Genomic DNA, 72,089 nt, shown 5'->3' with positions numbered 1-72,089 from the left:
CTACGGTCTCGGGGACTTAAAGGCCCATTGAAATGCCTTGAAACGCGCAGCATTATTCAATGTGTTGATGTAATTTTGGCCCTGAAACATTCTGCCATTTTTTAAAACAGCCAATAGCGTTTCGTTGATACCACAGTTTGACTTGAGCCTTTCTGTTTGGTAAAACCACAGTTTTCTCCTAATCTCTAACCGTTTATCATCATAATCTCCTCCATATTGCCTTGAAATACAGCATTCTGTGCAGAATTGAAATGGGTCTGATATGTTTTGTTGTCTGCGTCGACTCGCGCACATGATCCGATCTGCGTTCTTGTCTCTAGTCTAGACCATAGACTGTAAAAAAATATGGATGTAGTGTCCGTGACGTCACCCATAGGATTCTGAAGAGCAGTTTTGAAGTGTAAAGTCAGCCGTTGCCATCTTGGTAGCGCGTCATCGTGCGTCACTCCCGGATAACTGAAAATGGGCGGGAGGCGGGATGTGGGTAGAGCTGAGGTGACGTGATGATTAACAGACAAACAAACTGTACGCTTTGAATGCTTATATCTCCTAAATGTGAATTTTGTCATTGTTTTGGAACACACCAGCTTATTCTTAACCTTAAGGCTAACATAGTCATACTACAAGCTAAAAAAAACGTCCATTTTGATTTCAGGGGGCCTTTAACGGACACTCGGTAGCCATTATAAGTCTACAAGACCGAAAGTACATACTGGCCCTGTACCAAATGACACACTTCATGTGCACTTTTGTGGACTTACAATGGCCACTGTGTGCGCTTGTCTGTTAAGTCCACAACCACAAGACGGTAGAGTGTCCCATTCGTCATTTAAGCTTAAAGAAGGGTGCTCGTGAGCGCCCACTTTGCGGCCGTTATGCGCCGTCGATGCGCACTTCAGCTGAGCCCCCAAATTCGCGAACGGTGAGGGTTTAGTGTGCCATTTTGAGCACTAGGCATCATATCGTCAGATTTTAAAGACGACTACTAGCCTACTCGAAGATAGGGGAATGGCCGGAATCGCAAGGTGTTTCTCAATGTCAAGGATCCTTCCTCTGTAGGACTAGTCCTTCCAAGTCACTTCCTTCAGAGGCTAGGCGAGGCTCCTCTTTAGCATTCGGAGAACAAGTAAATGGAACAGGCTAGCAAGTGCACGTCAGCCTCATTACGTCAGTGAAAAGGTCCGTTAGCCATCAATAACGTAATTTGTATAATATCAGTACGGTAGTAATTTGTACTGGCATTTAAAAGTTAAACTTTACTTATATTTACTATGGTTATAACAAATGTTTGGTAACGTAAATACTTACACTTGAAAGCATATTGCCCCGTTAACGCTCCGACTCCGATATTTTGTATTTTTTGAATAAGATAGCAAAGCTGCGCGCATAGGATTGTGGGCGATTTGAGAACGCTAAGTGCACGAAGTCTACTCGTAAGCATTCTTTCCTGTATATGGCATATTTTTCGAACGAAGGACTCAGACCTTGGTTGAAATTCCGAGGATCCTTGACATTGGAACAGTCCTTCGATGGCTGTCGATGACGTGGCATCCTCAGAATTCTGGCTTCTGAGGATCCTTCCTTGACATTGAGAAACGCCTGCAGTGTCTCATTCCCTACTCAGGGAACCAAGGTTACATACGTAACTGAGATGTTCCCTTTCATAGGTTCACTCGACACTGGGAACCGGCGCTATGGGAATGAAATACCATAACGCCTTCACATACCTGAGAGTAGCTGGGAGACCGTGGAATCTAATGTGCGCATCTAATGTGACTGGCATAAAGTTGGCTTGACGTTGGACTTTCGATATTCGCAAATTTAGGGATCGTCTCCAAGGTTACATACGAAATTGGTATACACATTTCTAATTTCAATAGCATTTGAAGAGAACCAACCGTAAAGTGTTCATCTAGGTGTCAGTATCCTATTGTGCATACCTGTTAAATTTTTGATATTTAATAAAATAAACTGACAAATCACATGAAAATATGGGTATGTATTTCACTATGGCATACACAACATATGCTGGATTTAAGTGTCATAGCTGATAGAACACTGATGAGAATATTACTTGAAAATAAATTATATAAATTATATTTACACCTAAAACAAGCAATTGTGTTTTTCTGTCTAGATTAAGGAGCTTTTTGATGACCTGTCATGTTATACATTTCATGTAGACTTGATAGATTTGTAGATTTGGGTATACAGTGGTCATTTACATATAGACAACAACAAAATTGTGGCCAGTGAAAATGCTGAGTGGCTAGTAACTTTGGAAAACCACTAGGCACAGTGGCTAGTGAGCAAAAAAGGTAATGTCAAGCCCTTATTGTACAGACAAAACTACAATCACACACTGATCTCCATCTGACTCACTGATATGATACAAACACACACGCAACAGAAACGAATGATAAATGATCTTACCCATGTGTGTGTGTTTCTTTGATAGAACGACGGATGAAGAAACAGAACAGCAGAAGTTTTCTCATCTTCACGAATCTGAACTGCTCGAACAACAGGAAAAGATTAAAACTACAAAACTAAAACTGTTTTACAACACGTGTTATTAAGTTCAAGCGTTGATTCACACATTGAAATATATTTAATGCTGAAATAAAATAAAAAAACCACGGTAACACTTTACAATAAGGTTCATTAGTTAACATTAGTTAACTACATTAGTTAGCATGAACTAATAATGAACTGCACTTATAAAGCATTTATTTATCTTTGTTAATGTTAATTTCAACATTTATTAATACTTTATTAAAATCGTGTTAACATTTGTTAATGCACTGTGAACTAACATGAACAAACAATGAACAGCTATATTTTTATTAACTAACGTTACCAAAAAGATGAACTAATACAGTAACAAATGTACTGCTCATGGTTAGTTCATGTTAGTAACTAATGTTAACTAATGAAACCTTATTGTAAAGCGTTACCAAAAACACATTAACAAATTTAATATGACATTACTTTTTCACATACACACAATAGCAAATACATAATCAGTTTTTGTGCATGTGAGACAAGTAAAGAGCTGTTCACATCGATGACCACCGAATAACCAACATTATTTAGGTACTAAATGGCGTTACATTAATTATATTAAATTATAATATTATGGGCAATTAATTAATCAATTAATTAATGTTTTCAAGTCTACTATCATTGTAATATTAATAATTATTTGTTATAACACTTTTTAAAAGCTGTAACTCTTGCCTTCTTGATCAGTTTCTCTACATTTCCAGCAGATCCAGAAGGTCCCAACTGCAGCAACAGATCCAGCACTAGCAGCAGCAGAGATCAACAATATCAGAGAGACTGAGACTGTAATGATAAAGAAAGAAGTGACTGCATCAGTCTGATCTACAATAGAAGACAGAGATCAGGTCAGTGAATATCACATATATCAGCCGTGCTGCCGTACCTTCACATGTGTGGCAGAGTTGAGTGATGTTGGGATGTCTGGTCTGGTTGCTGATGGGATTGTTGAGCACACAGCTGTAGGTGTTTTTATCCTGATATTCCACCTCCAGAGGTAGAGAGAGACTGATGCTGAGATCAGACACACTGATGCTGGACAATAAACTGTTTCCTTTGTACCAGGAGAGAGTCACATGACTCACATTTAACACTGAACACACCAGTGAACAATTTGATGATGATGATGATGATGATGATGAAGATGAAGAACATTGTGAAGAGTCTCTGCTGATGACAGGAACAGGCAGACGAGCTTTAAAACATGAGAAGAGAAATCTGGATAAATCTAATCAACAATCTTATTTTCGGTTCCGTGTGTTGAGTGAGTGTTTAGTGTGTTGATGATTAGTGTCTGTGATCTCAAAATATCAATGATTAAACATTTCAATATGTAAATAGTTCATAAAAAAGGAATGTAGAGGGCAGGATTGGTGATCTACCATAGACAGAAACATTGAACGTTTTTGTTGACAGTTTAGTTGCAAGCATCTGTAGTTTATAATCTCCAGCATGTTCAGTTGTGATGTTTGTGATGGTCAGAGATCCAGTTTGATTGTCCAGCTTCAGTCTGTCTCTGAATCTCCCATCAGGAACATCAGATGTGGAGAAGATTTGTTTCTTTTTTTTAATTTTAGCTATGAGAGAGTTTTCAGCTCCAAATGTCCATGTTATGTCGTCATTACGTATTTCAGTAAGATCAGTGTTTAGCGTGACAGAATCTCCCTCCATCACTGACACTGCCCCAAACACACCTGAAGAACATGAAGAAAGAACTATTAAGGCTTGAATTGAATTGAAGGTAGACAGAATTGTTTAAGTCTAAACTGAAGAACATAAAGAGCAGCAGCAAAAACACAAAAGCAAATTGAAAGGTAAAGATTTTTAATATTTTTGAAACTCATCTACTTTAGAATAAAATTAATGTGTGAAGTTACATAATTTATTTAAAAAAACAACAACATGATAATTACAGTTCAAAAGTACAAGTTTAATTCTGCTGGATATTCAATAGATTTTTTGAGAAATTGCTGGGAAGAATGTGTATTTTAATCTGAAATTACTATACTGAAAATTCCAAAACAACACCTGAGATTTGAAAGCGGTTCAAATGAGGTTTTGGATTTATAGTTACAATAGAAGGCCTGGAAATTTCCACTTAAAATTCCAATTAAACACAGAGACCTGAATTCAAAGTAAACCTCATGATATTGATCTGGTGCATATAAAAGTAGAAAATAAAGTAATCTGAACTGTAGCAGCAGCTTTATGGCTCTGAAATTAAAACATACAAATGTTTTTTTAACTTACCCATCAGACTCCAGCAACACAAACAGAATAAAAAAAACATCGTAAAAATTTTTTTTAGTTCTTCATCGAAACGTCTGATCTGATAAGACTGTCTTGCTAAATGGTGCTTGGTGCGTGAAGCTTTTGACACTCCTACTTTCACACACATGCTCTGAGTGAGTTTTGAACATAGGTCTATACCTCTATACCTATATCTCTATTTCTATATATAAATATAAATGCCCATATGAACTGATAATGACATAGTTAATTTTTTTCACTATTGACTAAATTTGTTGAAAGATATAGTTGTGTTCAATACGTAAAAGTAGAAGAATATTGTGTGAGTTTGAGAATAACCCTTAGTGATTTAAAAATGGTTGTATAGATTCAGTTTATTTAGTTGTGTGGAAAAAACAAAAAAGTTAAAAACTATCTGCCATCTCACATTAGCAGTTTGACTGAAGTTCAGCTTTTGAGTCATACCTGAAACCTCTGCGGTCGTTTTGTCATTTGATCTGTTGGTAGACAAACTTGTTTGTGAGAGACGATGGGTATTTAGACATGTGGTGAGGGGCCTCTTCCTGTTTCTATGCACAGCTCAGACTCTTTGACAGAGGCATTGAACAAAGATAAGGAACTACTGTTAACAAAGACCAGCAGGTATTGCTTCCGCCTGGAAACATCTCAGTGGAGGGGCTTGTGCTCCAAGTGTGAAGGGCTGCAGCAGCCGCAAGTAGGCGGACACCCCTAAATGGTAAACTCCGTAGATGCGGTGATAATATTCTGATAGAAAATATGTCAGAAAGTAGCGACTCTAAAGGAAAAAAAATATTAAAACTTCATATCAAGTAGGCCTGCACGATTTGGGGAAAATATGTAATTGCAATTATTCTGGTTAAAATTGCGATTGCGATTTAAAATGCGATTATTGTTATTTTTTTATTTTTACAAATGAAAAGTGTATATTTTAATATGACTAATAATTATTATTAGGCTATGATTATTATAATTGCTAAATAAAAATAAGAAACATTACTATTAATAACATTTTCATTATAAAAAAATTTAATTAGAGCATTTAAGAATAAATATAACAGTATAATAATAATAATTATTATTATTATATTTTACAGAAAACGTATTAATATGCAGGTTAAAAAGGTTACCTGTTAATATGCAGACAACCTATGACTAAAATCATTAGAAAGGATTTATTGTAAAAATTATTATAAAAAAATCTGTGTTTTTTATCTGTGATATCAATTTCTTAAAGTCTATGTCTTTAATATGAAATATGAGCCTCTTATGCATCCACTGTGGGGGTTAAAACTCCTGTACATTGAAGAAAAACATATGGATTGTCATATAAATTTATTTAGAAGTATGATTTTTCTTTTTTTCTACCCATAGACTAAAAAAATGATGTTTTATTCATACTGGAGGCCAGAGGGCGCCCTCGAGCAGAAACTCCACATATGCCCCAGAGAAGTAATCGTTTTCCGGAAATCCCTATTCCCTAATGTGAAGCTGGTGCTAGGCTAAATAAAACAAAGATAGAAACGCTTTGACTGATTTCGATTAATCGTGCAGCCCTAATATCAAGACTTTTTGTTGTAGTTTAGTTTAGATTTCACATGTGTGTCACGTTCTTTAGCTGTCTAATAGAAAACAAAGCCGCCGTGATGCCAAACCACCTCATGGAAGAAGAAAGCAGTCGTGTTTACAACTTTGACAATGAGAGCTTATCAGGATCAAATAAACTTATTTTCAAAAGTATGTGAATTTCTCAGCATAGTGTCTTTAAAAGACGTCCAAGAGTTTAGCTTGAGGCACTGTGGAAAGCAGGGTGGGGTTGAGAGCTGTGGGAATGGAGCGAGCCATGCGTTTCTCACGGAGGAGCTCCGGGAGGGTAAAGGGAGGAGCGACAACAGTAAAAGACAAGAGAGGACCAGGCCTGGGACATTTATGCTGTGTTTTATTGTGGTTATATGCGGCAGTCGTCCGTGAGGGTCTGCAGCATTACTTTCGTTGTGCTGTTTGTTTAATAAGGGAAATAAAGTTACGTTGAACATTCACCGTTTCCTGCCTCCTTCTTCCCTGAACTATTAAACCTTGCTACATCGGTGACGAAAACACGGGACGATGAGGGAGGCACTGTCAAAGAACCCTCGCCGCTGTGGGGAAGTCAAGGATGCTCGAGGTGCATTAGCACTAATATAAAAAAAATAATATATCAGTCTGGCGAGTAAACTAAAAAATGTACTAGCCAATGGCGATTATGTTGCCAAGCTGTGCGTAGAGGGTTGCATAGAAGGGACAGATACTTGCCTCCATCTGCCATCAGGTCGGAGGAGGACGTCTGGGCCTGCATTAAGCCATCAGAGGACAGAGGGAGAAGAGGGGCGTCCAGCTGGGGCATCCAGTGCCATCGCCAGGCATCACAAAGAAGTTCTCTCGTCTTGTTGAGGACCACAGTGTGCTTTTTTTTGGCGCCCTTAAAGGGCTGTTCGGGAAGGGGATGCCATTTGTAGGGGCATTCCAAATGAAAGTGAACAACTAACCTTTCATGATATCAAAGGGTACATGCGATAGAAGGAATTTCGATTAGTGATCACATGAACTTGGGTTACAAGTTCTCGCATTGCATTTTAAGGAGTTTGCAATATATATATATATATATATTTTTTTTTTTTTTTGCTGACATCACGGTAGGGCTCTAAATCTATACTGGTGTGATGATATATCATGGTATATAGGATATATTCAAATATATAAACACATATGATTATCAGATAGTGTACAATAACATCACATTTTTTAACTGTACACAATATGCAACACATATAAAGTAAATATTACCATGTGCGCAACTTAGACCACACACAGATAAAGGTGTTATTTTTATTGGGGCTGTATGTCATTTCCCTGCATCCATGTTAGTTCTGACACAAAAATGTAATTAACCATATGACTTGTGGTTTTCGATAAGCCAGATTGGGCATCTTTTTTTTTTTACTTTCAAACATTTATTCAATTATTTAGTTCTTCCAATTCCATCAATGGTCCACACTCCAGTCCAGTAGGTGGAGGGAATGTAAATATCGTTTGTTTGCCAACTGCCAATAAACGCCAAAAGAAGAAGAAGAAGAAGAAGAAGACGATTTAACACTGGGGATTTTGCTGTGTACAGAAGTGTCTATTTATAGCGCACCCTGTTGGAGAAACATAGTGCTATTAGATGATTGTCTGCTTTGGACACTAGAGAGCGATGATGTGCTTAGTACATTTGCTCAAATATCCAGCAGAGCTTATCGTGTGTGATAAATGTAACCATAACCAATGCAATTCACTTAATATTCCATTACATTTTGTAACAATAATAAAACAAGAACAGACAATGACAGACAAAGGAGCACAGTGAAGGGTGTGATTAATATTTAATAATGAACGTTAGGTACATTTCCAGATGTTATTATAGCAACCACTAAATTAAAACAGTTTGAGACATCACAATAACACCAACATATATGACACAAAGAGTGAAGACAGAAAAGAAACATCCTGGCAGAGAATAAATGTAAATAAAGCCAAAAGTGTGGTGTATATCGTCCAGTAAGCTCTAACATCAATTCTGTTAGATAAATACAGAATTTTGATCACCGTCTTTTGGGGACATTTTCATACACAGCATCCGTCTTCGATTTCTGAAAGGCAACACAAACTCAATCAGCAACTCATGGATGCTCTGAACTACTTATGCTAGGTTTCTCTCGGAATAACCTTGTTATAACCTTGTTATTCTCTTAATAACAAAACCTTATTAATGCAAATCAACAAATATACTCACAAACTTGTTTTGAAAAACTACTAGCCTACTACAGAACAGATGCTAACATGAAGCAGCAGGAGGAAATGACATCAATCATAACTTTTTAAACCGTTAAATCATCAAACAGTTTAAGTTCTGCAGGTTTGTCACGACAGCTTCTGCTCTGAGAATGATTGTCTTTCACACTAAAGCACCAGCTCAGACACTTGATGCAGCACGTCTACAAAACAACCAATGGCTGCTAAAGCTGTGTTTCACCTCAGATCATGAACCGCAGAGACGCTACAGCTCCAGGACAGACTTCAGCACAGCAAACATGAGTTACAACTCTGTGTCCTACTTTCTGCCCAATGAAAATCAAATGACTTTTTTGGGTTATTTATTTGGGTTATCTTTTAAATTAGTAGGCCACAGACCACGGGCTGGCTGGTGTAAAGATTTTTACATGTAGGCTAGGCTCTAACCCATATGTAAACTAAAGACATGCCACGATACAACAACTCCACTGATTATATAATGATCTAGTTCGGCCAAATGATACACACACCCAGTGTAGACCGGAGATCGACTGATCTGTTTTAAGACTAGAACATATTTGATAGAATACATTGTGTAACGATCAGTGCCGTTTGTTTTAATGTTTATTTTCATTTTATCTGTATCTGGCCTGGCGATGTTCACTGTATGCAGTACCGTCGCAAGGGCTGTGCCACGTGTGCGACCGCATAAGGCCTCTCTGCTCCCCAGGGCCTCGCGCAAAGTAAAGTGACAGCTGACTCGATGTAAAAGCCAATCAAGATCATGTTTTTGTCCTTCGAAATAGACTACTATAATAGTTAAAAGACATAGCTAAAAATGAGACTATGTATCGTTATGCTGTATTATTCTGCTTTTTAAAAATGTATTATGCAGTAACTTACAATATTTCTCTGTGCGTGTGACAGTGATTCATGCGCATAGCCACGTCATCAGCGTGGCATTGCACGTCAAGTTCGTAGAGAGAGAGATTTATTCAGTCCAATCAAAATCTGATTTTGGCCGCCTCTGAAATACCCTGTTCTTACAGACTCTTGTACATTTCATTTGTACAGAGAGTCTGGCCACTCTCCATTGACAAGCGTTAACTTCCTTGAAGGCGGGTACTCTGTTGAAGTTTAAAACTATTGGATCTGCACAGAGCCACTCTGGATCTGCCGTAACCAATCACTAACATTTGGCCGCGTGCCTTTCGCCTCTGTTTCTCACATGGAAGTCCGTAAAAATGACTGCAGATTGTGCAGCCACCTAAGTGATACAACCTAAAACTTGTGCATTCGGATTGTGATTTATTCACAGTGAAAGGGAGAGTTTTGTGACCGGGAACGCGCTGCTCACGTGGTAGGGGAGAGCGAGGCACAACCTAATGCTTTTTGACTATCTCAGTTTGTGTAAATCCACTTGGGGTTCAGAGTAGTTATTGTTTCCCACATTAATTGCACACATGTCTAGTACAATTATGTGGTTTTGTTTCATTAATACAGTGTATACTTTTTTCTTGATTTACCCTGAAAGAATGGAAGTGAAATGTGACAACATGCCCCATATGTGGGGTACATTGTAACATGTGGTGGGGCACAACATGACCAAATGACAGCTTAAAATGTTACCTGATATAATCAAAAAAATATACAAGACAAACTAAAATATTTTGTCAACAAAATACAATTATTAACTTTTTAAAATAAAATAATGGCATTTTTTAATCATTAAAAATATAAGCATTTTTGAGTTTGACAACAAACACATCGCTAAATACAGCTATACAGCATAGTTCAACACATAATAATAATTAATAACTTCTGAACATTAACTCTCAGTCATTATTCACCCTTTTCTCATGGTTTCTGAAAATAATTAATAAAAGTATAGAAAATAATGGCATATTTCTAATAGGGGCTCATTGTAACGCAGTGCTACAACACACCCCATCTGCGCAACTGGGATTTAAATCGTGGCTTGTGTCTTCTGCTGGTTAGATCAGCATTAAAGAGCGATCTCAACTGTTAAATAACAGATATAAGATTAAAATAATATCGCATTTGTCTTATTTTAAATAAACAGAAAAAACAGAGATGAAAACTAAACTTAAGTAAGAAACTTACTTTTGCTATGGTTAAATACATGTTCAGTAATATCTTCCAGAGATATTTTTATTTTGGCGCTATTTTTTCTCTAAATAATGTTGATATGGCAACTAGTAAATACACTAAGTTTCGTCATTCTGGCATGTGTGGAAAGGGTTAAAACATGCGCGTTACAACTAACCCTGCGTTAGGTTGTGCCCCGTGCTCCCCTACTTAACATGAATGCTGTAAATAAAATGTCATATGGTTGGTATGATAAGAATAAATGCTGCTGTAAATAACGGCCTAATTCAAATTTTTTTGTGCTTTTCTTCTTTTTATTTTTTGAGCGGTGATGAAATATATTGCTGTTGTAAACACTTGCCAGCATTTAAAGAAATACAAGTCTAGAAATGCATCCAAATTACAGCAAAGCGCAACCGCATGGTGCTCTGCAGTGGCCAAAAAGGATATAAACAGTGAATTTTGAAGTGATATATTCTTGAAAACTCAGAGATGTGGATTCGGACAGCAATTTAATTCCCAAACGACCTTGGTGTTTGTCTAAAACAGTAGGTCATTCGGCAGGGGATTTTTACACGGGTGGTGGGAGACAGACGGCAATAAAATCACTGACTAGCTCCTGTCAATGATGACAATACCTTCTGACCACACAATTACCATCCGAATAGGGCTTCAGCCAACTCCTTCACCACTCACGGAGCGAGCTGGAACATCAAACTTTTCCCGGGACACAACATCATGGCCACCAACAAAACTCAGCAAAGATTGTTCTTGCTCCGGCTTTAACTTCTGGATATTCGGCAGCGGTGCCACAACGAATGAATGGCTTCGCTCGCATCTTTCTCCGCCGCCATTACTGAACTACAACTCAAACTAGCGCACAACATCAACGTCATCGTTTTCAGCCACTCCCTCTGTTCGCTGATTGGACCGGTAAAAATTTGTTCGGAGAAAACCTAAGAATATACCGCAGTCCCAGACGGAGTCCTGAAGGAAAATGAAAATTGCGTGGAAGTTCGTAGGAGGGCAGAGCCAGGCTCCCTCTGAAATGGGTCAAACCATAGATATTACCTAAGAAGTTCAAGTAAATATGCTAGAAATCCGCGCTCATTAAGGATGTGCATTTATTGCATGGACGGAGAAACACGGACGCCTAAGATTTCATCTGACGATACGCACAAAAGGTTTTTATTTAACACTATAAAGTTAAATAAGGGTAGCCAACTATTACGCACCTTTCGGAGCATCAGTGAGAGCAACGGGACTGCAGAATGATTGTAGTGTAGTCATTTTGGACGTTTTCTAGACATTTTAAAAGTTTTTAAATCTGAAAACTGCCAAAAAGCAAAGAAATGATCAGACATCCATTTAGCGCATGTTCACAGAGGAAAACTACTGAAAAAAACAATGCTGGATGTTCTCTCAATACTGTCTGTTTATTTTACAGACTGAGAAATCTCTTCAGATGAATCAGTTAGAGTCTTATAAAGCCCAATTTATACTTCTGCATCAAGTGTACGTCGTAGCTATGCCGTAGGCTGTGATGCGCGCGTAGCCTACAATGTACCCTGACGTGCACCTCTCCAAAAATGTAATGACGCCTCGATTCTAAGTGGACCACAATTCGCGCTGTGATTTTGTCTGCCAGAACCCCTCCCTCAGGTCAATAAATAAAATACAAAAATTTGCGATAGGAGTGTGTGTCCAGAAATGGGATGATAATTTCATCCTTACCTCCCGCTTCTTCTTCGGCTTTTGCCTTGATACTGTGGGTTACACTATGAACATGCCCGTGGACACTGCCTACTAGCGGTTTGCATGTGTAATTGCACATTGACGCGGACAACAATGCAGAAGTATAAATGAAAACCAACGCATAACTTGCGCTGTAGAGGATACGGCATAGGTCCGACGTAGAAGTATAAATCAGCCTTATTTCGCGTGGATTCATGCCGTTTTGCAAACACTTTTGACCCATTCATATTTTAGAACATCATTTAAAGGAATAGTTCACCCAAAAATAAAAATTCTGTCATCCTTTACTCACCCTCAAGTTGTTCCAAACCTGTATGAGTTTCTTTGTTCTGCTGAACACCAAAGAAGATATTTTGATGCATTGACTACCATAGTATTTTTTCCCCTACTATGGCAGTCAATGGTTGCTCTATCTGCTTGGTTACAAACATTCTTCAAAATATCTTCTTTTGTGTTCAGCAGAACAAATAAACTCATACAGGTTTGGAACAACTTGAGCGTGAGTAAATGACAGAATTTTCATTTTTGGGTGAGCTATCCCTTTAAGCATCAAATCCATAGTTTTCAGTCATGTGACTGTCGCAGAGCCTTGGGGGGCAAAAACGCCATAGCACTCCATAGAACGGCAGCACAAGCCTGTCAAATTTCCATCTTAAAACAAAAATATGTGAACAAGATGCACGTTTTGGGCACTTACGATCCATATACAGCACCTGCTGCAGTATTTCAATCACTGAAAACAGCGGGATGTTTTTAAAACGTTTAACGTGAAAAACACTACAGGGTGAGTTGCACCAATAAGGATTAAATTAAGCAAAGTTTAAAGGATTTGTTGATATGGGTTTTATTTTAAATAGAGTTGTTGCACCACTTCATTTTAAACACAGATAAATTACGCAGTAAAACCGTTATAGAGCTGATCAAGCAGCAGACGGAGGTGATCTGAAGACAGGCTAAAGAATCCTTTGTGCAACCCACCCTTAAAGTGCGGTAATGTACAAAAACAGTGAAATTAAAAGATCAAATTCAGTTTACACCTTTTTGATGACGCATACTATATACAGGCGAGTAAATGAGGCACGAATATGAATTATGAACACAGCGCGTTTTCTTTATAGGCCTAATGGTTTAGATGGGGAAAACACCTAACGAGAAACCTCGTGTTGCACTAATATACTGTGTTCGTCTGCTTTCCTGTACAAAGTATGCAACATCAATAAGGTGTATATTGAATTTGGTGTTTTAATATCACTGTCTTACCGCATTAATATTGACTACAAACCTGGTAAAAATGACTAGCGGGCAATGGAGGAGAGCCTTGTTTTGCCCTCCAGGTGGGCGTTCCTATAAGCGTGTGACGACACGTGAAAACTATGAATTCAGTTAGGCTACACAGTTTAACTTCTTGAACCTAATGCCATTAAACTGAATATTCAGTATATTATAGCAACAGTAGGCCCTGTTAATATAGCCCCCCATCCCCCAACCAACCACGGGCCTCGCGCATTACGTTCGCACAGGGCCTCACACCCCCCTTGCCACGAGCCTGATTGTATGCCTCCTCATGGCTAGTTGTCACTTCTTGTCGATTGTATTTGCATAAATGAGATTCTGTTGACAGTCACTGTCACTCGTTCAAATTAATGACATCTTTTATCACTGATCTTCGCGGTTAGTGCGAAAGCCACATAAAAAGTAGACCATGCGTAACAAAATCACATTTATTTGCATGCATTGGTTTTCATTGGTTCTCTTTTCCATGCAGAGTTCCATGAATTAAAAGGAGTCTACAGATAAATCCATAAATTGTTTTTCATACCAATTTTCATTGTTTTTCACGACCATAAGTCGTTTTTTTTATTTTTTTAATCACGATTAGATAGTACAATCGAGCTTCCCTCATTGCACCACAGCAAACACAAACGTCTGCCGTTTTCAATTGATAAAATTGGCTGGGCTTATGTATGACTAAAGTAAAAAAAAGCCAGAATACTAGCAACAGAAAGTCACCATATGGAAAGAAAAATACAATGAATGGTGACTGAACATTCAACCTAAAACATTTTTGGATGAACACTTTAATGTATAATAATTTATATGTGATAAATATTACTGTTACCGAAAAAATGCAATCAATTCAGCAAAAACATGTTCTATGTGCTACTAAATTTTGATTAGTGCTAATTGATTTTTTGGACCAGCAAATCGGACAACACTGAGGTGCAAACAGTGCATAGATTTAGTGTAAATAGCATTAAAAAAACATGCTTAAACTGTCCCTTTTTTGCTACTCCCTCCTAAAGGTAATAATAATGACAGTTGAGTCGATAAACCACCCACGTCTGTTCACTGACCGTCTGATGCTGCAAACTTCAATCGGCAAACTTCAATCACGCTGACTGACTGCAACGACTTCTTGCGACATCTTACCTTTTTTCGTGTTGTTGGTTTGCACAATGCTGAATCAGTTCTGTCTTCCTCCCGGGTCTGAACTGCATTAAAAATAAGCAAAGACAATCAAATATCAAAATGTGTGTTTAAAAATGATATACATTTATACAGATGAATTGCTTGCACTCCTGACCTGTTTTTCTACATTTCTTGCAGATGCAGAAGATCCCAATGACTGCAACAACAATCAACAGAGATCCAGCGGCAGCAGAAGCAGAGATCAACACTATCAGAGAGACTGGAGGACCTGACAGAGAGTGTGTTGTGATGATAAAGAGAGACATTCATGTAAGTTAATGTGTATATAAACACTAATATTAGTGCTGGCGTACCTGCACATGTGTGACAGAGTTGTGTGATGTCCAGATGTTTAGTCTGGTTGCTGATGGGATTGTTGAGCACACAGCTGTAGGTGTTTTTATCCTGATATTTCACCTCCAGAGGTAGAGAGAGACTGATGCTGAGATCAGACACACTGATGCTGGACAATAAACTGTTTCCTTTGTACCAGGAGAGAGTCACATGACCCACATTCACCACCGAACACACCAGTGAACAATTTGATGATGATGATGAAGATGAAGAGCATTGTGAGAAGTTACTGCTGATGACAGGAACAGGCAGACGAGCTGGAAAACATGAGAGATTTAAGATAAATGTGCATAAATCTGAACATCAGTCCGGTGTTGTGTGTTGACGGTCAGTGAGTGCAGCTTCAATATGTAAATAGTTAAAGGGACATTTAGAGTTCGGTACAAATTAAGCTCAGTCAACAGGATTTGCAGTGCATGATATTGATTACCACAAAAACATTATTATGACTCGCCCCTTGTTTTCTTTTTATTAAACAGAAAAAGAAAGAAATGTAGGTTACAATGAGGCGCTTACATTGGAAGTCAATGCAATGGGGTCAATCAGTAAACGCTAAAATACTGCTTAGGTACTGTGTAAAAGTTAAATTCTTAACTTTGTCGCTTGTTTTGACAGAATAATTACTGTAGTATGTGTTTTCATGAAATTATAAGCTTCACATTTACTTTTATATTTAAATTTTGACTTCATTAACTTCCATAGTAAGCGCCTCGCCGTAACCTTGATTTTCTTTGTCTTTCTTTAATTGACAAGACAAAATTATTTTTGTGGTAATCAACCTTATGCCACATATACTGTGGATTAAGCTTAATTTGTACTGAACCAATGATTCTTTTAATAAAATAAGAATATGTGAACATCTGAACAAATTACGTCTCTACTCACCATAGACAGAAACATTAAATGTTTTTGATGTCAATTTAGCTCCACTTATCTGTAGTTCATAACGTCCAGCATGTTCAGTTGTGATGTTTGTGATGGTCAGAGATCCAGTTTGATTGTCCAGCTTCAGTCTGTCTCTGAATCTCCCATCAGGAACATCATCATATGTGGAGAAGTATCTATATTTTCTAATGGTTTCAGCTATGAGAGACTTTTCAGCCCCATATTTCCAAACTATATTGTTGTCTTCATGTACTTCAGAAACATTAATGTAAAAAGTGACAGAATCTCCCTCCATCACTGACACCGACTGAATTTCATTTGTTTCGGCCCCAAACACACCTGGAGAGCAGATTTTACATGATTAATTAACGCTGTTATTGGTTTAGAAAGCCTGAAATCAGTTTCACCAAACTAAATGAAAGGTAACATATGAACAGACAGATGTGTGTGAATCAATCATTTGATATTCAACGTGTTTTATTTGCAAAACAAATAAGTTGCATACAAGTTAATTACAGCCAATTAAAACTAGTTTTAATTAAAATTTCGTTAATTTTTCAAGTTTCATATTTGGGTCATTATAACAGACTCACTGAAAAAAGGGCCTGCATCTTTTTTTTCTGAGTTAATGACATTTAATTACCTTTTTTTTCTGAAACGGAAATAAATGAAGCCATAAAAATATATTTGTAACTTACCAGTCAGACGCCAACAGCACAAACTGAACAAAACAAGCATGAGAAACATTTTCTCCAGTAGTTCAGCGTTAACTCTGATCTAATAAGACTATCCGCTGGTAACACTGAACCTGGCGTGTGAATCCTCCCACAACAGAGTTGACCATTCACAGGCACACACTCTATACACGCGTTATGATTTTATATATTCTTATATATGTTCTTCTGGCTCATAAGACATAAACTTAATGGTCAAAACAATCTGGAAAACATTTAAAATTTGAATATAGATCGTTTCTGAACGTTAGTTTCTGACTGTGTCAAATTGGAAAAATTTGAATATTGGAAAATTGGATTGGTCAACCTAAATTTAATGATAAAATAAATCTTATGGTTTTCAAAATGGTTTTATAAACATTTGATTGTTGCAAATGTCAAAAACTATCAAAGACTAGCCGCCATCTCACATTATTGCCAGTGTTACTGAGGAGTGTCTCTAGTAGCTCATCGATTGAGTCAAACTGAAACCTGCTGTGGCCAGGTTTCTTCATAAACCTGGTTTGATCTTTCGGGTGGACAATTAGCTCATGCTTGAGAATGTCTAATTGTTTGATGTGTGTTTAGCATGTAGGTGAAGAGCTTCTTCCAGTCCTGCTGTTGAATCTCACGGTCACACAGGTCTGACTTCCCTCCTACACAGGACAGCTTTAATCAAATTAAATGAATCCATAACGTTTGAAAAACTTTTCGTTTAATATTTGTTTATGTATCTTTTTTTTTTTAGCTGACATTGCTCTAGCTTACAATAAAACCAGTAACTTTATATTTTAGTAATCATTCTGTATAGTGTTATAATTTGGTAGAGATGTGTAATATAATGGTTTGTTAAAGATTTGATGATTAATACTGCAAGAGAAAGTTAAAATGATTCTATTTAAATATACAGGTTTTTTTTTTCTAAAGAAGGAAAGGTGTAATTGTAATAAGATTGTCTCAATAAAGTATAAAACCATTTGACCTTTTGTGTTGGGAATTGGGATATTGATTCATTCCAGTGGCTCAAATCATTTAAATCCGATCACTTTAAAGATTTGCTGGCCGATTCATTCATTGACCCTTTCCTTAGGATACCAAGATACACCAGTAGGTGGAGACAAGTGAGCGTCTTATGTGTCAATCAGTACTTTGTTCCAAATGGAACCTTCCTCTGAGGCTGCAATTAAGTTTTTTTTTTTATGCCCTTCCTTCGCTAATTTCCTTTCATCTCGTTCTCTCGTTCTCTACATCATTGCTGACATTGGATGAGTGCCCACTACTGGCGGAACCCTTGCAATGTGATAGTGAGCTACAAGGTAATGGAGCCTTTTATACATTGTCTGGTTTGTTTAGAAATAAACAATGGACAAATGGAGTCTTTAAACGCCTCAGATGTAAAGTTATTCGCTGTCACAGTGACGCCAAAATGAATGGGAGTCAATGAGATGCTAACAGCAGGTGATGGCTTGGTTAGCAATGGCTGCCCCTATGGAAGGTACGCTTTCCAGGTGCTGGATTACCCCCTTGGTTTGAATGGAATGGCCTAAAGTGGATTTCACACTGCATGACTATCTAGGGTAGCATTCAGTCACGGCTGTGTTCACACTGTATGGATCGTGACGGGGGGTTTCACGCTGCATGACTTTACAATAGGAAGTTTTGCAGACAACTCTGTCAAACTACGTTTCACAACCACACATGCGAGAAGTGATGAGGAAATAACGTGAGATCATGCGCGAGACTGCAATTTTTATTAAAAATGATAGCCCACAAGAAGCTTGTGATCCAAACTGTCTGTGAGCTGAAAAGGAGGGAAAACAATGATTATGGAGGAGGAAATGGTTGGGGAGACACAGGAAGCAAAGTAAAGATGTAAAAAGAAGATATTTTGAAGAATGTTTGTATCCAAGCAGATACAGCAACCATTGATTACTGTAATGTATCTATGTGTGATATACGTGATGACGTAAACTGTACTTTATGATGTAAGCCGTACGGGGAAGTACGACGGAACACATGTGCAGAGTGAGTCAATAAAGAGCATCAGTTCAGTTGTCATCTGTTGCATAATTTATTACAAGACAAACAACAATACAATTACCATCAGGGCCGTGCAGAGAGTTCTTCAGAGGCAGGGGCTCAAATGTAAAAAAGGGGCAATATGTAAATATATATATATATATATATATATATATATATATATATATATATATATATATATATATATATATATATATATATATATATATATATTAGGGGTGTAACGGTGCACAAAACTGACGGTTCGGTACGTATCTCGGTTTTGAAGTCACGGTTCGGTACGGATTCGGTACAGCAGTTTTACAAAATTGCGTTTTATTAATTTTTATTCAACAGTGGTTTAATAAAAAAAAATTGTCTGTCCTTAAATGAATTCAATTATAACTAAAAGTTTCTTAAAGATAATGCTGTAAACTATATAGGGAGCCCTTACATATTGCTATTAAAGATTAACAACAGAGCCCAAACTATTAGCCTAAATTAATTTGCTATTTATTTTTAGATATAATAATCAACACTCATAAGCTTCACATAAAGCAGTTTTTGCATTAATATGTAAATCGAATTATTATTATTTTTTTATTTATTTGTTGAAATATAATCATTTAGTGGCTGTAATTTTCATGACAGGTTTATTTAAACATACATTAAATAAACAAGACATCACTAACAGGCTAAGTGGTATATAATGAATATATATAGGCTAATATAACGAATATATAGGCTAATATAGTGCATGTATTCAGTGAAAGAGTTAATCTCTCTAGTGAACTCACAGCTGTGGACACTGAATGACTTCTGGGGTAGGCTAAATGTGATTCTACATGACATTGTATGTTTACAAGCTGTTTTATTGTCTTTCCGCGGTTGAAACACCCATGGAGCGATTACACAACATATGATACGTTTCAGTAAGTTGTAATGTATCCTCAACATACCTTTAGAAATTCATTTCTTTAGGAAGAGATGATCGCGTTCACTCGCGCAACGCGCGCTGCCGCTTGAAGTTGAACTGATACGCGTCTCTCTGTCACGTCACATAATAGAGCGTTAAAACGGCATTTATCGTTTGAATTTCGTGATAAAATGGACTGAATACTTAATATGTTCATGTGGGAACTCGGATTGAAGTGTGTTCCGCGCTTTAAACAAGCCGACTGTTAACTGTTATAGATTGCATTCATAACCGTTCGGTACACGCGCGCACCATACCGAAAGCCCGAAACGTTAGTTCGTCTATAGTGTCCATGTAGTTTTCAACCGATTTATGAATAAGAACAGAAAATTACCGCTCCACTTCACATGCCCAATGGAATTTGAACTTGCTTTGCCAGATTGGTTGGTGTATATACTTGACAAACGGGCATTGGTGAATTGTGTAATACTTTAAAATATATAATATATAGATTTGTAATTAAATCAACACATTAGCTCTGATTATGGATGAAAAAAAAATATTGGTTTACATTTTTCCCGTAAGGCCACACACTCTCTGAAAGGACCATATTTGGCTCGAGAGCCGCTTCCGAACAGAGGAAAATCAGCAATCAATCAAAACGCACGCAACCCATAGCAACGCGTTATGGCAACGCCTCAACAGAAATTGTCCGACTTTTGAGCCGTTCGTTACTATTGTATACATTGTCATCAATGTCATGTTATAATAATCACATTTATTTAGTTTTATTGACCACGATATTATCATTGATAGGCCTATTTGTCTGAGAGGGGCACTTTTGATTCATTTTGAAAAAGGGCAGGGGCTCGAGCACCCAAAGCCCCCCCCCCCCCTCTGCACGTGCCTGATTACCATAGTAGGGAAAAAATACTATGGTAGTCAATGGTTTGACTGGTTACAAACATTCTTCAAAATATCTTCTTTTGTTTTCAGCAGAACAAAGAAACTCATACAGGTTTGGAACAACTTGGGGTTGAGTAAATGACAGAATTTTCATTTTTTGGGTGAACTATCCCTTTAACGCCACTGTAGAGACTTTCTATTCGTTCCAGTGAAATCACAAAACAAAATGCACTAAAACTGCCCCTGCTCTTGATCGTGATATACAATCACTGATGTTATTCGGTTATGATGAGAGAAAAAACAAGGGAAGATTAGGACCCAGAACCTCTCTGACAGGAGAGGATGGATTAAAGCGCTTGCCCGTGTGAAGACTGCACGTGCACGCGAGCCACAGGAGAAATCCACGCCTCTGATAACAGCAGCAACGAGCGCCTTATCGCTTTAACAAACGAACAGAATTTTGCTCTGCTAGTTAACTGGAGATGTTTTGTTTGTAGCCTTCTACCAACACAAGTCAGAAGTTCGCGTAGGCAACTTGTTTTATTAAACGGCCTGGGGAGGTTGGTGAAACGAAGCTTCCTATCGAACAATCGAACGCTCTCCATTGACTTTGCATTGCATGAGGCTGCATCCTTGTCATTTCGGATTTATAACAAAAAACAGAACAATGTCTAAAAGCTAATATGTGACAAAGTGTATGTACTTCTCAGTGTAATATAACGTGTCACGCTCTGTCTCAATGGCCTGTATCCACTTTTTTGTCCTTAAACGCTCGTTTTTTGGGTCAATAAAAACTTCTGGGTTTTGTTTAGCTTGTTTGCTGTACACTTTGTCACATATCCGCCTTTTAGACATTGTTCTGTTTTTTGTTAGTCCGAAATGACAAGGATGCCGCTTCACGCAATGCAAAGTCAATGGAGAGCGTTCGATTGACCCCCCCTCCCCCCCCCGGTGGGCGTGGTCTTCAGGTTATGGTCTCTATGGGAAAAACATCCGGTAAAAACAACAACAAGCAGCTCTGGTACTTCAGTGTGAGATTTTTATCGACACAAGCTTCGAAGCGCCGAACGTCACGTCACTTGAAAACAGTTTCTTTTCCCACAGAATCTGCATTCGTTTGGGTGATGAACCTCTTCATTTTCGCAGCAGTGTGGGTTTTCCACCTTGGTAAGTCATGTAGTAGGCTATTTGTTACTGGTGAATAAAACTAACGGTGAATGTGACTTTTATACTTGCTCTGATCACGTAACACTCGACAGACATTCGTTTATTTTCTTGTTATTAATGAACTTGTTTTTGATGCTGGGGATTTTACTTTCGATTTCGAAAACGGAAGTTATGAAACGATTCCCGTTTTGTTCCCTTCCAGTATCGCTACACAAGCTAATCGCCTAATTCAGGCAAATCATGAAAAGAGATCTCGGGACGTGTTTGATATTAAAAAAAGAGTTATTAAAAGGGTAAGTTATAAAACTGCGAAAGAGATCTCGCGTCAGGGGGCGTGCTTGGCATTCAAGTTAACACATAGTCCATAAGCAGTTTAAGTCATTTTGGGTGTTAAAATACTTTATTCACTTGTTATTTTCTCAAAAACTGTAAACAGCATATTTTGAAAATCCTCTTTTTTTTTGAGGAACGACTGTTGGGTTTCAAATCATTGACATTTAGAGGTGCAAAATTAAGAAATATATATTTTATTTACTGTTTTAATCATGTATGATATATGTTATTTATTTTATTTAATCGTTTTAAGGTAGTATTTGATAGATTTACAGTAGGCTATGACTCTGACCCAATGCAATTTTTTTCTAATCATGCTTTTTTCCCCCATATAATTTTTTTTAATGCTTTTTGTTCCTGGATCTTCTTGCAGTTCCCTCTGAATATCTTACAGAACTGTTGATGTCATAGGTCATCACAGGCTGTTTTCTGTGTTGAAATTGAACCCTTGTTACTTGTTACATATTTCTCAAATGTATGATGTAAAAGCTCATACATTTGTTAAATTGTTTTTGCCTGTTACCCTAGAAGGATAGAAATTTGTGTCTGACAAAGGCTCATACCAAACAAACAAATTACATACATTAAAAAAATTCCACTGCTTGTACATGTCCTATTTTCTAAAGTGATTTATAATATATAAATTATAACTGTTATTTCTTCAGGTGCATCGGGTGTTGGTACAGTCAGAGTGTCAGTGTTTGTGATGGAGGGAGATTCAGTCACTCTACACACTGATGTTCAAACAAACCAACAAGAAAAGATTACATGGTTTTTTAATAACACTCGCATCGCTCAAATCAGTGGAGATCTCAGTAAGATCTGTACAGATGTTCAGTGTAATGATGGTACTGAGAGATTCAGAGGCAAACTGAAGCTGGATCATCAGACTGGATCTCTGGCCATCACAAACACCAGAACTACAGACTCTGGACTTTATCATCTACAGATCATTGGCAGCAACAGCGCCAGTAAGAAGATCTTTAGTGTGACTGTTCATGGTGAGTCATTAAATGAATGTATTAAAGATAAACGTTATACATGTTTGTTCACAATGTGTTTATCATACAAGAAGGGACTTTTTAGTGTAATGTTTGTTTCAGTTTCTGTTGCAGGGACTTTTAGCTTGTATTTCCCTCTTTTACCTTGTTTCATTCCTTGTTATAGATACTTTTGACTGCCAGGATCTGGTTAATTAGATGAGTGAACCCCTCTGGGTGCCGGTCAGAGCTAGGGTGGCCATTTCCATAACACCAAAAAGGAGGACACTTTGCGGCATTTAGTAAAAAAAAAAATTGACCACTGACTGTCTTGCATAGTGCATAAATAACCAAATAATCTGGCACAGTGCCTGAAAACATAACATTTCTGGACTTCCGTAAATAACAGAAATACATAAATAAACAAATTATGAATGCGAAAAATAAATTAACAAAGAAGTTCACCCTCTGCAGCAGCTCAGGCAACTCTTTAAGAACTGAAATGTGTATTTATATATTTTTTTGCATTCATTATTTATTTAGTTATGTATTTCTGTTATTTACAGAAGTCAAGAAATGTTATGTTTTCTGGCACTGTGCCAGATTATTTGGTTATGTATTTCTATATGACTAGTGATGCTTGACTGCATGATTATGATCAGTGTTGCCACAGTTACTTACTTAACTTAGTTACTTTACAGATTACTTGATTTTAAAAGTAACTAAGTTAGATTACAAGTTACTTTATTAGTTACATTCATCAGTTTCCGACAACACCTCTGCAGCCTCAACATAAAAATGAAAACCGTTTTTGCCAACACTTTATTGGAAGTGCATTTTTAACAGTAACGTCAACAATGCATCTCCTGAAATTGTATCTCCAAAAACAATCTTTTGACTAATTTTATAAAATCTAAACATGTTAATGAAAAGGTACAAATTACTTTGTGTTCTTATTAAATAGATTTATGAAAAACAATTTATTTTTAATTAATATTTATATATGAATGTAAATAATTATATGGGCCTACACAAATAATATAAAATGACAAGATTTGTAGTTTATTGTAAACATAATGTGCAGCTCTGTAAAGGGACAACAAATATATGATTGATACGTGAGAACAATATATTTTTTAATAATCTTTAAGTGCACAAAACTATGAAAATATATGAAACGCTTCAAAACACAGCGTCAACAAAGCGCTTTTGCGCATCCCGGGTGCAGAATGATGCGCTTAAAGCAACATGGAATCAGTGTGTGCAGTGCAGCAGAGCGAGTGCACATTGAAAAGTTCACGGTTTGATTACAGGTTTGGAAATAGTAACGCGTTAGAATACTCGTTACTGGAAAAAAGTAGTCAGATTAGAGTAACGCGTTACTGGCATCACTGATTATGATAGACTTTACAAAGCTCTGCAGCGGAGATTTTGTCATCCTGAGGTGATGTTGCTTCTCGAAAAAAATGACCTAAGGGAGGACGTACCTGGGGCTCGTCTGTAACTTTTATGTTTTTCCGTGCTGGCATGTCGGTCAATGGCAGCTTTCACTTGACTACTAATGTCCACAGAGCGACACAGTGTGCTTTTTTATATAAATTTGTGCTATTTTGTCCATTCCGGATTAAATGAGGTCTGACGCAACTCCAAAAAGGAGGACAAATGAGTGTCCAGCTTGAGGCTGCGCCGGACAGGAGGCTTAAAATCCGGACGTATGGCCAGTCAGTGGCCACCCTAGTCAGAGCACAGTTTTATATAAGGATGAGGAGACAGGTGTTCCAGACTAATGCCTGTAATTGATACCTACCTGTGAAGCACCTGTACCTCTGCAGCTTATCCTTTTATCAATATCACTCATTTAATTACCAGATCCTGGCAGTCAAAAGTCTCTATAACATTCCTGTTTCCTTTGTTGTAGTTACCAGTTTATTATCATAGGCACCAGGGCCGGACTGGGACAAAATGTCAGGCTGGGAAATGTTATGTCACACCTATCCAGGCCATCTGTCACGATTCACCAATGAGAGTGCCCCTGATAACCACCAGAGTGTGCTCCACTCTGGACTCTCATTCCCTAAAAGACTACATTACTCATAATCCTTTGCCCGGACTCATCATCACTTATTGTTTTCACCTGTGTCTCATTTACCTAATTTCCTCTGCCTATATAAACCGTTGCTGCATCCCAATTCACATACCATCTGTACTAAATAGTATTCGAAAAAAGAATTAGTATGTCCCAAATCGTAGTATGTTGAAAAGAGTATTCCAAAGATTCTCGGATGGTCTACTATTTCCGGTCAGAATTCGAAGTGCAGATCGACGCACACTCAAACGGCTGATATTGCCCACAATCCATTACAAGATGGACGAGGATTCGATTAGAACTACAAATGCGGATAAAAAGTGTTTAAACTACAAACATGACGGTTATGCGAGTTAAGTAGAGAGGGTTTGATAAAGGGGTTTGAGTGAGCAATTATCAGTATTTAACCAGACAAAAATATATTTATTCAAGGTTAGCCACATTATATTTCACCTGCAGCAGCATTGTGAACTTTTGTAATGATACGTTTGGCCATTCACTTTTAAATGCATCATTATATTTAAACTGCAAACACATGAGGAGAGTCTCTGCATTAAAGACTCGCGAATGGCAGATCAACGTGTGACTACTCTTCTCTCCTATATGGTAGGAAATTAAATTGAAAGTGGAGGATTTTAACTATGATGATGATGATTGACAGGGCAGTTTAAACGGTGACGGGATGCACGTAACTAAGCAACAGAGTCCGTTAAAGATGACAAAGTAGTGTGTCCCAAAGCTTGCATACTCTTCTGCTACACACTCAAAAGTATGTACTTTTTCCTCACAAAAAGAGTACATGGGTATCACTGTATAAATAACAATTTTAGCATTTTATTTATATTACAGATAAATGAGGAATGTTTAGCATGGACAAATATGTGTTAAACTTAATAAATATGAATATTTGAATGCATTTTTGTATTGTTTAATCAATTATTGATTCATTTTAGATGCCCACGAACAGAGAGAGTTGAAAGGCACTGTAAAATGCCAAAACCCCAAAAAGTAAATGCAGACCCAGTAGCTATTGTTGCACTCTTAAAGCTCGTTCACACCAAGAAAAATAACTATTATGATAATTATAATGGTGACCATATCAGTATCTAAACAATAACACTGTTCATTCTAAGCATGTACTGCAGTTGTCGTCTGCTGCTTCAAATTCTCCACCCAAAATACCTATCCTGATTACATCATTTATGTTGGCAAATAAAAAGTATTCATAAATATAGCTGCAAGGAGTCACTTTTGGAGCCGAGCAAGTCAGAAACAAAGTGACAAGCTCAGCAAGCATTGCAGAGAGCATCAGAACAGTAGAATAAAATGATTATTATTTTTCAACATCTGCTTCTACCGTCATTTACTCAGGAATATTATTAAAACTAATTTAATAATACAGACTAATACTAAAAACATTGCAATTATGGGAACAACCATCATTTACTCAGGAATATTATTAAAACTAATTTAATGATACGGACTAATACTAAAAACATTGCAATTATGTGAACAATGGCAATATTATCTCCCTTTTGGCAAAATGTCATTCAGAGTAACAAACCATGGTCATTCAGCGTAACAGATATATTGATGTAAAAATTAAACAATATACTTATTCTAACCTATAATCGTTAAAATATATAAAATATGTGATCATACTAATTTTTATTTTATTTTAAATGATTTTTACTTCCTTACAAAAACTTCTTGCTGGCAAATGGGTAAACCTAGTGCTTTGAAGGATAGTGGCAAAGTATAAAGATTTAAAAATTATTACTTAATTAGTATTTGTGGGCTGCACTTTGATACTTAAATAGAGTCTTTTAATATGTCATCAAATTCCTGTTTTAAATATGCCAAATAACATTTTCTGATACATAAATATTGTTACACTGAATGACATTTTAGTGGGTGTCTTCTGTAAATCATGGTAAAAAATGTGCGATAATCATTACTTTTTGCTCAGAAAATATTAAATTAAACAGGACACATTCTAATGTACAGGAAAAAAACTAATTTAAAGCTGTATTACACATTTATTTTTTTGATGCTTGAAAACCCCCGTTTCGTCTTTGACCCACATACTTTTAGGTCGTAGTATAAGTAGCCGAATTGGGACACAGCACATGTACACCTTGTCATTCACTGCAAAGTCTTGTTTGTTGTATTACTGCATTTCTGAGCATTTGTTTTTGGATTACTTTCCCATTCTGTGGATTACCCTTTTGCCTGTCTCTCCTGTCTTGTTTGTCTGTTTGGACTACTTGTAGTGATGGCAAAATGAGGCTTCCTGAACCACTGAGACCTCGCAGCCCATTGCTTCACCAAAAGGTTCATTACCCGAAGCTTCATTCATCATTGCTCACTAGTGACACCTAGCTACTGTCCAAAGAAATAGCAGACAAATCCATTAATCCTGAGCCAATGATCTGAGCAGACATTTGTCCATTGCCTGGGTATAAAATGTATCTTTCGCTGTATGACTTTACTTGCACAAAGACAACTGTCAGACACACTGTTAATTAATTATTCATAAATTGTTTGGATAGTGACAGTATGAACAACAAAAGTTTGAGTGCAGTGCTTATGGTGGAGGGAATGTAGTAAAACTAACTGAAACAGAGCAGTCTGGGGTGGGAATGTGAATAATTGTCACAGTTTATTGTGTAGTTTTAGTGTGTAGTGTATTGTGTAGTGCTTATGGGACTGGGGATGTACCAAACTGCAGCACAGCAGTTTGGGGTGGGTGAAGGAAGGATTTTGATCTTTATTGAGGAACAGAATTTTTTTTTCAAAGTGTGTTAGGGTTTAGACGATTCCTCTTCTTGGACAAAACCTCTTCAGCCTTGGAAAATGTCTTTTCACAAGGAACAGAGGATGCGGTTGAACATAAAAATGCCAGTGCCAGCTGGTATTAGCCGAAATGTCCGTAATAGCTGATAATAACCATAGGAGGAGTTTTCACTTTTTTCACAATCCATGCAGAGCTTTTCAGAAAGTCAGCCGCGCCCCATTAATCTATTTCAGAGTGCCAGTAGTGAAGTGAAGTGGCGTGTGGCCAAGTATGGTGACCTATACTTGGAATTTGAGCTCTGCATTTAACCCATCCAAGTGCACACACAGTAGTGAACACACACACACACACACACACACCGTGAAAACACCCGGAGCAGTGGTAGCAGTATGAGATTAATGCAATATTTCTGCTCAAAACTCACTCTATTGTTGTCACAATCCACGCCTGTCCCGGACTCCATTTCCCATGATCCTCCCTATCTCACACCTGAACTCACTTCCTCATCTCTCCCCGGATTCCCTGCATCTGTTCGTCATCTTCACACTCCTTTATATTGACTCTCTCCTCTGCACTCATGGTCCGTTTTCATTTATGTTATGTGTAGTGTTGCTGTTTGTATTTCTCCTACGTTTATATTAAAACCCATCTTTATTTGAAGTCTGCCTTCTGTTTCCTTTCTGCACACCCAGTTTGTAACAATTGTGACCTTATGCAGATATTATATATAATAACGGACGCATAAATGTATAATGAGACAATGCTGAAATTTGCTGACATTGTATAAGGTAAATTATTATCACACAAGATTGACTAATGGATCGGCAGAGAATCATTAAATAGGGGGTGAAATGCTGTTTCATGCATACTGAGCTTGTTAAAGACTTGGATTCCCATGGACAAAGTAAAAAAAATAAAAATAAAGTTGGACATTTGATGGAGTATTTCTGTGCCAAAAATACTCGTCCCAGTTTCTCATAAGTTCGGAAAGTTTTTTTCGAGTATAGGCAGTGTTGGGGAAAGTTACTTTGAAAAGTAATGCATTACAATATTGCGTTACTCCCTTAAAATGTAACTAATTGAGTTACTTAGTTACTTTTTAAGAAAAGTAATGCATCACGTTACTTATGCGTTACTTTTTCTCACCTGGGCTGGGCTAGCTTTTTTGTTTTGTTTTTTAATAGCAAAAAAGTCCTTTTTTGTGCAAATGTAAAGACCTCTTCATACCAAAATTGAAATAATAAGCCTCAGGCTGAGGTAAAAATGTGCTGCCATTCTGGATAATGGAAAAATAGGACGCAGGAGAAAAACATTTTACCAATAAAAACAAAAAATCTAGTAATATTTGCTCATGGTTTAACTGAATCATCAAAGGTCAGCAGCAAGACATTGGTCAATAAAGGTAGATTAAATGCATAAAAATATTTGTTCTATTTAACATTTATATATTTGAGGTTTGAGTACTCTGATTTTGCATTTGACTGATTTTATTCATTTTGAGGAGAACTGAATCTTTATTGTGCAAGTGAGATGAATAAATGCTCACATTTAGTCTAGAACTACAATAACCCTCATGTTTACACACACACACACACACACACACACACACACACACACGCCTCTGCACTTATATTTCTCAACATGGGGGCAGGAGAGCTGTCAGTCAAATTAATGTGAAAAAGTAACTTGCGTTATTTTGTTGTAAATTTGAAAAGTAATACGTTACTTTACTAGTTACTTGGAAAAAGTAATATTATTACGTAACTCAAGTTACTTGTAATCAGTGATGGGAATAACGGCGTTACAGATAAACGGCGTTACTAACGGAATTATTTTTTTCAGTAACGAGTAATCAAACGAATTACTGTTTCTCCCGTTACAACGCCGTTAGCGTTACTGAGAAAAAAAATGCGGCGTTAGTCGCGTTACTTTAATTGAGCTCACTGAAGCGCTTTTCATCCGAGGCTCTCTGTCAGTCAGACCTGCAACGTGTGTGTGTGTGTGTGTGTGTGTGTGCGTGTGCGCGCGCACCAGCCATGCGTGTTGGGGGTGGGTGCGGTGGCACATAACTGATGATGATTGGTGGGTGGGAGACAAGGTTGAAGTTGATAGGTTGAGTTCACACCTATTTTTTTTCACGTCTATGGTTCACAGACACACACACACACACACACCTATGACGCACACGCATATGCACATTCAGCGATGGTCCAACGACTTCAAAGGTAGCTTTCGCAAATTGGAAGTATAAGCGCTACTTTTCCCTCGTTGAGGTGAAAGGTAAGAATATTTAAGTAACGTGCAACTTATGCCCAGGAAGAAAGAGTCTCTCCACGCCGGTGGCAAGTGATTCTGAAGCGCCTCACATCATCATATGCCACAAAATTAGTGGCTAAAAACCCAGGTTATAACGTGAGCTCCACTACCAAAGGAAAGTATAGTACTGATAATATTTACACAATATTTACACTATAGTAGGCCTACTGATAATATTTACAATAATGCATTGAATTTGATAGGTGTCTCTCACATTGTCCCGCAGCAACATTACAATAATGCACATTAATGTACAATGTTTTATAATAATAATTTATTCTATTTAGTGTCCAATTCATTCATTTAACATATCTAATATTGGGGGCATCCAAGTTATTTGACATATTTGAACATTTGGGGAAAAAAAAAAAAAGTAACGCAGTAATTACTTTCCCTGGTAATTAGTTACTTTTATAATGATGTAACTCAGTTACTAACTCAGTTACTATTTGTAAGAAGTAACTAGTAACTATAACTAATTACTTTTTTAAAGTAACGTGCCCAACACTGCTTGTAATGCGTTACCCCCAACACTGAGTATAGGTATTTGTGACGTCAGATGGGGCGGAATGTCCTTGTACGGGCCGTACGGGCTCTTCTCCCGGAAGGGCGCGCTAGAGCGAGAGGGCAAATGCTAAAAGCGTTAGTTCACCCAAAAATGAAAATTCTGTCATTAATGACTTACCCTCATGTCGTTCGACACCCGTAACACATCATCATGAAGTTTCGAAGCGTTATGAATCAGCGAGTCGAATCATGATTCGGATCAGGTGTCAAACCGCCAAACTGCTAAAATCACGTGACTTTGGCGATACAAACCGCTGAATCGACTCACTGATTCATAACGCTTCAAAGCTTCATGATGCAGTGTTTTGAAATCGGTCATCACTATATAAGTCGTTATTTAGGTTTTTTTTGCGCACAAAAACTATTCTCGTCGCTTCATAAAGTTATTGTAGAACCACTGTAGTGAGATGGACTTTGTAACGACGTCTTTAGTACCTTTTATGGGTCTTGAGAGTGTTAAGTGCATTGTGCCAATGGAGGCCTTTCTGAACCATTGGATTTCAACTAAAATATCTTCATTTGTGTTCCGAAGATGAACCAAGGTCTTAAGGGTGTCTAACGACATGAGGGTAATTTGCATGTGTTTGTTTGTTCCCTGAATTTCGGCGACAATGGTTTATAAACAAGGTACAGTTCAACTCCGGATTTGTAGCTCGCCTAATGCTGAAAGATGGTGTTGGTAGCAGGCGATGAGTAAAACTGCTTCAAATGTCTTTGTGTTTTTTTGGCTATCGATTCCATTGTTTTTCTACATAAACATGCATATATCAACGCAATAGCTGTGCACGCTCGTCATTCTTTAGCTCCGCCCAAACGATATGCCTCTAGCCGCTCAGCTTTTTTCGGACAGACTCGGCGTATCTTTCTGTTATAAATATAATAAAACTTAAGACTTTTCGGAGATATGAAAGAGGCAATACTACTCCGTAGGTACACAAGATTGACATGAGATTGACTGAAAATAAGTGTTTCACCCCCCCTTTAAGAAATTATAGTTCTATTCTATCTAAAGAAATATGAGGTAGGTAAACGTGTGAATGGCCTACATATTTCTCCAAATGTGGACTAAAAGTTTGTAACCTTGTGTACTGAAGCAGTGTGAAAAGTAAATAAAAAAATGAATGGGAACAAACGCGATTGAATACAGGTTTGTGTTTCGTTATTGTAGCTATTGAAAATATTAATAACTACAGATTGATTTTACATTCCTATCAGAAATTAACCCTCCGGGGGTCTTCGGTCATTTCTGACCCGAAATGTTCATTTTTTTTAAATGTAAAAAATCGTAGCTTCATCGGAATGGTCCGAAACTTGGTGACTTTATTGGTACTTGGTATATGAACACACAAAAAAATTGGGGACAGGATTTGAAAAGTCTAAGTGGTCGTAAAAAAAATAGTCACACTCAGGACCTTCGGGTCAAAAATGACCCCCATAGGAAATGAATGGGAAATTGGCAAAAATATGCAAATACAGAGTTTTTTTGTGCATACAATCTACAAATCAGCCAGGATGCAGAAAAAATGACTCAACAGTGAAGGGGTGAGTCTCTAAAACATCAAGAGTGCAAAACTCACACACACACACAAAAACACAATTAGCATTTGGAATGGCACGCGTAAATTTGTGTGTGCGTGTGTTTTTGTGTGTATAAGTGTGTGTGTGTGAGTTTTTTTGTCTGTTTTGCACTCTTGATGTTTTAGAGATTAATTTGTAGATTGTATGCACAAAAAAACGAATTTCCCATTCATTTCCTATGGGGGTCATTTTTGACCTGAAGGTCCTGAATGTGACTTTTTTTTACGACCACTCACGCCGCATTCACACGGGGCGTCGGCGTCAACGCTTCTCGTTTACTTTGAATTAGTGACGTCATGCATTGCCGAAATGAATTGTGGGTTCCGTCACGTCGCTTCACTCGCGTTGCAAGTGGCAAAAGTTGAAGATTTCTCAACTTTTCAAGCGCCAACGCAGGCGTCATCCAATCAGATCACCCTATGCAAATATCCTAGAGCAGATGCTAGCCAATTGCGTTCGTTTAAAACACCGGTGAATGAAGAGTGAAGAACGATCTAAAATGGAGGAAAAGCTAATAATTGCGGTGGGTAATCACCCGGTCCTTTACGACCAATCATTATTAACATACCGGAGAGACCAGGCCTGGAAGGAGGTGGCAGAGACGGTTGGAGAATCTTGTATGTATCATGCTTGTAGACTAGCTGTCAAAAAAGGCGTTTTATTTGTGTTGTGTTGCGGTCCAAGCGGCAAGTAATGTGATTGGCTGTTGTCACTATGACGGTCGCGTCAGCTCCAAGCTTCAGTCACGCCCTCCGTCAAGCATTGATGCCGACACCCCGTGTGAATGCAGCGTTAGACTTTTCAAATCTTGCCCCCAATTTTTTTGGGTGTTCATATACAAAGTACCAATAAAGTCACCAAGTTTCAGACCAGTCCGATGAAGCTACGATTTTTTACATTTTTTTATAAAACGCAAGATCCACTATAGTGATAAAAATGCTCAATGTGTCCACCAGATGGCACCGATCTCATTTAAAAAATTGCTTTCATGAGGCCTAGGCTTGACTCTAAAATGAAATACAGCTTTAATAAAAAATAAAACAATTATATATTATATACATTATATTCAATGGGAAAAATGGGTCATAATTACTGCATAAATATTAATTATTAATCATAAAATTATCTCAAAACACCAAAAAAGAAAAGAAAAAATATTATTAAACACAAATATATTTCATTGATTTTACTCAAATCATCTTTTATCCTAATCCCGCCCTCCGGGTCATTTTTGAGGAGGCCGGAGGCCCTGAGTGTGACCCATAAATGAAGACCCCCAGAGGGTTAAGAATTATTAGTGTATTGTAAATAGTGGTCAGATATCGAAGCTAATCTATTTGATACTTCAAAGCTCAAAGTTAAATCACAATATTTATTATTATAAAGGAATTGAATAATTAAAGGATTAAATGGATTTAAGGGAATAAATATGATTATGAATAGTAAAGTTCTAATTGTAGTTTTTGAAGTAATCAATTTAAACTATTTGCAAATAGGCCCATTTTATTTTAAAAGAGTTCACTCTTATCGTATGTCTAATATGTAGAAAATGCAAATGTTTTTTTTGCCTCGTCGTCACTTATGAATTACATGAATCATGATTCAAAACGCGAAATTTCACAAAAAGTTGAGTAGTTTGCAGTCAATTACTGTTGGTACCTGAACATATCTATCATAAAACAGCCTACATCTTCCACGAGCGCTCCTTGCGTGTGTGACAATGACAGTAAGACCAGCCTTCTTTGATTTGATTGGCTATCTCGATCTTTTTGACATTGACGAGCGCTGTTAGACCACTGAGGTAGAGCAGCCTAAGAAAATTAATCAGCCTAAAAATGTAACTTAACATTTTTTGTTATCCTAAAAACAATTAGCTTTACTCATTCTACACTAAAAGAATAAGACAAATAAAATGAGAAAATATTAATTATATATATATATATATATATATATATATATATATATATATATATATATATATATATAATATATATCTTTTTTTTATTTTTATTTTTTATTCATAGCTCAAAATAATTAAAGGTTCTCTCTTGAACTGCAACTTCACTTCACTTCACTTCCCTTTTCCTTTTCATTATCTTCATTTTCCCTGACATCTCTCTGCCTCGATTCTCTCCCTTGTGTGTTTACTTTTTTTACTTCTTCTTCAGCAGGGGCCTATACCATGAAGCCTGTTTAGCTGGCTAGCCAGATTAAGCTTAGTTTGTGCCAATCCTGGGTTTTAGGTACCATTAAAGAGGTTTGGCTTTTAGCTGTGTTCATCTCCATAGCAACTTACACTCCACGGCTAACCTGCTCCAGGGCAGGTTATGTTCTGGATAAGACATCTCAAACTGAAATTGGACCAATCAGCTGTGAGCAAAGTGACACACCTCTGATGCAATAAAGCCATTCTCCCTGTTTCTGGGGTGACCACCATCAAACAAACCAAATGTGGGACAATTACTAAGTTTGTGTGGGACAATGTGGGACATGTTACCAACACTAAAACATAACCTGAAACTGTTGTATAATCTTAAATTCAGCATCACTGAGCCCAAAGGCAGCAGGCATCATGCAGATAACTATTTTTGAAACAGTTCTGAAGTGCAACTAAAATCCAACTAAATAAATAATGAAACAAATAGAACAACATGAAAATAGTTAATCTTATATATAAATTTATATACAGAACTATCCATTCGTTTTCTGACAGGGAACACATGGAACGAATCACCGCTCCACATTTTGATTGACAGCCGTCACAACCTAGTGACCGTGTTTACTCCTTTCTTTTCAACCATTGGATATTATTTAAAAAAACAGCTGTTGTATTTGTGTAAGGCGGGATGTTACTTCTGACGAAGCGCTGTTAAATTTTGGTGAAAAACGATGCCGCAAAAATAATAAATATAATGCTTTCTTAAAAAGGCATGCATGTTTTCTCAATATGATCATTAAAAATCAACAGACTGATGAAAATGCGGGACATTTTCTCAATATGCGACAAGCGGGACAAGGGGTGAAAATGCTGTGCGGTACAACGCAAAGCGGGACAGGTGGTCACCCTGCCTGTTTCTACTCCAAATTAAAAGGTCACTACAGAGCAAATGGTTTTTAAAGACTAAAGCGTCTGGCTTTTAACAATGCTTATTTATAATAAATTATATCCAAATCATTCAAAATTATTATTATGTAATTAATGTACCCTTAAAGCAGGGGTCTCCACACTCTGTCCTGGAGGGCCGCTGTCCTGCAGAGTTTAGCTCCAACCTCAAATAAACACACCTGGACCTGCTAATCAGTGTCTTACAAGGCCCTAGTTAGACATTGATAAGCTGGTTCAGGTGTGTTTAACTGGGGTTGGAGCTAAACTCTGCAGGACAGCGGCCCTCCAGGACAGAGTGTGGAGACCCCTGCCTTAAAGGGTTAGTTCACCCAAAAATGAAAATTCTGTCATTAATTACTCACCCTCATGTCGTTCACGCATGCGTCGTGGAGGCACACACGGAAGACAATAACAAGTTGGATAAAGGTGTTATTTAGATTTTTTTTTTGCGCACAAAAACTATTGTCGTCGCATCGTAAAATTATTGTAGAGCCACTGTGGTGAGATGGACTTTGTAATGATGTTTTAAGTTGCTTTTATGGGTCTTGGGAATGTAAATGTACTGAATGCCAATGGAGGCCTATCTGAAGCCTTTCTCAGCCATCAACTTTCAACAAAAATATCTTCATTTGTGTTCCGAAGATGAACGGAGGTCTGACGGGTGTCGAACGACATGAGGGTGAGTAATTAATGACAGAATTTTCATTTTTGGGTGAACTAACCCTTTAAGCTTGAAATATCCCTCGATGCTCCACCTGCCGTTTCCTTCAGTCGGTCGCACTGATTATTACTCTGCCTGAAACGGTTTGGCGGACACCCAGAGCAAACACAAACTAAATTGCCAGTCAAGACTAACCATTTCATGAATTATTATCGATTTATTTTCGAATGCTGATGAGCAATGAGCGCTAATCAGGATCAACTAAAACGCTGGATTTTCAAAAGCATGTGAAGTAGTTCACAGCGTAGACTCTTTAAAATAGAGTTTTTTTCCAAGAGTTAAATATGCTGAACAAAACAAACTGTTATTGGTGGATTTAATGTCAGTCAGACGGCCTTTTGGGTGGCCCTTGGCCAATTAAAGCTGCTATGGAGTCCAGACCTTCTGCCGTCAGTCTAAATGCTGTTCTTGAGGGAGGGATCTTCCATTATTTGTTGGCCAATAATTCATTTGAATATATTTTATTTTATTTCAGATGTTGCTGGTGCAGAGACGGATGAAACGAAGACCAAGACAGTGAAGGAGGGAGGATCTTTTACTTTTGATCCTGGTGTAATAAAAAACCAAAATGATGTGATGACGTGGTATTATAATGAGACTCTCATCGCTGAAATCACTGGAGATCAGAGTCAGATCTGTACAGATAATCAGTGTGAAGAGAGATTCAGAGACAGACTGAAGCTGGATCATGTGACTGGATCCCTGACCGTCACAAACACCAGAACCACAGACTCTGGAGTTTATGAACTGAAGATCAGCACCAACAGCAGCAGCATCCGCCGTCAGCGCATCATCAGTATTTATGGGTCTGTCTCTAGTGTGTGTAATTCAGTTCATTTTCCCTTGAGCAGGTACTATCTAATTGTTTTCAGTTTGTTTTACCATGAGCACTGTTTTTAGGCGATACAACAACAGATGGCGCCAGTTATCACTCAATAGCTGATGAAGGTGTAAATATGTGCATTTACTTGCTATAGGAGGAGCATGTTTTGCTATTCTGCTGATGGTTGCTAGGGTTGCCACCCGTCCCGTAAAATACATAATCGTCCCGTATTTAAGCAAAATGACGCGTCCCTTATCAAACCAATACGGGACGCGATTTGTCCCGTATTTTACACAGGTCGACACATAGTTTAATAAACACACACGGATTTTGCAGTATGGAGAATACCGATAGCAAATATAAAGAAATCAAGTTCACAATAAGTAGTAGGCCTACAGGAGTTCATTTGTGCGTGATTGCGTTTTAGCGGCTTTGTTACCAGCGGCGGAGTCTCGAGAACATGCGCTGTGCCAGTGCCTGCTTGCGCGTTTTTTTTAAAAACATGTCGATTTCGCGTTGCGTCCACCGTTTGAACGCAAGAGGATCTCCAGATATAGAGCTGAATATCAAAAAGGTATCAATGGGTCTGTCCAGTAACTCATGATGAACCTCAGGCGAACTGCACACTTTATGAGAAGCATTTCAGTTGCTCAGACTGACTGACTTAAAGCAGCCGTGCTGACAGACCGATCTATGTGACAGACACGTCTGTGCTTCTAAAGGTATAGGCCTATAGTTTTTTTTTATGGATAATATATTAATATTTAGCAGCAGTGTCTTGAGTTGTACTACATAATACGCTGTGGCTATCTGTAGTGTAGCATTTACTGTATATCATTTTTAAAGTGTATCATTTTAAATAGGCAACATAAATGTTTTTATTTTGCGCCGATATAATCAGCTTTTACAGAGTCGCGACAGCAGCTCTTTGAATGCACCGTTGCTTATTCGCGCTGATAATTCGTTAATACTGTGTGCCAGTTTGTTTTAGCCTATTTATTATTTATTCCACGGTAAGAACACCATAGTCTTGTGATCTGTGGATGAAGAAATTCGAAAAAAGGAAATGATGATGACAAGGATATTAAACCGAGCTGAAAGGTACGGTGTATCTTTAGCATCCCAAACACTGTGGTGCGTGTAGAGCAGAGCGGGTGTTTTCATTTCATTCCTATAGAAGCTGAGCTTCACGCTCGCACGAGAGTGAGAAGCTCAGCTTCCATATGAACTGAAAATGCTCACTCTGCTCCACACCAGTGGACACGCATGCCTATTCATAGTTTTCAGTCACATGACTGTTGCGAGCCCTGGAGGGCAGCTCCTGCTGCACTATTTCAGTCACTAAAAACAGCAGGACGTTTTTAAAACGCTTAACGTGAAACACACTATAGGGTGAGTTGCACCAATAAGGATTCAATTAAAGGGTTAGTTCGCCCAAAAATAAAAATTCTGTCATTAATTACTTACCCTCATGTCGTTCGACACCCGTAAGACCTTTGTTTATCTTCAGACACATTAAAATAGTTTAGTTGAAATCCGATGGCTGAGAAAGGCCTCCATTGGCAGCAACGACATTTCCTCTCTCAAGACCAGGGCTCTGAACCGGTTCAAGGAACGAAAACGAAAAAAATTAAGAGGAACAAAAATGAAAACGAAATCAAAATCAATTTGAATCATTCTGAACAGAAACGTTAATTTGAAATGTTCATTAACCGGTTAATAACGTTATTTTATCGTTCTCTTTAATATTTTAATTTGGCAGTGACCAATAATGAATAGAGTAGTACAGCATGTGACGTTGACGGATCAAGCTTGAATGAAATGCCCGCGCACCAGTCATCTACCGGTAACGCAAGTCAGTTTAGAGCGCGCATTTTCATGCCTCAAGTAGACATTTCTTTCCCCGCTGAGGTCTACAATGAAAGCGCTGGTATTGGAGGACATTCTTTTCGTACGTTTAAATAAGTAGTACGGACTTTAAGCTCAAATAGTCTGATTTAGGCTAGTTTGTGGATTTCGTTTAAGCCTATCCAAGTAGGTTACTAGCATCTATCAAACATTTTTCCTATAGTCTTTCAGATTGCCAATACATGTCAATGTTTTCTATATATAAGGTTGATGCTTCGTATTAAATCGTATGTTATATTGCATTAAATGATCAAGCTTTATTAGCTGACTGAATTTGATTATGTGATGCAAGGACGTGTTGCGCAGTGTTTGCTTTGAAATTACCAGTTTACAGTGCATTAAAAGAGCAATGGTTATCCAGTTTATTTATTCTTTATTCATGCAATTTTTAAAACAAGTCGTGTTGAAAAAAAAGTTATGTACAAAGAATGTTATCACTCTTCTGAAAAGAATAGGCATATAGAGGGCCACTTTCCACTCGATTAAAACAGGTCAATATTTGTCCCGCTGTTTATGCCTTGTAATTAATGTATGTATTCCTGTTGTGGTTTTAAAAATGTTATGAAATAAATATTCAAGTTTAATTATCATGCGTTATATTATTATTGAGTGAAAATAAGTCTTTATTTATACATATTTGTTTAAAGTATAGGCTAAATTAAAATAACGTTATTAACCATTATTTTTTCAAATCAAACCGTTTTCGGAACAGTAATGTTTAATGAGGAACGCAAAAACGGAAACGTTAAAATATCAGTGAAATCCACTCCAACTCTGCGGTGCAGGGCTTCAGCATGGAAAGCATCAACATAAACAATTTATCACAGAGCAAACAATATTTAGTATACAATGCCAGGTGTATTAAAAGGAAGAAGCTACAGCAGTGAGAAAACGTGAGAAAAGAAAGGTAGAAAACGATCTTTCTCAGAAAAGAGAAAGATTAATTATTAATCTTAGTGTTAGTTATTCTTAGGGTATCATAATTTATGTTTTTAGTTACTTATTCATTTAGTATTGTTCATACAGCGTCACTTATATTTGGATGTCAAAGCCTTCTCAAATTAATTAAATAAATAAAAACATTTAATAGGAGAAAATACAGAGAAGACAGATGTATGTGATAGGTGAAAAATATTGTTAAAATGGATATGAGATTAATTAACTTCTTCAGTTCACCTGTGTTTCCTACTTCTCTGTCAGCAGCTTCCTTCAGACATGTTGGGATCTTGAGAGCTTCCCCTCTGTTGTAGAGGGGTTATTTTGTCCTTCCTGAAATCACAGAACATTTTTATCAATATTTTAAGTTTCAGCCAATTTTCGCGATCACATTTTTTTCTGTGTAAGTGATGTCATCGATTAACATTTAAAGGTAGGGTAGGTAAGAATTGGTTAAAAATTGGTTTATTAAACGTTCTTTATATATCAATACATAATTAAAATGTAATACTCTGAAAAAGAAAGTATAAAAATTGAGTGTCTGTAGACCTCTCACGACTGTTTTAAAGACAGCTCATTATTTCCATTCACTCCACCTTCTCCCTTCTGGGCTCTTTCCTACGCCGACCGCTCAGCTGGAAGACGCATTTTATTACTAGTGATGGGAAGTTCGGTTCTTTTCCGCGAACCGGTTCTTTCGGACAGTTCGTTTCAATGATCCGGTTCAAAAAAACGGTTCACCGGTTCTTTTACGTCATCACGTAATGATGTCATTTCTATCATCCAGGCGGATGAAAATACATTAAAACATTGATTTTCAAACACAATTTTTCTCCGACCAATTACTTCATTTGGAATAATAGGAATATTTGTTATAAACATAAGTCTTTGTTTTTTGAAAACTGGTTTAAGAATGGGATCAATCGGGTTAGCCAATTATTTAATCAGGATGGTTACTTATTCACTTATCAGGAATTTCTCTCTCACTTTAATATTCCTGTTGCTCCTATACAGTTTGCCACTGTATTTGGTGCCATCCCTAATGGTGTCGTTTTGCTATTTAAAGGCCATAATAGTCTTTTGACTAGTTCTGAAATGCCTCTCCCAGACCCGGCTGACACGTATGTAGGCAAGATATGTTTTAAATCTACATTAAAAAATAATAGAGATATTCGTTTTCTTTTTCTCAATGACTGTGTTTCCACTCCTCATGTTGTTACAAAATGGAATACATTAGTGGAAAATATCTCATGGAAGAAGGTTTGGACTCTCTCTAACAAGTAGCCTACCTTTTGGTAAATAAGGTCAAAGAGATTTATTTTAAAGGTCCCCTTCTTCGCGATTCCATTGTTCAAACTTTAGTTAGTGTGTAATGTTGCTGTTAGAGCATAAATAATACCTGTAAAATTATAAAGCTCAAAGTTCAATGCCAAGCGAGATATTTTATTTAACAGAAGTTCCCTTTCAAAGCCTACAGCGAACGGCTGGCTTGGACTACATCCTGGTACTTCCTTCTTTAATTACGTCAGTAGAGCAGTAGAACAGACTAACCTCCGCCCACAAAGAAACGCGAAAAAGGGGGCGCGGTCTTGTTGCTGTCCCACGTGGAGAAGCGGACGGTCGCGTGGAGAAAAGGAACTGTTGCGTTGAGTGTGTTTATCGCCATGTCATCGAGACGCTGTTATTTTCATCCAGGAGTCAAATCACCTTTGTTTGGCTTTCCCAGGGACGCTGTAGAGATTATTGAACGCATACATCTCTCCGTTAAGAGGCGTGACCTTTCCAACGTGCGCTAAGCTGCTGTCAAATTACAACACAGGAACCGCTTTCACGTGCGCTAAGCTGTGGTCGAATCACAGCACAGGAACCGCTTGCACAATCAGAACTCGTTACGTGTTTCTGAAGGAGGGACTTTATAGAACAAGGAAATCACCAGCCGTTTTGAGGACAGTGGAAACAGCGGTATACAGATAAGTAAATAGTGTGAAAAATACTGTGTTTTTTTACACGCGAAACATGAACACATGTTATATTGCACACTGTAAACACAATCAAAGCTTCAAAAAAACACGAAGAACGGGACCTTTAAACTTATTCATCGATATTACCCAGTCAAAACTTTCATGGTGTCAAAGTTTAAATTAAGTATAGATGCAAATTGTACTTTTTGTGATTCACAACCAGAAACTATCTTGCATCTTTTTTGGCATTGTGGTCATACAAGAAAACTTTGGCAAGATATTTGCCAGTTCATTGCAAACAATATATATAAAGATTTTGAGCTTTATTTCAAGGATGTTTTGTTTGGGTTTTTCATTTATGAGAAGCAAGATGAAAATATTTTTTTTCTTTGCAACCTAATAATTTTTCTTGCTAAATATTTTATCCACAAATGTAAAACTATTAAAGTTACCCCCAATTTTTCTCACTTTCAAGAAGATGTTAAGATCTATATTAAATCTATATCTACCTCTTGTAACAAAAAGGCTACTAAAACTCTGAATGTATGCTCAAATTTTGGCGTTTTTGTTTAATTAATGTATTGGTAATTAATATAATGTTGTTTCTTTCGGGGTTTTTTTTTTTCTCATTTCATTATTATTATTTTATATTTTGTGGGAAGACTTGTGTTTAATTGATGCTTCCTCATCTGTTTATTTATTTTCATTTTTATTTATTTATTTTTCTCCAAACTCAAATTATGTAATGTTTCTCCGTCCCTGAACCTCTGGCTATGTTTTCTGGTTTATGGCTTCACCTTTGCATATTGTAAGTGAATGTTTAATAAAAAAATAAAAAAATAAAAATAAAATAAAAAAAATACATTAAAACACATTCATATAAAGTAATTTGTAATCATAACTTAGTATAATAATAATAATATTAAAAGCATCGTCATCATCATCTTGGATAAGTACATTTACGTTTTGCAAAAGCACTCAATACAGCCACTGTGGTGCAAACGTGGATGTTTACAGGGATTAAATAAACTTACATTGACATAACATAAACTTACACAAGTCCTCGGTTCACCCGTGCTCATATTATCAGCACAGCATCAGTTGTCCGAGAGAAACCATGCATGCCCACTTTGCTCACTCTCTCAGCTCATCGGTTTCTTTTGGACACGTTCGATACTGAGAACCGATGAGCTGAGTATGCGTGTACAACCGGATCATCAGTACAGAATCGAGAACCGTTTCTTTCAGACACGTTCGATGAGATGAGCTGATAATGCGTGTCATTTGTTCAGAGGAACGAAATGCAGGTTTCAAGTGTATACAATTAATAATGTGTGAAACATGTTTATCACATAATTGTTGTCTTATCATTATTTTAAAGTTTGGAAAAACAATGCATTGTAAAACTGTTTTATCAATAATGATATTTTCAGGAACAGCTGATTTAATTTCTAAATAAGTTGATATAAATCTTAAAATGTATTAATCAAAACAGTAGTTTTGAAATGGACTCTATAGCCTATTCAGCAGCAGTTCTCAGCTCAGCACACTTATACACTGATAAAGCAGTTCTGGATAGGGTTGCCACCCGTCCTGTAAAATACGGAATCGTCCCGTATTTACAAGCAAAATGACGCGTTCCGTGTCAAACCAATACGGGACGCGATTTGTTCCGTATTTTACATAGGTCCACACACATAGTTCAATAAACACACAAGGATTTTGCAGTGTGGAGAATACTGATAGCAAATATGAAGAAATCAATTTCACAATAAGTAGTACAGGAGCTCATTTGTGCGTGATTGCGTTTTAGCGGCTTTGTTGTCATAGCGGCGGAGTCTCGAGAACATGCGCTGTGCCAGAGTGTGTCTGTAAACTTGCGCGGTTTTTAAAAAACACGTCGAGCTTGCGTCGCGTCCACCGTTTAAACGCAAGAGGATCTCCAGATATAGAGCTGAATATCAAAAAGGTATCAATGGGTCTGTCCAGTAACTCATGATGAACCTCATGCCAACTGCACACTTAAGAGAAGCATTTCAATGTCTCAGACTGACTGACTTAAAGCAACAGCGGTGACAGACACATCTGTGCTTCTAAAGGTAGCCTATAGTTCTTTTTAATGGATAATATATTAATATAATATTCCATACATTATCAGAGCTTGGCAGACAGAATTATTATTTTTTAGACAGGTTAATTAATAGATTATAGCCTAATAAATGTTATTATTAATTTATAATTTAGCTACGCTATAATCATATAACCAATAATCCTGTCATATAAAGTTTATGACATTTAAAAAAAAATTAGATAAAAATGGGACAAATAATTACATGATAATATAGTCATAATTTAAGTAAATCGATTAAAAAAAATTACATTTTTGAAATTCTAAAAAGTGATTACTGGTTCAGAATGACTGCTTAAAGGGACAGTTCACCCAAAAATGAAAATTCTGTCATCATTTTCTCACCCTCAAGTTGTTCCAAACATGTACATTTCTTTGTTATGTTGAACACACAGGAAGATTACTATGGAAGTCAATGGTGCCCCCAAAGAAGCCTGGTTACAAACATTCTTCAAAATATCTTATGTTCAGCAGAACAAAGAAACTCATACAGGTCTGGAACATCATGAGGGCAAGTAAATGATGACAGCATTTTCATTTTGGGCCGAACTGTACCTTTAAAGTGCACCAAATAGGCTACTAAAGAGTTCTTTAGAAATAAATAAAATAATCAAATGTAAAATAATATAAAATGTGTTCTGTTGCAAGTTCACATACTTGATCTCATGTTTTCTTATGGTTTATTATTGAGCTGTCAAGTTTTCAATGTAGAAATAATCATTTCATGACGTGTTTTGTTTTAGGGGGGGGGGGGGGGGGATCGTGAATGGGTGTCCCTTATTTTGCCACACCAAAGGTGGCAACCCTAGTTCTGGACAATCTCAAGTCAGGAACGGGTTTCAGCGGTTCTCGGATCATCAGTACAGAATCGAGAACCGTTTCTTTCGGACATGTTCGGTACTGAGAACGGTTCGTTCAGATTCGAGAACTGTTAACTCGAGAACCGCTGTACGTGCGGTAGTACACGCGCATGCTCAGTATCAGCTGCTCGTGAGTTCACATCAGTTCTCTCAGCACATGTCTCAGTTCAGTGAACTGTTGGAGTTACTAGAGTAACATATACTTCAGGATATTATTTCTAGTCGGAGGAACTGTCACTCATGTCAGAAAGTTAGTAACTTTAGTAACTTATGGATCAGCGCTCACTCGAGACGCGAACCATTTAGAACGATTCAGTCCGATGTGGAGTGAACTAGTTCGACCGGTTCACTAAAAAGAACCGGTTCAAAAGAACGATTCGTTCGCGAACCGGACATCACTATTATTTACCTGAGACGAGTGGAGAAGAAGGAGCGGAGAGCATGTATCGACATTTCAGAATCACATGTAATCAAAAATCTAACTTTATCATTATGAATATAAACAAATGTATTTTAGTACTCACTAAAGCTAGAACGGAAACTGGTAAAGTTTAAAATACACACACAACACAGTGTCTGACACACACAGATACAAGATAAAAACATCAGTAAACATAGGTAGAGAATATAAAAACAAACCAAAGGCGGAAAAAAACGTGCAGGTAAAGTTCCCGGTGAACATGGTAAAAGAGTTTAGACAGAGGGTAGTAGCTAAAGCTAACTTGGTTCTAAAAAAGTTCCTGGATGCGGTGTACTAGCTTTTACACATGATTTTGTTATCTAAAGTTACATTTGGCGAAATTCAACACGAGAGCGATCAACTTGAGCTAGGCATATTGAGTATTTATCATCTCTAATGGCTCGCTAAGTGTATAACATTGTAACTTTATGCTAAGTAATGTTATGTTAGCTATATTAGGCAGCTACGTGTGCTAGTGATACATGCTTCATGAAAACATTAACCAAAAAAATGTATAATCAAAATGAAAGATTACCTGTCCAGCAGAAATACAGCCTCTTGAACTCTTCCAATCAAACGGGTGCGCGCATGTGGGCAGATCCTGTAGCAAAAGGGGTGGTAGCCATGGTAGCGAGAGAGAGTGACAGTCGCCCAAGCCAATCACTTGTTTCGTCCCGGACGAAAATAATGAGCGGTATTAATTGCAGATTAAAAAGTCTAGAGTCACTCGATTTGTATACTCTCTTTTACAGAGAACTTACATTTTAATTATGTATTGACATATAAAGAAAAGTTTAAACAAATTTGGACAAAAGTGTTTTAGATCATTCTTACCTACCCTACCTTTAATGTTACTGTAAATGAATTAGCCAACTTCTAATGACCCATGCAATTGGCAGCAAAACCTTTACAAAAACTATCAAAACCTGTCATCTACCATAAATATTTGAAAAACTTTTATAAACAAGAGCTTACGTTAACGTTAACTTACCTGTTCTGAAAACGGTTGAGATGCTAATGAACTTTGAAGACACTAATGTTACATTTCTATAAAGTAAATATTCAACAGAAGCATCAATTACATGTAAGAAAAGGGTCAGGAACACTGATCTATATAAATGACTGGATAGCTCATTGCGTTCTAAACTGCCGTCAGGCGGTGAAGCCACCGGAAGCGCTCGAGCGGCCATCTTACTATTCCCTACCAGCAGAGGGCATCATTGACGTACAGCCAAAACATTGACCTAAAATCACACGATATGCAGCGTAATACAAGCCTCTATATATTGTATTACAATTCAAAGTTTGCCATGCATCATCTCGGAAATAAAGTAGTCGCGTCATGATGTGTGTATATTATTTGATTGAGCAACGTCTATTTCAGACTCTTAAAGACAGCGCAAATTTGTGCCGTTACAGTTTCCATATGATAGTGATGTTACGTATGACACTGAAGCTTCGATGCGCGTATCGCGCATGCGAGACAATAGGCTTGTTTGAGATGAGCGGAATCTGCGCAGAACCGATCACCGGTGATCAGCGCGAGATGCATTCCGGTTAGAAAAGTGTCCGAGGGCAGTCCGCCTTGCTCTGATGTCATGCTGACGTATGTCAAAAAACTCTCGCGAGCGAAAGGCGGATGTGTTGGATTCTGCAGTCGAGCGCATTTGCTCTCCACCGACTGCGCGGAGCAAAAGCATGATGGGAAACGACTTGCTGACGACACAGCTTAATGCTTATTATGGTTCTTTTTTTTAAATGTTTGATTTTAAAACTCTGAGATCATGTTTTTATGTGTGAATATTCCCAAACTCTCTAAAAGCGATCTCTCTGTGGGTTATGTGATTGTTGTCATATTTATAAAAATATATATATATAAACATGTATGTAGGCCTAATTAAAGTAAAAATGATTGATAAACACGTCTTTGTATAATAACAAACACTTTGGGTGTCTTGTTCATAATATTTATTTTCATATAAAAGTAACAGAACTTAAATTACATCCAGTTTATCAGCAACAAAGCGCACGAGTGTGAATCCCGCGATATCCGCCTTTGATCTCGCAGGTGTCGGATCCACTACGAGAAGAAGAGAGAACTGTCCGGCTTGCCTGCACTTTTTTCACTCCTCCCCTCACTGCAGCCGCATAGTCTCGGCTGAACTGCAGGCGAGGTGAGGCGAGGAAATTAAACACAAACGTGTAAGGCTTTTATTTGTACACATAACATTGAAACGATGGGAGTGTGTTGTGGTTGCTTCATCTGACAGAGATTCTTCCACAGGGTTCTGGCTGCTTTATTTTAAATAAGCACCAGATGGCGCTGTTCTCGACACTCTTGAAGCTTCGAATCTTTTCCCGGAACAGTCAGGGGAAAGCCTCGCTGCTTCATGAGGCTTCATTTCCCCATCCCTACCTCCTTGTGCAATGTGTCAATTGTCGTCTTTTGGACAACTGTCAGGTCAGCAGTCTTCCCATGATTGTGTAGCCTACAGAACTAGACCGAGAGACCATTAAAGGCCTTTGCAGGTGTTTTGAGTAAATTAGCTGATTAGAGTGTGGCACCACGTTTCTTCAATATTCAACCTTTTCACAATATTCACATTTTCTGAGATACTGAATTTGGGATTTTCCTTAGTTGTCTGTTATTATCATCAAAATTAAAAGAAATAAATGTTTGAAATGTATCAGTCTGTGTGTAGGCCTAATGAATGGATATAATATACAAGTTTCACTTTTTGAATGGAATTAGTGAAATAAATCAACTTTTGGATGATATTCTAATTATATGACCAGCACCTGTATCAGTTTATACAATATCTCTACCGTGTCAAACATGAAAAACAGTGTCAGTGTCTTGTTTCATCAGAACTTCATTTTCTAGGCTACTATAAAGCGACTCTCCAGTGTGTTTGTGTTTTTACCCGACGTCTGACCTCTACGGACTGGACAGGAAAAATGAACCACAGAAGAGTTCCACACAAAAGAAGGCTGAGCCTCAGTACACACACACCTATTAGTAATCGCCACGGACCAATGGGAGTTCAAAGGTCTTTACCAGCTGTAGGGAATTTATCTGGTAAGTTCGCTTTGGCAGGCTGGTTTGAACTCGTGAAACGAACACAAAATGAACTTCGTTTTGACCTGTTTTAGTTCAAAACGACGTCATATCAGTTTGTACATTGTGGCCTTAAACTGAAGCAATACAATGAAAACCCCAATCCCTGGGGAGTAAAAGTGTGGTTAAAAGCAGGGTCTTGTATGTAGGGTATCACACTTGACAGGAATGTGTTGTCAGAGCAAAGTTTTCCTCAAAAGTTTGTGCATTTCTGGATAGTGTTTATTAAAATGACAGCATATTGAAGAAAGTGTTGTTGAACTGCAGAGGCCATGTTGAGAAGAGGAAGAGTTGTTGTAGTAGCGCACATTTGTGAGTCTGCAATACAGTACGTAACACAAATGCAATAGCATAAAAGCAAAATGACAACATAAGTTATGACCATAATTAAACTAAACTATACCTGTTCTATCTTCATGCAGCAGATATTCTCTGCTCTGAAGGACAACAGTTCCCACACGAGCCATTTATAGATTATCATGACAGAACATGCAAATCAATGACTTGATGATAGTTAACTCCACATCAGCTACATAAATTCATCAACTAACCATTCAGAAACGTTCTGTCTCATTCTACATGTTGTCAATTTTTCTTGAGTCTCTATCATAAGCCCCGTTTCCACCGAAATTACCCGGAACAATTTGTCCCAGGAACTCTTTTTCCCTCAGACCTGTAGCTGTTTGCATTTCCATCACGGTCTAAAGTACCGTGAAGATACTGCAGGCGACTTCCAGTTCCCACTGCATTTCGTCCTCCGCATATAAGCTTAATAAAGCCTGAACCTAGTCATCAGATAATCAGTCATGTTTTTTAAACTCCATTGTTGATTTGAATAGTAAACAACTCTTTTAGGTTGAGATAAAATGACCAATCAGCATGTTCAGCGCCCACCCACGAAAGTTCCTGAACTTTGAAAAAGTACTACCTCACGAGCAGGGCCGTTTTGAGGGGGACATTTTTACAATTTCACATACACACTCTGGGGACATCAGTGACTTATTTTATATCTTGTAAAAAGGGGCATTATAGGACTGTTGTGTTTGTGTAGGACTCAATAACCACACGTGTAACTTCGTTCATATCACTTTACTTCAATACCACCAACCTCCCGTTTTCCGACCTTTAGCCGTAAACCACTGCTGTCAGCCTTAAAGGCACCGTAACCTGTCACAAGCAGTGTATAACATAACAGAGTCCAACAGGACCCAATACTGAACGTTTTCAGACATAACAAGGACCCTTTTAAATTACAGTTTGATTTGAGAGAATATTCTGTCACTGTTGCATTGTAGTAGTAAACGGTTTAGTTTCACATTAGCAGAAATGGAAAAAGGCCTTCAACCACATGCTATTCACACCTCCAACATTTCCTCTCAAGTTCACTAGTTAAAAAATGCAACCTGTTGTATTTTTAAGCAACAGACCAAATCGCATGTCTGTATAACAAGACCACAGCAGGTTTCACTCTCAAACTGAGCTGGTTTTTATACCATAATGTCATGCTAAATCCAAAAGCGACTCGGAAAGTTTCATCATCTTACGCAGACAACCGCATACTCCGTGTGATTCTCCTCTCTAGCTGTCTGTAAAAAAAAATAAAAATAAAAAAAAATCACAAGATAAAAAAATAGAATTACATTAACTAATTAAAAATTAATTTAATTTGACATAAAATGATTTACTTTTTTTGTAAATGCATAGTTTAAATCTCATTGTGCTATATCAAACAGTCAAGTCACCTTTATTCCTATAGCGCTTTTCACAACACAGATTGCTTCAAAGCAGCTTTACAGTGATAATAGGAAATTCATTTTGTTTTAGATGAAAAGCTAAAGTAGGTTTTAGATTGATTAATTTCTGTTGTAAAAACTGATTTCAAAATGTAAAAACATGTAAAGATACTGCACAAAATGAAAACAATAATGTAAATGTTTTTCTTATAAGTGTGAAAATTAAAAGCGCATTTAAAAAAAATAACAAGCATGATTTCATCTCTTAAATGTCTTAGTGGGTGTTTTGGTCATAATTTAGACTTTGTTTTATTTAGATTCAGCTTTTTATCTCAAAATTAGGACTTTTAATCATAATTTAGATTTTTACGTCATAATTTTGACTTTAAATCCAAAATGTAAAAAAAGTCTCAGAATGTTTTTGTCCTAGTTTCAACTGTTCATCTCACAATGACTTATAATGTCATATTTTTTGACTTTTTATCTAATAATGAGTACTTTTAAAATCATATTGTCAACATTTTATCTTAGCATGTCGTATTTTCGACTTTTTATCTCACTATTATGAGTTTTAAAATCATATTTTCAACTTTTTTATCTAATGAGGACATTTAAAATCATATTTTCAAAATTGTATCTCTTAATTATGACTTTGTGATCATTTAAATGAGCTGATCAGTAATATAGGTGAATATTTAGTGTCCCCAACTGAGAAAGCCAAAAGCCAAGAGAGATAACGTTGCCAAATATTGTGTTATTATTAGACAAAGGAATGAACTGAACCAAAGATATTGCCCCAAATACTATACAGTTTGATTGGACACACAAATTATTGACATCAACAACATCCTCTTCATTTTAAAAGTCTGCCGTCTGCTATCAGAAAATAATTACCAGTTACGAACCACTGATACTGAACCCAAAGCAGAGCAACGCAGAAGACTAAAAACTCATCTAGTGTTTTTATTAATATATGTGTATGTGTAAGCTCATCATATAAACCAAAAAAATACATACACAAAAATGAACTCACCAGATTCTGTGCATTTCGTTTGTAGAATGTTGGATTAGCGTAAGTGATCTCTTCATTATCTCTATTCTGAACAGTTTCATCGTCAACATCTATAATAACAAATAAAAAAAATACATAAAAAAAAAAAAACATCCTTTTCCCAATTCTTTCTTATAAGCTGGCAACACTTGCCTTCTTGGTCAGTTTTTCTATGTTTCCAGCAGAAGCAGAAGATCCCGACTGCAGATACAATCAACAGAGATCCAGCAGAGATCAGCACTATCAGAGAGACTGGAGAGTGTGAAGAAGAATGTGTGTCCGGTGCTGTAATTATAAAGAATGAATTATTCAGTATGATCTACAACAAAACACACATATATCAGCCGTGCTGACGTACCTGCACATGTGTGACAGAGTTGAGTGATGTCGGGATGTCTGGTCTGGTTGCTGATGGGATTGTTGAGCACACAGCTGTAGGTGTTTTTATCCTGATATTCCACCTCCAGAGGTAGAGAGAGACTGATGCTGAGATCAGACACACTGATGCTGGACAATAAACTGTTTCCTTTGTACCAGGAGAGAGTCACATGACTCACATTCAGCACTGATGAACACACCAGTGAACAATTTGATGATGATGATGATGATAATGAAGAGCATTGTGAAGAGTTACTGCTGATGGCTGGAACAGGCAGACGAGCTGCAAAAACATGAGGGAATAAAACAGAATATGGATAAACTTGATTAAAAAAAATGCTTGGTTTAATGCGCTGAGTGAATGTTTAGTGTAATAACAGTTATTGAGTGTTTGTCATCTCAGTGAAATCTTAAATATTTTTACATTCTTAATAGTTCAAGTAAAATAAAACAAGAATAAGTAAACATTTGGACAAATGATGTCTCTACTCACCATAGACAGAAACTCTGAATGTTTTTGATGTCAGTTTCTCTGTACTTGTATCTAGTTGATAATCTCCAGCATGTTCAGTTGTGATGTTTGTGATGGTCAGAGATCCAGTCTGATGATCCAGCTTCAGTCTGTCTCTGAATCTCCCATCAGGAACATCATATGTGGATGAAATATTAGACTTTCTATTGATTTTAGCTATGAGAGAGTTTTCAGCTCCAAAATTCCACAGTGTGTCGTCTTCACGTATTTCAGTAAGATCAGTGTTTAGCATGACAGAATCTCCCTCCATCACTGACACTGACTGTATTTCATTTGTCTCAGAACCAAACACACCTGGAGAACATGAATAATTTCTTGTTGGTTTGAAACCCTGAAATCAGTTTGCAACATTTAAATGTGAATTGAAAAACAGCAGAGACACAAAATATGAAAAGTCACTTCAGACAGATGAGCACGATCTTTCATCTCTAATGTGTTTTTAAAGTTATCTCCTGTAGAGCAAAATAAATGTGTGATGTTTCATCTCACATTTGTAAAACAAGTTAAATTCTAATCATGTTTCCTCCTTTCATAGTTGTGTATGTGGGACATTAACACAGAATATAAAGTAAATCTCAGTTTGATATAATTGATCTTAGAAGAAAAGCAAATGCAAATCCCTAATTTGAATAGTAGAAATAGATCATGTAATATTAAGTCATAAAGATGTTTTTATAACTTACCAAGATGCCTCAAGCACAAACAGAAGGAAACAAGCACGTGGAACATTTTCTTCTGCGGTCATTGTGTGAAAACTCTGATCTAAGACCATCCGCTGGAAACACTCAAGCTGGTGTGAATCCTCCCACAACAGAGTTTAACCCTTCTAATGCACACGCACAAGCTCTGTATATATCATTCCATATAAACGTTCTCCTAGATCTTATTGAGACTCTAAATGTTCTTAATAGCGAAAAACATTCTTTTTTTATCACTTAACACTCATAAATATAATAGTAGTTGTCTGACTGTGCTAAGTAAAAGCAAAAGAGTGTAATATTGTGTAAATCTTCCTAAAATTCATGGTAAAATAAAGATTATGGATTTTAAAATGGTCCACGATCATTTAGATGTAGTGAATGATAAAACAGGTAACATCATCTCCCATCTCTCAATGCCAGTCTTACTGAGGTGACACACGAACAGCTCGACGTCTGAGTCAAGCTGAAACCTGCGGTCTGATTTCCTCTGAAACATGGTGTGATCTGTTGGATGGACTGTGTACAAACAGCTTTTGCAACTTACAACTTCTACTTTAATCATAAATATGACCATTTACTCTTTAATACAGAGACATAATCCAGGATATGAGAAACATTCAAAGATTACAATATTTCTTATTAAACGAAAAGACTGAAAAAAATTATTGCACAACCATCAAATAGGTGGCGATGTGCACTAAACAGGTTATGTAAATCGCCATTAAACAAAAGAAGAAGAAAGAAGTAGAATGGCGCGCTTTTTCTTAGCGTCAGTTTCCATGGTGAGAAAATGTCTCGTGTGAGTAGAGGACGCGTTTTCGGAACCTGCCAACCTGGAGTAAGCAATATTTGGGTTAATCAACCAAGAGTTCAAGGTGATTAACCTTGCTTTCGGGAATAACGTTACCCCCCTGCTTATTATTATGAAGACAGTATTATTTTGACTGGAAACAGAAGCTGGCCATATTAAATTATTAGGATAGTTATCGTGTCCGAATCGCCATACTAGTGTAATATGAGATGGCTTGTAACGTTAGGTGTCGAAAACCATAGTATTATTGAGTGCACCCATTCAATCTCATAATGGTCCGCGATTACAGCCAAAGTATATATAATAAAAAAAACACTCAACGCTGCGGGAGATACGGAAGTTTTTTCTTCTGCCCCTTACCGCAAATGTCACCTGGTCCCCACCATCTTTAGGGCGAGGCACAGATTAACGCTAAATCTTTATTTATTTGCAGTGTTGGGCACGTTACTTTAAAAAAGTAATTAGTTATAGTTACTAGTTACTACTTACAAATAGTAACTGAGTTAGTAACTGAGTTACATCATTATAAAAGTAACTAATTACCAGGGAAAGTAATTACGTTGCTTTTTTTTTTTTTCCCAAATGTTCAAATATGTCAAATAACTTGGATGCCCCCAATATTAGATATTACGGTGGCCGAGACAGCTCAACGCGCTGCAAATTAAGAAAACACATGCAAATAGAAAAAACATCTTCTTCAGTTTGACAACACATGTGCTGCAAAAGTTCACAACACATGCAAATACAAAAACGCGCTGCAAAAAGTCCACAACACATGCAAATACAAAAACGAGCTGCAAAAAGTCCACAACACATGCAAATAGAGAAACGCTGCAAATACTCACAACACATGCAAATAGAGAAACGCGCTGCAAAAAGTCCACAACACGTGCAAATAGAAAAACGCGCTGCAAAAAGTCCACAACACATGCAAATAGAGAAACGCGCTGCAAAAAGTCCACAACACGTGCAAATAGAGAAACGCGCAGCAAGAAGTCCACAACACATGCAAATACGCGCTGCAACACATTCCAGGCCCGGCGAACTGGCCCTTTCTGCGATGATCTGAATGATGATGATGATGATGATGATTAGGCTACTTTTAGAGTTAAATTAATATTTTAATTTGCACTACAATAATTTATAGTGCATCACATAACTGACACGCTGTAAGATTAGCTAACTCCTCATTAAAAAAAATAAAAAATAAACTTGTATAACACCTATCTGTTCTCATTTCTTTTAACTATGGGCCACAAGGGAAATATTAATACATAATTTTAGGTTAAATAGTGTTATCAGAACATGTTGAAGAGCTCTCATCGCTGACTTTTAGTTTCACTTTCTGCAGTGAATAATTAATTGGGATTTGAGTCATAAAATCAAGTAAATTATAAAAAATATATATTATTTATTATTAATAATATTTTTTAACACAAAATAATACCCCAAATCGTTTGTCGTGGCGCCGGGACTGGCATACCAAAACGAAAGTGTTATAATGGAACACCAACAAATGACGAACATTAGTCTTCGGTGGGGTGCACCTGAAAGGTGTTTGTTTGTTTATTTTAACATTCTGATCGTATGTGCATTATGAGCAGGCCTATTTGCAGCTGCGTTTTTGTATTTGCATGTTATGAATTTTTGCAGCGCGTTTCTCTATTTGCATGTGTTGTTGACTTTTGCAGCGCGTTTCTCTATTTGCATGTGTTGTGGACTTTTGCAGCGCGTTTCTCTATTTGCATGTGTTGTGGACTTTTGCAGCGCGTTTCTCTATTTGCATGTGTTGTGAGTATTTGCAGCGCGTTTCTCTATTTGCATGTGTTGTGGACTTTTGCAGCGCGTTTCTCTATTTGCATGTGTTGTGGACTTTTGCAGCGCGTTTCTCTATTTGCATGTGTTGTGAGTATTTGCAGCGCGTTTCTCTATTTGCATGTGTTGTGGACTTTTGCAGCGCGTTTCTCTATTTGCATGTGTTGTGAGTATTTGCAGCGCGTTTCTCTATTTGCATATGTTGTGGACTTTTGCAGCGCGTTTCTCTATTTGCATGTGTTGTGAGTATTTGCAGCGCGTTTCTCTATTTGCATGTGTTGTGAGTATTTGCAGCGCGTTTCTCTATTTGCATGTTGTGGACTTTTGCAGCGCGTTTCTCTATTTGCATGTGTTGTGAGTATTTGCAGCGCGTTTCTCTATTTGCATGTGTTGTGAGTATTTGCAGCGCGTTTCTCTATTTGCATGTTGTGGACTTTTGCAGCGCGTTTCTCTATTTGCATGTGTTGTGAGTATTTGCAGCGCGTTTCTCTATTTGCATGTGTTGTGAGTATTTGCAGCGCGTTTCTCTATTTGCATATGTTGTGGACTTTTGCAGCGCGTTTCTCTATTTGCATGTGTTGTGAGTATTTGCAGCGCGTTTCTCTATTTGCATATGTTGTGGACTTTTGCAGCGCGTTTCTCTATTTGCATGTGTTGTGAGTATTTGCAGCGCGTTTCTCTATTTGCATATGTTGTGGACTTTTGCAGCGCGTTTCTCTATTTGCATGTGTTGTGAGTATTTGCAGCGCGTTTCTCTATTTGCATGTGTTGTTGACTTTTGCAGCGCGTTTCTCTATTTGCATGTGTTGTGGACTTTTGCAGCGCGTTTCTCTATTTGCATGTGTTGTGGACTTTTGCAGCGCGTTTCTCTATTTGCATGTGTTGTGAGTATTTGCAGCGCGTTTCTCTATTTGCATGTGTTGTTGACTTTTGCAGCGCGTTTCTCTATTTGCATGTGTTGTGAACTTTTGCAGCGCGTTTCTCTATTTGCATGTGTTGTGAACTTTTGCAGCGCGTTTCTCTATTTGAATGTGTTGTGAACTTTTGCTGCGCATGTGTTGTAAAACTGATGAAGATGTTTTCTTTATTTGCTGGTGTTTTTTCTATTTGCATGTGTTTTCTTCATTTGCAGCGCGTTGAGCTCTCTCGGCCACCGTAATACATGTTAAATGAATGAATTGGACACTAAATAGAATAAATTATTATTATAAAACATTGTACATTAATGTACACTATTGTAATGTTGCTGTGGGACAGTGTGAGACACCTATCATATTCAATGCATTATTGTAAATTTTATCAGTAGGCCTACTATAGTGTAAATATTGTGTAAATATTATCAGTACTATACTTTCCTTTGGTAGTGGAGCTCACGTTATCACCTGGGTTTTTAGCCACTAATTTTGTGGCTGTGATGATGTGAGGCGTTTCAGAATGACTTGCCACCGGCGTGGAGAGACTCTTTCTTCCTGGGCATAAGTTGCATGTTACATAAATATTCTTACCTTTCACCTCAACGAGGGAAAAGTAGCGCTTATACTTCCAGTTTGCGAAAGCTACCTTTGAAGTCGTTGGACCATCGCTGAATGTGCATATGCGTGTGCGTCAATGGTGTGTGTGTGTGTGTGTGTGTGTGTGTGTGAACCATAGACCGTGAAAAAAATAGGTGTGAACTCAACCTATCAACTTCAACTTTGTCTCCCACCCACCAATCATCATCAGTTATGTGCACCATAGACATAATAAATACATAGACGCCCTATTGGTCGCTTTAGAACGTTGCTGCAATACGTCAACGCGTCCGCCATATTGCTGAGGGCAAGACTGCACTGTAAACACATGCAAGTAAACGGGTGAGCTGCGGTTTTTCTGGATAAAAACAAAAACGTTTACATTTATCAACCGATTTATGATGTACGTGGTATACTAAAAGTTATGTTCTATAGTTACTTAAAATCTTGATAGTTAGACTTATAAAATTTTAATAAGGAATTGTCAAAGGCTTGTAATGCATTTGGATTGTTATACTTGAATAAGAATTATGAAGACGCCCATACTGAGATATAATTCAATTTTCACATTAAATGAAATAAAGTTTTCTTATTGTGGAAAAAGCATTTTCTGTATTTAACCGATTTTTGCTTTTCTTGTGCTTAGAATTGACCGTCATTGAGAAAATGAAACATTGGCAAATACAAATCACACTGGCAGGCTGCTTTCTGTTTTTTTTTATAGCACTAAAATGATAGATATTTACAGATATACAATAACAAAGATAACTCATGGATCCTTTATACATATGATATGGTACAACTACACTGCAATGCAAATAGTAAATACATGATAAAATGAGAAGTAATAGTAAATAGTGTATAGTCAATAAAAAAATAGCAAATATACGGCAAATAAAATAATGAATAGTATACTTATATAATATCAAAATACAATACTATAATATATTGATAATAGCATAGTTTGTATAATACTATAATAATAGCAATAGAATATGAAATATCAATTACAGAATAGAGACAATAATAAAACATAGTTAAATAGTCACTAGTGAATAGTACAATAATTTACCATCATAACTATAATAGATTGATAATCGCAAGTGGTATAATATAATAATGATAATAATAATAATAATAGCAAATACAATGTAATATAAATTGCAGAATAATATAGACAATAATAAAAATAGTAAATTAAATAGTGACTGGTAAGTACAATAATAGTATTGGTATAATAATAATAATAATAATAATAATAATAACAACAATAACAAAAGGCTATATATTAACCATCAATCATCTATAATCAGTCATCCTTTGTAGGGTCACCAGGGGTTAGAGCTAAAACCCTTGAAAAGCTAGCATGGCACACATCACAGAAAAACACAAAACCTGAAATGTATACCAGGGCATTGTCCACAAGGCTACCAAAGCGGGTTGGCAGGAAGCTGTGGTCACACACAAATGCAGAAACGTTTACAAAATGGGATGGAAGCTCCTCAGAATCTTCTACTGCAAGAGATAACATTTCAACAGCTGGGGTCCGTTCTTCGTACCTCGCTTAACACATCTGAGATGATTTGACAGATCCCAGATCTTTTAATCGTGATCACTGATCTCTGGATAATTTGGTTCTTCAAACAAATTTGAGGATTGGATTAAAATATCTGGATTAAGTTATCTGACATTACTGCACGTTCTTGTGTTCCCTGAAGAGGGCAGATACTCAAAACCACGATCAGCAATGCAGCGATTGGCTGGTGGCAAGACAGCAACGTAATGACATCATATCATTAAAAAAGCCACCTGGATTTTAACTGTACGTGTGTAAACCTCTGATAAAATGATAATATATTCCATCACAAATAAATCTCTCAATCAAGTGGCTGTATGTATAGTACTATACACAACATTATAGTATTATAATATTATTTTTAAATACTCATTTTTATATTATTTTTATATTATTATTATTTAAAATTATTATTGCCCCAGGTTCAGTAATGAACTCTTGTAATAAAGTAGCAGTGGCTGGGACAGATTTTAAGTATCACCTCTAGATCCAATCTAATCCTGTTTACATGAAATGAGCCGCTCCAGAGCAGGTTTGAGTTTACGGACCTGTTGCTATGACAGCAAGTCCAGGATGAGCTTCGAAGAACCAAACAATCCAAGATCATGCCAAATCATCAACAATCAAATCCAGCTAACTGAGTTAGCCACATACGAAGAACAGACCCCTGATAACAACAGGGTCTCATCCTGTGGTTCCACATTCCCTGAAGTGCTTGAAGAGACACCGCACCAGACCATGAGACACCGGAAAATGCCCTGGAACTGGCCTGCAGTTTGGATGTTTATTCCATCCCCCTAAAAACACACACACACACACACACACACACACACACACACACACACACACACACACACACACACACACACACACACACACACACACACACACACAAACATACACTTACTTAAAGGTCCCGTTCTTCGTGTTTTTTTGAAGCTTTGATTGTGTTTACAGTGTGCAATATAACATGTGTTCATGTTTCGCGTGTAAAAAAACACAGTATTTTTCACACAATGTACTTATCTGTGTACCGCTGTTTTCACTGTCCTAAAAACGGCTGGTGATTTCCTCTTTCTATGAAGTCCCTCCTTCAGAAATACGTAACGAGTTCTGATTGTGCCAGCGCTTACCGTGTTGTAATTCGACCGCAGCTTAGCGCACGTGCCAGCAGTTCCTGTGTTGTGATTCGACAGCAGCTTAGCGCATGTTGGAAAGGTCACGCCTCTTAACGGAGAGATGTATGCGTTCAATAATCTCTACAGCGTCCCTGGGAAAGCCAAACAAAGGTGATTTGACTCCTGGATGAAAATAACAGCGTCTCGACGACATGGCGATAAACACACTCAACGCAACAGTTCCTTTTCTCCACGCGACACGTCCGCTTCTCCACGTGGGACAGCAACAAGACCGCGCCCCCTTTTTCGCGTTTCTTTGTGGGCGGAGGTAAAGGCCCATTTATACTTCTGCGTCGAGTGTACGCCGTAGTGTACGCCGTAGGCTACGCGCGTAGCCGACGCCGTCGTGAGCATTTATACTATGTATTTATTTACTACCATAAAGAATCGCTGGACTGCAAAATAGTGTGTTATAGCAGACGTAAGGAACTATCATCCAATTTATGGACACACACACACACACACACACACACTCCTATCGCAGATTTTTTATTTATTTATAGAGGTGCGCGTCAGGCTACGGCGTAGGGTACGGCGTATCCAACGCGTCTATGCGTATATGCCGTACCTTCTTCCTTACAGGCCAATTTATACTTCTGCGTCGAGTGCACGCAGAGGGTACGGCGTACCCTACGCATAGACGCGTTGGATACGCCGTACCCTACGCCGTAGCCTGACGCGCACCTCTCCAAAAATCTAACAACACGTCAATTCTACGCGGACCGCAAGCGCTGTGATTGGTCTGCCAGAACCCTTCCCTCAGGTCAATAAATAAATAAAAAATCTGCGATAGGAGTGTGTGTGTGTCAAGAAATGGGATGATAGTTCCTTACGACTGCTATAACACAATATTTTGCAGTCCAGCGATTCTTTATGGTAGTAAATAAATACATAGATCCGCTGAATATAGTTTATATATTTTCTCATTAAAACCAAAGATGTTAATCAGTAATTGTATACCATGAACAGGGACACATTAGGGTATATTTCGTGAATGAAGTCTCCGCAACAACAATCGCTTGCTGAGCCACCGCTGCTGAAAACAGCGGCCACGAGCTCCGCATGGTTTCACAAATGCATTCCAGCGCCAGATCGCCTTATTTAACTTTACTAATCAACTAGAGATGCTTAATTTGTATTAGATACAACAACTCAAGCTGCAAGAAAAGCCGCTCTCTCACTGCTGCTGATAATCCGACAAGAATGAACAGATTCTACACATCAAGTTGCTTCTTCTTCGGCTGTTGTGTTGATTACACCAACATGCCCGAGGACACTGCCTTCTAGCGTCTGCATGTGGAATTGCACATTGACGCAGACAACAGCGCAGAAGTATAAATGCTCACGACGGCGTCGGCTACGCGCGTAGCCTACGGTGTACACTACGGCGTACACTCGACGCAGAAGTATAAATGGGCCTGTACCCTCTGCGTGCACTCGACGCAGAAGTATAAATTGGCCTTAAGTCTGTTCTACTGCTCTACTGACGTAATTAAAGAAGGAAGTACCAGGATGTAGTCCAAGCCAGCCGTTCGCTGTAGGCTTTGAAAGGGAACTTCTGTTAAATAAAATATCTCGCTTGGCATTGAACTTTGAGCTTTATAATTTTACAGGTATTATTTATGCTCTAACAGCAACATTACACACTAACTAAAGTTTGAACAATGGGATCATGCGGAATGGGACCTTTAAGGAATAGTTCACACAAAAATGTAAATTAGCTGATAATGTATTCACCGTAAGGCCATCCAATATGTATATCATATAAACATACATATACATTATATATATATATATATATATATATATATATATATATATATATATATATATATATATATATATATATATATATATATATATATATATATATATATATATATATATATATTCAAGATTTCAAGATTCAAGATTCAAGAGTTTTATTTGTCACATACACAGTTATATACACAATATACAACTGGCAGTGAAATGTAAACAGGTCCGCTCCATGGACAGTGCAAATAACAGTTACAAGAAATTAAAATAGAAATAGAATAAAATTTGAATAAAAAGTATTAACATAAGTAGAATTATAAATAAATCAAGTAAAAGATAAAAATAGGAAATAAGATAAAAATAAAAATATAAAAATTAAAATATAAAAATATAAAAAAATAAGTGGATATGATAAGTGAGATAAACTGTAGACTTAGAAATAAGTGGTTAACATAAATATATATATATATGTATATATAAAGAAGTATAATGTGCAAGGTTTATTACAGGTTGTTACGCAGTAACAATAGGAAAGTAAAGTGCAGTGCAATGGCAGTATGTGGATGTTAATGTTTAAACTGGATGTTTATGTGTGTGCGGGGTGAAGTGAAGTCACGTATATATATATATATATATATATATATATATATATATATATATATATATATATATATATATATATATATATACATATATATATGTCATATCTTGGCCAGCAGAGTTTCATATTTGGGTGAACTAGAACTGCACAATTCTGGATGAATCATGATTTTTTGCTGTAATCCTACTTGTCAAAGGTTTTAATAGAAATAGCTGAATAATTGTAATTTAAGAATAAGATGATGTAGGTGTTTGAATTAATATTCTATTTTACAATTAATCATGCAGCTCTTCCTTTAATACAGATATTGCCTCTTTTCAAATTATATTTTGATATAATTTGATATAATTTCTGAAATCCGTACCTGATGCTCGAATTCGAGCGCTGAAATCGTAGTTGTTCAGAATCATCAACTTCCCAGGGAAACCTTCAATGTGTGATAAAAGCTAGCTAGCCAACTAACTTAACTTAAGTTAACTAACGTTAACAAGTCAAAATATAATATAAGCTAAAACTATAATATAAATCATGTCAACTCATGTCTCAACTTTCACAGCTAAGTAGCGACATCGCTAGCTATTTTAGTCTGACTGACTCTGGTGGCCAACTAACGTCACTATAACTAATTATATAATAATATAACGACCAAATACAACCAGAAACAAATGTTCAGTCTTACTTGTGAAAGGTAATTCCCCGAGAACTGTTTCCAATTGTGCGGTGATTTGTACAGCCCCGAGCAGCACACGAAGCAGGCATTTTTCTCAATTCCAGTTATTAGAGTTATTGGAAAGTTGCCCTCCGCAATATGGCGGCGTCGTTGACGTGCGGTCCAGCGGCCAATAGGGCGTCTATGTATTTATTATGTCTATGATGTGCACCACCGCACCCACCCCCAACACGCGGCTGGTGCGCGCGCACACACACTCACACACATACACACGTTGCAGGTCCGACTGACAGAGAGCCTGTTCGGATGAAAAGCGCTTCAGTGAGCTCAATTATAGTAACACGACTAACGCCGCTTTTTTCCCCCTCAGTAACGCTAACGGCGTTGTAACGGGAGGAACAGTAATTCGTTTGATTACTCGTTACTGAAAAAAATAATTCCGTTAGTAACGCCGTTTATCTGTAACGCCGTTATTCCCATCACTGTTTATTTGTTGTCTGTGTGTTTGGTTTACACTCGTTTCGAAACTTCGATGTGCATGTCACGTTCCTAGCAAAAATGACACAAGCTTTGTTGTGTTTTTGTTGTTTTTGACAGCCGTTTTTACGTCATTGTACTTTCGCTTTCACTTAGATCGAAATATTTTGCAGTTTTTTTATTTTCTGGAAAACTGGAGAAAGTTATGTTAGGGATTTTTCACACAGTGTGCGTTTCGCTTCTGCTTGGTAAGACATTGATGTTTATAGTTACAGACACTTGCAGGAATGACGTCAAACCCCGGGCGAATTTAATTGTGGGAAAATGTTTTTTTCTTTCTTTCAATTTATGTGTGAAATAAACTCTGTGATAAACACTACGATTTTTACGTTGATAGAAGTATCGCTAACTTATGTTTACCACAGACCTTATTTTACTCATAGGTGAATAGTCTTCCGGGATTTGACTTCATTCATGCAGCACATATTGACATCTATTGTCTTTATATTCACCTGCTATTGTTGTTGTATTATTGTTAAAACAAAAAGAAAAGTGAAAGCTTTAATAAGGCCTAATGATAATAATAAGCCCTGTTTCACGTGGACATCTTGGCCATTTCTTGTGGCGTTGCCATTAAATCATTATGTATCTCCTGTAATATTTAAGAGGAACTTTAGAGAAATCTAAAGGTTCATTATTTTGTTTTAAATGGTACATATGTTTTTGTGTGTGTGTGCGTGTAGCTTCAAGTATATGCACACACACAAACTGTCACTTTGAAGACAAAAAGTAATGTAATTAGTATTGAATTATTACCTAAATTATTATCCTAATAATTCAATACTAATCCTCTTGTATATTTTTGTCCCGCTATTTCCGAATGTATTTATAATTATCTGTTCAATTCTTCTTCAGGTGTGTCTGGTGCTGATGCAGATGGAGTCTCACTGTCTGTGATGGAGGGAGATTCAGTCACTCTACCATCTGATGTTAAAATAAAGCAAAAAGACAGAATTAGATGGTATTATAATAACACCCGCATCGCTCAAATCAATGGAGATCTCAGTAAAACCTGTACAGATGTTCAGTGTAATGAAGGTAATGTTACTGAGAGATTCAGAGGCAGACTGAAGCTGGATCATCAGACGGGATCTCTGACCATCACAAACATCAGAAACACAGACTCTGGAGATTATAAACTACAGATCATCAGCAGCAGCAGCAGCAGCAGAAGCAGCGACAGCAGAAGCAGCGACAGCCTTAAGAGCTTCAGTGTTTCTGTCATTGGTGAGATGATTTAGTCATTCATTGCATTGTCCTTTAAGAAATGTTAAAATACATGTATTTACTTTTGAATAAAAAAAGTGAGCTTAAAATAAAATGTGAGGTCATCTCGTTGAACAATAAAAACGTTCACAGCAAACAAAAGACATCGCTAATTTCAGCTCTATTTCCTGTTCAGCTTTTCTTTACAAACATACCAAATACCGCCACTTATCAGTTGAATATATTTTGCTCACTGATTTAATATGGATCTTTGTATTTAGTGATCTTTTTTAAAGCATAACAGACTGTGTTTACATCAGAGATGTTCACAAGTCTTTCATCTGGAGTCCGAGTCAAGTCTGGAGTCTTTATCACTGGAGTCCGAGTCGAGTCTCAAGTCATTTTATGTCTTACAAAAAAAAGATATCATATATTCAAAAATCCTTTTTTTTTATAGACAAAATATGACCTTTCTATTATCTGTTTAGTTTGTAATAAAAGTCCTAAGATGTAAGGGATACATCCAGCCTTACGTTATAAATTATAATCCATTATAATGCAAAATAAAAAAAAAACTATTGTCCTGGGAACAAGACAAGTAGTCATTTTCAATACAGTTGCTAAGTGGACACAAGATGGCGCCATTCACGTTTGTTACACAGCGTTGTTACTGACGACATGTTGCCTCCGATCCCTTGAATATTCCGATCTATTATGACCTCTGACCTGTAAAGCTGCCAGAATAATAATAATAATATGCTGTTTGTTAATTGGCCAGAGGAGAACTGGCACCCCGACTGAGCCTGGTTTCTCCAAAGGTTTATTTTTCTCCATTAGGTCACCTGATGGGGTTTTGGTTTCCTTGCCACTGTTGCCTCTGGCTTGGCGTGCTCAGTTGGGGACACTACATTTTTCAACTAAACATCGAAATAAATCTAATTAATAAACTAAATTAACCATATAAACTAAATTACTGATCTAATTATTGATCTAAAGCCCACACTGTCACTGTATGATTATGATAATTGAAATGAACTGATGACATCAGCGTTTTCTCCAGAATGGCTATACAGCTGAATAAAATTATGCTGCATTATTTTCCTGTTTAACACTGTAAAGCTGCTTTGAAACAATCTACATTGTTAAAAGCGCTATATAAATAAAGTTGACTTGACTTGACGACAGACATAATCAGAAAATCAAACCGAACGTTTCTAGTTTCTAGTCAATAGAAAACTGTCCGCATGCTGACTGCGATACGTTAAAATATGCGCTTTAAAGTCCTCATGAAATCAAAATCGGTCTTATTTACTTTGTTAGCCCACATTACAGGTCTTAGGGCGAACAATTAATCCGTGAAAGTTAATACACATAAAAAAATGGTTTGTCGTGGTAATCTTTAATCAAAATCTGAAAAGTAACTTCCGGTCTTGAATGGCGTTCCCTTTCCGATGACGACTATGCGCCGGCTTGGGTTTGAATTAGAGGTCTTCACGGGTCCAAAAATTCATACCCGAACCCGAAGAGACCCGTAATGTGCTTAACGGAACCGACCCGGACCCGTCTATTATTTCAAAAGCTGGACCCGGACCCGTGAAGATCCGAGAAATGCCAAAAACGTAGTACCCGGAACCGACCTGGACCCGTCTATTATTTAAAAGCTGGAACCGAACCCGGCGTGAAGACACAGACCCGACTGGACCCGTTTGTCACATATTCCACAATAACTGATATTAACAAGTCAATAAACAAGTTATGAAAAATATAACTTTTTGTCTTACCTAGCCGTCGTCTCCCTTCCTTGTAACGTTACTTGTGATGCATTACATCCTTGCCAAAAAGTTAAATCCATGTTATTCCTCTCTTGTTATTCCAAGCATGCTTAATTCACTCATCATTTCAGCTTTAAAAGTCCACTTTATGTCACGGTGACGGATGACAAATGCGTCTTTGCAGATTTGCATTTCGACTCGAGTTAACTCGCATAATAACTTTGACTGTTTGCCTTTTTGAACTATAATAGCGATTGCTCGTTCGGTGGCCGCTGACGTCCGCATTATTTATTTGCTATAATCTCTGTGAGCGAGCCTGACCACCAAAACTTTAAGAAATAAGACGGTTCATTCATATTATTATTAAAGTCAATCACAGCGGAAGCTCGGGTTGCCATAGAAATGACACGCGCTTGATACTGCGCACATGCGCGGTGGCTGGAGCAACCTGAAATATGAGCTTTTTTACGCAATTTGAGCATCATAGAAAACATTTGTGACAGTTCAACTGAGATTTTGTTGCTGATTTTAAATATATTATTTAAATATAATTTCAAATCAAACTTCAACAGTGCGTCACACGTAGACAGCACTTACTTTTTTCTCATGTTTGTCCACAATATGCATGAAGGATGCCCGGACAGAAGAGGTGCCGTGGGTTTAACTTCTTTATATTCGTTGTTTTTTAGCTTTTTTCACACATCACTCATGAAGGTAACCATTATTATTACCGTGCGCTTGCAGAGAGAGCGAGCGAGCGAGAGAGAGAGAGAGAGCGAGCGCGTGAGGCGAGCGAGCAAGAGAGAGACAGATCGCTCGTGTTTTTCTTCTTTCTTTTTTTTAAACCTTATTTCCCGGCTCACACTTTTCTTATCCTAATTTTACAGTTGCAAGTTACAAAAAACACACAAGCAGTGCTGACTGACTCTGATCACGGGCAGGTGTTCTCCGAGTCCGGATCGACTCGGGTATTGCACACAATGTTAAACAGACCCGGGACCCGTAGTAATAGATTGGGACCCGACCCGGACCCGGCTGATCATTTAAAATATAGACCCGAACCCGTACGGGTCCCAGGTCGGGTCCCGGGTCCACGGGTCTCGGGGGCTCCGTGAAGACCTCTAGTTTGAATATCCTTAACCACTCCCCTCCAACCGTTAGTCTGCTATGAGCGTGAGATGGAGAGGAGGAGCGCTGAAGTGAAACCCTGCCCTCTATTCAATATTCCGTTTCGCTTGGAAATACGTCACAGCACTGAAATAAAATCAGTTGCAACTTCCGGTTCACTGGGACTTTAAGCAATAAATGGATTAACATCTTTCTATCTCTCTCTCGTGTCTACATTAAGTGAGAGAAAAGCTGCGAAAAGATTTATAAAAGTAAAACGTAGTGCTAGGTTTAAAGGTTAGATTTTCTTCATGTTTTAACAGGCTGGCAATCCAAAAGAGCCACTCGGCTACACCACAGTAAAACAGCGAGCTGTGTGAGTTAATGTCACTAACCTGTGTGGACGCGATGTCTAATAAAAGGACGTTCCTGCGTCTTGAATTGTTTTCCACACATTTTTTGCATCTAGCCGATCTGACACGGTAATAAATCCATATATGAGAACAAATGGCACGATGGATCTTGACATGACGCACGCAATACACGGACAGCCGTAATGGAATTCTATGACAAGGGTCCGATCTACCACGTCACGTACATGTGAAGGAGATATTATAACATTCAAATAAATATATATTTTTTTAATTTACGATAGATAAGGATTAAAGACTTGAGTTGTTTTTAAAATTTCACGAGTCTTTTTTGTCGAGTCAAGTCTGAAGTCATTTCAGGTCGAGTCCCGAGTCAAGTCTGAAGTCTCATAAAATGAGTCACTAACTCGAGTGCCCATCTCTGGTTTACATGAATACTCATCAAGACAGCCATTTTGACATAACTGTGCGTGTATTTGACAGTTCAAGTGTGTAACAAGACAGGGAAAAAAATAACGGCTTGTGTGCACGTTTCGCTGTGTGTGTTTTAGACAGCAGACAGCACGAGACTGCAAGGAGTTGTTTTTCGCAAGTTATTGCATTTAATAACTCTTTTTAACGTCAAGCAAGTCACATAAGTAACAGTCGTGTGCTCAGTCTATGCTCTGCTATATGCACTGACCTAAAACCTACATTGTTCACAATGTTGAAGTAGCCTATTAAAATCATTCAGATATTGCGCTCCCTTGCGATATGCATATTGCGATATGTACTTTTACAATATTTATATATATTGCGCAGCCCTACTATATACAAGTATTTACCTATAAATAAAAATATACAAATGCTTTCACATAAACACTGCACATGTGCACAGAGAAACATTGTAAGGGACAGTGGGAACAGTGCATTTAGTGTAAACAAACATATGTAAGAGTCTTTTTCACGATTATGTACACAGTGTGTGTAGAAGGTGTCTAGTGCACATAGAGAGAGTGTGTTACTATGGGTGGTTTGTACAGGCCCACTCACCTGTGTGTAGCACTCTCAGAATTGCACAAAAAGTTTCAGACAGTTTTTTTGTTTTGTTGTGTTTTTCGTGTGATGTGGTAAGGTTTGACAGTGTTTAGGGGCGGAGGTGAGGCAGTCCATGTTTCAGGAGGTAGGGTTTTGTATGGTGTTTTCAGAGGGAGGTGGGGTGATTTGAGTTCAGGTCTTTCACAGCCTGGGGGAAAAAGCTGTTGAGCCTTCTTGGAGAGTGACGTGATGTTGGTGGTCCAGATCCTGTATGATGTGCACCTTCAGGAACTTCTCCACAGTCGAGCTGTCGATTGTCATCAACGGAGTTTCCTCTGAAGTCAATCACAACCTCTTTTGTCTGTTGTCCCACATTGAGGGACAGGTTGTCATTGCCACACTATACCGTCAGCTGTGCCACTTCCTCTTTGTAGTGCGTTTCATTGTTGTTGCTGATGAGACCTACCACCATTGTGTCATCAGCGAACTTGATGATGTGGTTGGAGCTGAACTTGTCAGTGCAGTCGTGAAGAGCAGCGGGCTGAGCACATAGCCTTGTGGGGCACCTTGATGAACAGCATTCTTACATAAGTCTTCTGTTTTAAGTGGGTAAGAGGCACGTAGAGGGTGGAGGAAATGGTGTTAGGGAGGCTGTTTTTTTGTGGCTCATGACTAACCTCTTAAAGCACTTCATCATGATTGGAGTCAGTACTATGGGACGGTTTGGGAACCACTGGTCTAGACAATAACCATCATGTTCACACACGCCTCTGCACTTACTGCAGTTTACAGTTTGTAATCACTTTGATATTCTGAGTTCTTTGTTGTGTCGTTTTGCTCAGCAAAAATATCCTAAACCAGCTGGTTTTTTTTGTTTTTGTTTTTAGATGTTGCTGCTGAGAAGAAGGAATTAAAAGCCATGTCACCAAAGGAGGGAGAATCTGTCACTTTCGATCCTAGTGTACTAAGAAACCCAAATGATGTGATGACGTGGCGTTATAATGGCATTTTCATCGCTGAAATCACTGGAGATCAGAGTCAGATCTGCACAGATGATGAGTGTAAAGAGAGATTCAGAGACAGACTGAAGCTGGATCTTCCGGCTGGATCTCTGACCATCACAAACATCACAACTGAAGACTCTGGAGATTATGAGCTAGAGATCTTCAGCAGCAGGGGCAGCTTCAGTATTAGGAGGATTAAGAGCTTCAGTGTTTCTGTCACCGGTAAGTGTGCTTTAATCATTCAATGTATTTTAAATATAGTGTTTAAGGTGTTTTATTCTGTCTAATGTTGTGGGTAATGTTATTAATCTGCACAAAGCATACAATCAGTTTCCCTCTGAGCAATGATGTTTCGCCAAAGTGCTGATGCTGTTTTAACTGCTGTTCCTTAAAAAACCCACCAAATGGCGCCGTTTGTCAGTTCAATATCATAAAACTAAACTCAAAACAGAGTAAAATTGACATGACTGACTTTTTCATTACAGGCTCAGGTCTGTCTTCAGGTGCTATAGCTGGAATAAGTGTTGGTGTCCTGCTGTTCGTTGCTGTAGCTGCTGCTGTGATTTACTGTCAGAAGAAAGTAAGTGGTGTCTGTCTGTGTGCATGTGAAGTATTATTGTTTGTTATTTTAATTACATAGCATCACACACTATGGTATTCAAACATTACTGTTGTATTAATGTGGTACAGAATTTGACAATGTGATGTTTATCAGATTGAAGATTCATTAAGAGAAACATCCTACATTAAAGACAATGTCAATTATTTAAGAAAATAAAACCACACCAAATTTCTTAAACACAATCCAATCTAATTTTTGTAGTATTTCTTTGTTTGTGTAGGTGAATCATCAATCCTGTTCATTTCTTTTACCGTCTGTGAATCTGTGTTTTATTTCAGAGGAGATGTCAAACATACAAAATTTGCTGATCAGAATGTCCCCCAATCAAAGACTGCTAATGGGACATCCCATGCGGTGACTGAGGCTCCCACTTAAACACCACCATAACTTTATTTATTATTTTGACACTATTATTGAAAGGGACCAGCCGGATTGGATAACAGACAGGTTGATTACACTTGAATTACTTTTAAATGTTTCATTTTTACTTCTAAAAATGTTTGTTACATGAGTTTAAATGTTGTAAATATGTTGTAAAATATTGTATAAATGGATTTATTTCGGGTGCAAGTTGGGTGTCGGTTCTATTTTAAGCGGCTTGGGTCGTGTGCGGATTTTAATTAGTGCTGTTGTCGGAAAACGGATCGGATGCGGATTTACAAAATCGGACCGTACTTGCGCACTTTCATGAGATAGGGCTGGACATTTTGTCCCGCCTGTTTACATCCTCTTTTAACTGACCTCACCAAGACGGCATTATGACCAAGAAGTGTATTTGACCGCTTGCATATAGCGCAATTGAATCAATATTATCTGCCTGCAATACCGGAGGCTGCACTTTGAGGACCACCGCAGTTTCAGGACTACATTTCTAGGACACTAGTTTTTTTTTGAGACTGTGCCATCTAGCCAACGGAAGTCCAACAGAGGAGAACTGATTAAAACGGTTTCCACCTTATTTTAAACATAACAGCAGGCACAGCCATTTTAAACTTAATTACTTAAATTAGTTATTTCATATTAATATTTCAACCGGGTTACCAATGGGTAGGTTTAGGTTGGAGGACAATATATCAATTCAACTTAATCAATTAAACAACTAAATCATTTCTCAATTGAACATTTGAAGGCAGCTGTCAGTCAGGTATACTCAGTCGACTCTGCACTACTGATACCAGGTGTTGTTACTGGTATCTTTGCCAACACCGTTAAAGACTGTTATATTTATGCTATCATTTTAATATTGGCATCTTGCTGTTATCACATACTGTATTATGCTAATGCTTACCTGCAGCTTTTAATCAAATATTTTAACTTATTCTGATTTTGAATGTTTTTTTTCTAGTAATTTTTTTTAAAATTATTTGTCATTTTTAAATGTGAATCACAATGGGGTTGTCATGTCTTCCTGCCTAAAATAGTGATATTTCATGAAGTGCTGATTATATAATAATACTGCCAGTGTCTTGTGTTTCATGTGAGGAGGAAGGTGGAGATGGAGACCTGAGGGCTGTTAAAGGTGAACAT

At 37.5% G+C, this 72,089-nt stretch overlaps 3 protein-coding genes and 1 long non-coding RNA gene across 6 annotated transcripts; 2 read left to right on the top strand and 2 right to left on the bottom strand.

The window, feature by feature from the left end:
* Window positions 1–8,214: 8,214 nt before the first annotated feature.
* LOC307120563 (CD48 antigen-like) lies at window positions 8,215–16,985 on the bottom strand. Its single transcript, XM_079807662.1, has 5 exons — window positions 16,911–16,985; window positions 16,213–16,551; window positions 15,089–15,584; window positions 14,935–14,996; window positions 8,215–8,498 (listed from the first exon to the last, which is right to left on the bottom strand). Exons 1-3 carry the CDS (start codon window positions 16,957–16,959, stop codon window positions 15,097–15,099), a joined length of 876 nt encoding a protein of 291 aa, XP_079663788.1. The 5' UTR covers window positions 16,960–16,985; the 3' UTR covers window positions 8,215–8,498; window positions 14,935–14,996; window positions 15,089–15,096.
* Window positions 16,986–21,738: 4,753 nt separating this feature from the next.
* On the top strand, window positions 21,739–42,145 carry LOC307120366 (uncharacterized protein). 2 transcript variants are annotated; one of them, XR_013815779.1, is made up of 4 exons: window positions 21,739–21,933; window positions 22,932–23,267; window positions 36,893–37,467; window positions 41,398–42,145. XR_013815779.1 is itself a non-coding variant. In XM_079807379.1 (3 exons), the coding sequence occupies exons 1-3, from the start codon at window positions 21,747–21,749 to the stop codon at window positions 37,315–37,317; spliced, it is 948 nt and encodes a 315-aa protein (XP_079663505.1). In that variant the 5' UTR covers window positions 21,739–21,746; the 3' UTR covers window positions 37,318–39,730. The 2 variants fall into 2 exon arrangements, 1 of the variants encoding a protein (XP_079663505.1); XM_079807379.1 differs by lacking the exon at window positions 41,398–42,145 and having other exon boundaries at window positions 36,893–39,730.
* A 7,542-nt stretch (window positions 42,146–49,687) lies between these two features.
* Window positions 49,688–53,438, bottom strand: LOC307120667 (SLAM family member 9-like). Of its 2 annotated transcripts, none has more exons than XM_079807790.1 (6): window positions 52,989–53,438; window positions 52,267–52,599; window positions 51,754–52,056; window positions 51,549–51,680; window positions 51,378–51,466; window positions 49,688–50,197 (listed from the first exon to the last, which is right to left on the bottom strand). In XM_079807790.1, the coding sequence occupies exons 1-6, from the start codon at window positions 53,032–53,034 to the stop codon at window positions 50,147–50,149; spliced, it is 954 nt and encodes a 317-aa protein (XP_079663916.1). In that variant the 5' UTR covers window positions 53,035–53,438; the 3' UTR covers window positions 49,688–50,146. The 2 variants fall into 2 exon arrangements, with proteins under 2 accessions (XP_079663916.1, XP_079663917.1); XM_079807791.1 differs by having other exon boundaries at window positions 52,267–52,636; window positions 52,989–53,069.
* Window positions 53,439–70,057: 16,619 nt separating this feature from the next.
* On the top strand, window positions 70,058–70,998 carry LOC307120600. Its single transcript, XR_013815821.1, has 3 exons — window positions 70,058–70,162; window positions 70,426–70,520; window positions 70,841–70,998. It is a non-coding gene; the product is annotated as an uncharacterized lncRNA (long non-coding RNA).
* The last annotated feature ends 1,091 nt before the right edge of the window (window positions 70,999–72,089 follow it).

The sequence above is a fragment of the Gobio gobio genome (assembly GCF_949357685.1).
Source record: "Gobio gobio genome assembly, chromosome: 24".
Lineage (NCBI taxonomy): Eukaryota > Metazoa > Chordata > Actinopteri > Cypriniformes > Gobionidae > Gobio > Gobio gobio.
The sequence above is the reverse complement of the archived record's forward strand: the minus strand, read 5'-3'. Positions and strand labels throughout refer to the sequence as shown.

Excerpts from the sequence above, each read along its gene's own strand:
- LOC307120366 (XM_079807379.1), top strand. The coding sequence starts at position 21,747 with ATGGGAAAAACATCCGGTAAAAACAACAACAAGCAGCTCTGGTACTTC. Across the intron at positions 21,934-22,931 it reads AGTGTGGGTTTTCCACCTTG|GTGCATCGGGTGTTGGTACA; the intron begins GTAAGTCATGTA and ends TTATTTCTTCAG. Across the intron at positions 23,268-36,892 it reads CTTTAGTGTGACTGTTCATG|ATGTTGCTGGTGCAGAGACG; the intron begins GTGAGTCATTAA and ends ATTTTATTTCAG.
- LOC307120667 (XM_079807790.1), bottom strand. The coding sequence starts at position 53,034 with ATGTTCCACGTGCTTGTTTCCTTCTGTTTGTGCTTGAGGCATCTTG. Across the intron at positions 51,681-51,753 it reads ACTCTGTCACACATGTGCAG|CACCGGACACACATTCTTCT; the intron begins GTACGTCAGCAC and ends TTATAATTACAG. Across the intron at positions 51,467-51,548 it reads TAGAAAAACTGACCAAGAAG|ATGTTGACGATGAAACTGTT; the intron begins GCAAGTGTTGCC and ends TTGTTATTATAG.
- LOC307120563 (XM_079807662.1), bottom strand. The coding sequence starts at position 16,959 with ATGTTTCTCATGCTTGTTTTGTTCAGTTTGTGCTGTTGGCGTCTGACT. Across the intron at positions 16,552-16,910 it reads GTGCTGTTGGCGTCTGACTG|GTGTGTTTGGGGCCGAAACA; the intron begins GTAAGTTACAAA and ends TCTGCTCTCCAG. Across the intron at positions 15,585-16,212 it reads ATTTAATGTTTCTGTCTATG|CTCGTCTGCCTGTTCCTGTC; the intron begins GTGAGTAGAGAC and ends CATGTTTTCCAG.